We start from the raw sequence: 70,558 nt of genomic DNA, 5'->3' as shown, positions 1-70,558 counted from the left end.
AGCAGGAATTTCCCCATGGAAAGGGTGCTCAGGCCTTGGCAGGGGCTGCCCAGGGAGGTTTGGAGTGCACATCCCTGGAGGTGTCCAAGGAAGGCCTGGATGTGGCACTCAGTGCTCTGGACTGGTGATGAGGTGGGGATCAAGCACAGGATGGGCTCTGATCCTGGAGATCTTTTCCAATCTCAATGATTCTGTGATAAAAACCACTCTTAAAAGACTGAAAACATCCTGAAAATTAATATTTCCTACCAAACTGCATTGGGAAGTAGATCTGTCACCGAGAACCCTTAGAGATCTCCATCAGAACTCTGCTGGGACCCAAAGGAGCAGCAGCAGCTGTGGGGACAGGGGGACACGGTGCCAGGGCTGCAAATTCCCTTCACAGGAGAAGGAAATCCTGCCTCAGGCTCACAACAGAGCTCCCAGCTCTCTCCCAACAGACTGGGGACGTGGAACTAAAGATGCCTCAGGATGAAATTTCATCCTGTGGCTCCACACACCAGCAGAGCTCCTCTGGCTTCAGTGGGGAGGGCACCCAGCCTGGATCATTTAGAAGAAACATCTTCATTCCCCAGCCTGAATGTTCACACCAGCCTAAAGAGAGCAGAATTTGGTGTCTGCTCTCCAGCCCAGGTACAGCTCAGAGTCATAAAATAAATATGAAAAACAGTCATAAAAATAAATCCAAGATTTTTTTAACTTTGTTAATAACCCACCCCATTATGTTCCTTTCTGTCAAAGAAAGGTCATCCTCCTTTTAAGCCGAATTTTCAACCCCAAAATGCTGTTTTCTCAGCCTCAGCCAGAGCTACACGTGGCATTTAACAGCTGTAAGAAAAGGGACTTGTTATCCTGCAGGAATTGAGAGCATTTAAAAGAAAGAAGTGTAGGATTTCTCAGCCCTGACTCTGAGCAGGGCTGTTGCACATGTGTTTGTGCACCTCCTGCTCTGCAAAGCAGGAAAAACAAAGTTTGCAAACTTGTTCTGTATTTACTCCCTCCCCACCCACCTCCCTTTAAAAATTCATCAGTAATCAGAGACATCCTGAGGAGCTGTTGTAGTAGAGTTACTATTTAATGCATGTGTAGCAGACTTAATATTTAATGTTTAGATAAACATCTCCACAATTTCCCTCCCCTGCCCTGTGTTTTTATGACCCTTTTAGGAAAGGAGCTGGTCTTATCTGCCCCACAGGACACACAGCAAATTGTCTGGGAGCTTGAGAAGAACCTCTAAGTCTTTAAGAGACTTTTCTGGTTCCACGTCTTACAACAACCGGTTTAAACACTCACACTCTCAGGGATCACACCAGGGCAGAATACAGAAATATTCTCTTTTTCCACTGAGCTCCTTAGATGTTGCTCCTCTTATTCCTTCAAGCTCCAGAGTTAAGAACCTAAATTGATTTAAGTTTGATACACAACATGAAATTGGTTGTGTTTTCCTCACCTAAAGTCAACAAAACAACATTTCATGAGGCTGCTGCCTTTTTTGGCCAAGCACAGCATCCCCTAAACCATCCATGTACAGCAGAGAGCACACGGGATCCTTACCCAAACCAGCCTTTTCCAGCTGGAAATGATGGATGGAGGACAATGCCATCCTCACATGCTCTGTATCTACGGGGCAAAACGTGGCTGGAAGCAACTTCCAGCCCACTCAGTCATGCAGCAAAGTCAGATGATGGGTAATGATTTTTGCAGCCTGGACCAGGCTCTGTTGGAGGCTCCAGTCCCAATTTTATTCCCACAAGCTCTGCCTGAGCCTCCAAGGAGGGGCAGAGGCATTTGATCAAGCCAGCTCCCCTTAATGTGATTTCTATTTCAGAACTGCTTCTGTCGTGCCCTTGAGTCTTTTCCTGGCAATATCACCTGTGGCCCGATGTGACAGCAATGCTAAATTATATCTTGATGGCTAATTAGGGTAATTAAAGTGAAAGTAATCAAATCAACGTAATGGGCAAACTTTAATAAAATGTCAAAAAATCTCTATTCATCATAAAGAGGTTTTTTTTTACTCTTTCAAATGTCAAAGAATGTGGAGAAAGAAAGAGTTGGACTTCAGAGTGGCCCTGGCTTAAAGGGACATCATCAGGCTGAACACTCCCAAAACCAGAGTTGATTGATTGCTAAAAACACTCTAATTGTTAAAAAATAAGGGCTATGATTTAAAAATAAGGGTTATTATTTAAAACACAAGGGTTATTATTTAAAAAGTAGGAGTAGCTATTTAAAAATGAGGTTTACTGTTAAAAATAATGTTTATTATTAAAATACAAGGCTTATTAATAAAAAATAATGTTAAAAGTTTAGGTTGCCTCACAGAGTTTGCTGTTTTGTGTAAGTAATTTCCTGTATCTTGTCCTGCTGAGGGTCATGACCTGGGTTAGTTTCCTGAAGATGATGGGGAACATTTCTCCAAGGTGAGGGGGATCTTTCCCCCAAGGTGAGGGGGATCCTTTCCCCAAAGTGATGGGGATCCTATCCCAAAAGTGAGGAGGATCCTTTCCCAAAAGTGATGGGGATCCTTTCCCCAAGGTGAGGAGAATCCTTTCCCTGACGTGATAGGGATTCTTTCCCCAAAATGAGGGGGATGCTTTCCCCAAGGCGAGATGGATCCTTTCCCCAAAGTGATGGAGATCCTTTCCCCAAGGTGAAGAGGATCCTTTCCCTAAAGTGAGTGGAATCCTTTCCCTGAGGTGAGGAGGATCCCATCCCCAAAGTGATGGAGGGTCCTTTCCCCAAAGTGAGGAGGATCCTATCCCAAAAGTGAGGAAGATCCTTTTCCCCGAGTGAAATCCTTTCCCCGAGGTGAGTGGGATCCTTTCCCCAAAGCAGTGGAGATTTTTCCCCCGAGGTGAGTGGGATCATTTCTGTCAGATGAGGAGGATCATGCCCACGCCATGCCCTGAGCATCCCTGCTGGTCCCTCGGGATAAGGAGGGAGAAGCTCAGGCACGGTTCCCGTGCCCGTCCCCGCCCCGTGGGACACCGGGACCGGGCAGTGTTTGCGGTCTCCAGGCAACACAGCGCCCGCTCCTGCCCTGTTCTCCCTCCCTCCTTTTCTCCTTCCTTTCCTCCATCCCCCCCGTCCCAGCCCCGTCTCGTCCCCTCTCAGGTATCGGCAGTGTCGGGCTCAGGTGTGCGGGATGAGGGGCAGGAGCCTCGTCCTGTCTGCTGGGTGGAAAAAAACCGATTTTATCCTCCTTCCTCCAGGCCAAGAGAAAAGGTAAGGGGTGGGTGAAGCATCAAGGTGTGGTGGCTCTGTGTCCTCTGTGTCCCCACCAGCGGTGACATTGATGATTAAAAATTTATCAAATGGTTGTCCCAGCCTCGTTCATGGACAGGGAACACTGACCAAGGGGGTGGGTGCTTTCTCTGTGAACCTCTGTATGTTTCTCATCATGGCTTTACTCCCTCAGAAACCTGGCAGTGACCAAACCCTGGCTTTTCACAGTGCCTGGGTTTGCTGGCATCTGGCATTTGAAAAACCGCTCCCTGCAAATGGAAAAACTTGTGTTCCAGAGCCCCTCATGGCTGATTTTCTGCTAAAATTCTGCTCCATGGTCCCCCATTGCTGATTTGCTCTCAAACCTGTGCTCCACAGCCCCTCACTGATGATTTTCTGTCAAAACTCAGCTCCACAGCACCTCGTTGCTGTTTTTCTGCTAAAACTCTGCATCACAGCCCCTCATTGATTATTTTCTGTTGAAACTCTGCTCCACAGCCCACCATTACTGATTTTCTATCAAACCTCTGCTCCATAGCCCTTCACTGCTGATTTTCTGCTACAATTCTACTCCACAGCCCCTCATGGTTGATTTTCTGCTAAAACCCAGCTCCACAGCCCCTCTCTGATTATTTTCTGCTAAAATTCTGCACCACAGCCCACCATTACTGATTTTCTGCTCAAACCCTGCTCCACAGCCCCTCACTGATGATTTTTCAGCCAAAATTCTGCTCCACAGCCCCTCAATGCTGATTTTCTGCCCAAACCCTGCTCCTCACCCCCTCACTGCTGATTTCCTGCTCCGGCCCTGTTCCACAGCCCCTGGTTTCTGATTTTCTGCTTAAACCCTGTTCCACAGCCCCTCATTTCTGATTTTCTGCTCAAACCCTGCTTCACAGCCCTTCACTGCTGATTCTCTGACTCCACAGCCCCTCACGGCTGATTTTTGCCTCAAACCCTGCTCCAGAGCCCCTCACTGCTGATTTTCTGCTCCACAGCCCCTGGTTTCTGTTTTTCTGCTCAAACCCTGCTCCACATCCCCGCATTTCTGATTTTCTGCCCAAACCCTGTTCCACAGCCCCTCGTTTCTGTTTTCCAGGCCCTGGCCATGTCCTGCCCGTGACGCCGCTTGGTGAAGGCCCAAGGCCCGGCCATGTCCCCTGAGGAGCTCGCCGCCCTGCTCTGTGGGGAAGGGGACGAGCGCCTCTCCCTGCAGGAATTTCCAGCAGCCGCGGCTTTTTACCTGGCTGCCTTCAGCTGCTGCGCCCCCACAGCAGTGCAGAGAGTGAACTCCATGGCCCACGGGCTCTGGGAGAGAGTGGTGGCCACCTTGGAGGCCTGGTGCCAAGGCAAGGCTCAGATCCCCAAAATCCAGAGCAGGAACTTGGCCGTGGTGTCCCTCAGCGTGGGAATAGCTGCGATTTTCCTCTCCACCCTCATCCCCAACAACGTGGTGGCCTCAGTGTACGAGCTGGAGGCCCTGCTGAGGCGAGGGTGCTCGGAGGAGGTGGTGAGGAAATGCAATCTCCTGCTGGAGGGCAACCCAAGGGGTTCCATGGAGCTGCTGCTGCTGAGGGCGCTGGCACGGGTGCTCTCAGGGACACAGGTTGGGAAGGGAATCCTGGATTATGTCCAAGCCTTTGTGCTGCACCAAACTGAGGCAGCAGCCTACGTGTGCAGCAGGCAAAGGGAGCACCTGCCCCAGGTCATCCAAGCTTTCTCTGATCATCTTTCCACGTGCCAGGAGAAAAGCCCAGGCTGCAGATCCTCGGAGCAGTGGCTGGGTGAGTGCTACAGATTCCTGGCTGCAGTGGCACCGGGGCACGCCTGGGTGTGCAGGGCATGGGCAGCCCACCTCCGAAAAACAGGAGAGTTTCAGGAGTGTGTGGCTGTTTGCACCAAGGCCCTTGAGGGATTCTCAGCTGCGAATCTCGGAGGTGAGGACGTTCTGGCTCTGCTCCTGGAACGAGCTGCTGGGTATTTCTTCCTGGGAGGATGCACGCAGGAAATGATGCAGGATTTAGCAGCAGCTTTTGCAGCAGACCCTGCCCAGGCAATGAAAGGCTTTGAAGAGCTTTTCTCACCCTGTGATGCTGAGAAGATCGAGGAGCAGGCCAGAGCTGCCCTGGAGGGGAGGTTTGCATCCTACAGGGAGGCTGTGCGTGCTCGGGCTGAGCTCAGGGGCACCTGTGGCACTGAGCTGCTCCCTCCTGTCATCCAGACAATCCAGCTGCTCCTGCACATCTGCCCAGGGTCCAGCCGGGAGCTCAGGGTCCGGCTGGCAGACTGTCACCTCCTGCAGGGACACCCCAGGGCTGCCCTGGACATGTGTGAGCAGCTGCTGGCAGCAGAGCAGAGCACGTACCACAACACCCTGCTGGCACTGCGAGGCTTCTGCTCCCTCCACGCCCAGGACCACCACGGAGCCCTGCAGGACTTCCAGAGGGTCATCGAGCATGAGTCCCCACATCCCAGCAGCTGCATCAAAGCCCTGTGTGGGCGTGGGCTGATCCGTATTTCTGGTGGCAGCAATTACTTGACAGCCCTGGATTATATCACAGCTTGCCAGTTGAAGCTGGATGAAACCATCTTCACCATCAAGTCCTATGTGCCATGGAACCAGAGGGGATTGCTGCTGAAGGTCCTCCAGGAGGAAGGACAGATGATGCTCCAGAAGAAGAGGTACCCAGGAGGCAGCTCATTTTCCTTTCAGAAAAAGCAAACAGGGCTGTGCACATCCCTAACCTTGAAGGTGTTTTGTTTTGTTGGCTTTTTTTTTTTTTTTTTTCCCACTCCAGAGATGCCCCTGGGGTTTTCCAGCTGGCTTCTCTCTTGGTGGAGCTGGACAGCTCTGACGAGGCATCCCGGATCCTGTGTGCTGATGCCCTGTACCAGATGGGCCGTGGGGAAGAAGCCCACGAGATGCTGTCACTGGCCCTCTCCAGAAACCCCCAGAGGGCTCCTGTGCTGGCCAGGCTGGCCCTGCTGCAGCTCAAGAGAGGCTCTGTGTACGATGGCAACCAGGTAAGGAGCACTTGGAAAGCCTCATCCTCAGGGTCATTCCCTCCTCAACAGCTGATTTGCCAAATTTGCCCCAGACAGCAGTGAAATTACAGATTAATCCCTGTGTTCAGTGGTTTGGGTGCATTTCCCCTTTATAACTAAACTTTGCTGTTAGGAGCTCCCTGAATGGCAGCAGGGAGAGAGATATGACATAGTCAATCTTGGAGCCCACATACAGAACCTCTAGCAGTACTTAAAGGTGTAAATAGAGGGCTGATGTTGCCATCAAATCATAGAATCACAGGAATTTGTGTCCAAAAAGGCCACACAAGGACTCCCAGTTAAATCCAGCTCATTCCTCACGTGATTTTTAATGGCATTTCTCAGCACTTTAACCAGGCAGTCCCTAGGGACAACATTATGGATTGGGAATGTTCCCTTAGAGAAAAGAAGGCACCTCCCCAATTATCCTAACAAAGCCTTGGAGAAGAAAGACACAAATTCAGAAACTCCCATATCAGTCTGCAGTTTTCTTTCTCCAATGCTGATAAATTGTGCTGGAAACCCTAAAAGCCATTCCAGCAAAGTTGGTTCTCCTACCCAGGATTACAAAGCTGAATTCCCAGGGTCTGCCATCAGAGGGAACTATTGTATTCTTTTTAAAATGCCATATAAATTCTGCTAACCCATACGGAGAAAGGTTTTATTGTCAGCACTTCACTACTGCCTATGAAAAATAAAAGTTTGCTGTAATTTGCTGCTTTTAGGGTGGCTGTTAATGAAGGATGTGGCTTTATTACAGTGCTCTCTTTGGAAGTTGGATTTCCATCTGCAGCTTCTGCTGCAATTTCTGCATGGAACATCTGAAAATTTCTCTTCAAAATATTTTTAGCCCACCTGCCTGTCAGATGCCAATCACTTTTATCTATCAATAAAACAGAGAAAGTTATGAGTTCAAGGGATGTGTCTGGTACATCAGGATAACTTTGTTCTTGTCCAGACTTCTCTGGCTCAGATTTGAATATCCAGTCCCTGCTGAGCACTGTAAAAACCATCTTTTGATTCATTTTCATTGGAAATTATGTTTAAAAAGTGCTTGTTGAGGCAAAGATACCAAAGGTCAGACAGGATGCTTTTCCAGAAGGACAGTACTTTGTGAGTGCTTTTCCCAAATTATCAATAACAATACTAAAAATAACTTACAGCACTTCCCTAATTTTTCATTAATCCAGTGGTTTTGATTTTGCAGTCAAAAGGGTCACTGGAATCCTTGTGTTCCACAGGAACATTCTCTTTTTTGGGCAGTCGTCCTGTATTTATAAAAACACTCCACTGTGCCAATGTGGATGCTGCCCAAAACAAAGCAGGCAGCACCAGGTATTTGCCCAGGATTATTTCCACAGCTGCAGTGGTGGTGAGGAAAGATAAGAATTCCTGTTTTCTCCAACCTGCATTCACAGCAGGGCCAGCTGAGGGGATAAATCAGGGAGATTTGTGATCCTGGGCTGGCTGAAGCTCCAGGGAGAGGTGGGGAAGCTGGGGAAGGACACAAATCTCTCACACACAGCCTCACATCCCATTCAACTCTTTCTCTGCTGCCTTTTCCTCTCCCATCCTTAAGCTGCTGAGGAGACTGATCAGAATTGGAGATTCCTCCTGCCTCCTGCCAGTGCTGGACATTTTCCAGGACGAGGACAGAAAGCTGCTGCAGAGGCACTGCCGCTGGCGAGCCCTGGCCATCCTGAAGGGCAAACAGGAGGCTGCTGCCATCAAAGAGGCCATTGCCCACCTGTCCTTTGCCATCCTTGCTGCAGGTAGGGCACCAGGATGCCCGTGGGGATTTGCTCCTAAGGGAAATCATGTGGGTGGGACAGGATGTCCAGATGTCCTGTGTCACCTCCCCGGTGAGGGCTGACACAGCAGGTTCACCTGGGCCAGGAATTTTAAATTTTAAATTTCAAAAATTTTAAATTTTAAATTTCAAGGAATTTAAATGGGTTCAGCTCAATTCTACGGGGACATCACTCCCTCTTCTTCACCCAGTGCAAAGGAGTGAATGCAGCCCCTCACACATTTCACCATCCCAGCTTTCCCTCAGGAGAGAGACCAGGCTGACATGGAAATTCTTCTGGCGTGTTCCAAGTAAAACCATGTTTGTATGGAAATCTGCCTTTCACTCTGAGCAAATGTTATGACAGCAGCACTGAAGAGAAGAGAGGCTGGCTGGTGGAAATGGAATAAAAAGCCTGTTAATTGCTTGGAGATGGTTCCATTTCACAGCCCGTGCATTCCAGCTTATCAGCTCCCCACCTGCTAGAACAGATGCTTGTTAAGAAATAGATATTGTCTTTAGAGGAGCCAACTGGTAGAGCTCCAGAGTGATAATAACCTTTGGTACAGAAGTTTTGGAGCAAACCAGGAGGGAGAAAAAGCCTCATTACTGCAGAGGAATTGCTTGGAGCCTGTCTGCTGGCTGATCCCTGCAGGCAGCTGCATTTGCTGACCTCCCTATGAAAACATATTTCCAGTGGCACTGATGATTTATCATCCAATATTGGATGCCACAGTTATTGATTGCAACCCTGAGCATATTAAGATCCTTATCGAAATTGCCTTGGAAGGAAGGGATATGTGGATGGCAGGCAGAGAAATGCTCTGCAGGCAGGGAATGGAGGGACCAGGATTTTCTCTGACAACTCTATGTGTTTATTTGGGCAGCACTTGTGTGAAAGCAGAAGAAAAAAAAAAAAGAAAAAAAAAGAAAAAGCAGCTCAGTATCACAAATCCCAGTGCATATTAATTCTGGCAGGGAATTAGTCAGTCCCATCTGGATAAGTCATTTATCCAAAACAATGTGTACCTTCCCTGCCCGTGGGAGGGGGCTGGGGACTCTTTAAGGTCCCTTCCAACCCAAACTATTCTGTGATTCTGACCCCACTTTATTAAAACAGCCAAATGGCTTCATGCCTCCACTCTCACGCAGTCCCAGATCTCCCTCTTAGGGCTTTCTCCTCTCATTCCTGCTGCTCCCACTCCAGCCTGACACAGATTCTTCTTTCCTTTCAACACGTAGCAGGAATTCCACTTGCAACAACAATAAAGGAAACTTCCACTTAAGCAAACTCTCATTGTACTTCATCCTGAGGTATCCTCAGGCCAAGTGGAGCTTTTTTGGAGCTTCCTGTGGGTATCCTTGCAGTAACCATGGCTGCATCCCTGTCCTCCAGGTGGTTATGCTGAGGATTGCCTTCTCACCAGGGCACGATGCTATGGGCGCCTTGGGCAGATGAAAACTGCAATTTTTGATTTTAATGCTGTCCTGAAGGAGGATCCCAGGAATGTGCAAGCTCTGAGTGGCCGAGGGTTTGTTCACCTCGCTCTGAGGCAGCAGAAGGTACTGTCCATGTGGGGCTTTGCTGGTTTTTCTGAGGGTACTGAACAAAATGAGTGTAAAGCATCACAGAATTTGTTGTGGAATCGCTGGAATCAGGAGTTTCTCACAGAATTTGGGCAGTGAAAGGCTCTGGCTTTGGCTGGGTGTATGAACAGCTCATCTGGCTTTGCTGATTTTCTTTCCAAGCCTAGGGAAAGGAGGGGTAAACCTTGGTCATGATTTTCTGTGATAACCCGAGGAGTTTAAAGCACTTTGCAAACACTGATTCAAACCTGCCTTTATGACCTCCTATCAGCTTTGCAAATGGAAAAGCTGCAGCACAAGGACAGGGAAGAGCAGAGTTTCTCCATGGTTCAGCAGAGAACAGAAAGCAGCTAAAAGAACAAATGATCAATACTTAATTATTGCTTCCACTTCTTTCCTTGGTGCTGTTTTTCCACAGGAGGCAGTGCAAGATCTGATCTCAGCACTGAAGGTGGAGGCAGGAGCAGTGATCCCAGCAATCCTGTCCTTGAAGCCTGAAGCCCAAGGGTTGGTCACTGGGTGGCTCCTCCAGCATGGCAGGGCCACTCTCAGCGAGCTCATGGCCACCAAAGATGTCCCAGGAGAAGAAATCCTTGGGGACCTACTCACGATGGCAAAAGCACTGACCAAGATCTGCAGGGCTGCACAACATCACATCTTCTACACTGATGTTCTGATGGCAAATGGTGAGTTCCAGTCCTTCAGCACAGCTGGTCAGGCCTCGTGAAGGAGCAGAAAATGGATAGATGTAAATATTAAATGTCAAGGGTGTTGCTGGATGGTTCTAGGTGGTGCTGGACGGTGCTGAATAATGCTGGATGGTGCTGGGTAATGGTGGATGGTGCTGGATGGTACTTCTCAAGAGAAGTTTGAAAACACTCTGGGACAGGGTATTCTTGGGACTTTAACTGGTCAAAGTGACCCCAAGATGTGTTAGAAAGTCTCTTTTCCCAGCCTGGCAGTCGAAGAAGGAGTCAGAACTCTTCAGTTCTTGGTCTCAAGGTTGTTTATTGCTTCTTATCTATAAAATTCTTTCTCCTGACCTGCCAAGCTCCACTCAGCAGGTCAGACAGAGGTACGCTGGCAGCCCGCAGGGCAGTGTTATCTTTTTATACTAAAAACTATGTGTACAATATTTACAATTCCTTCCCAATACCCATCACCTATGTTAGACAGTGAGCTTCTACTCTAAACCAACCCAAAAGTGCCACCATCACAGCAGAAGATGGAGGCCAAGAAGGAGAAAGGCTGGACATGCCCAGATTCCTCCATCTTGCCCCCTGAACCCCGATTCCAAAAACCCCAAAAAATCTATTTGTCACCCCGTGACAAACTGATTATTATTCTACTTATACTTTTGTGGCTTGCAGATCCTCATCTAAGGTTGGCAACTTGCTCCATGGGTCATAATCAAAACCACAGGCATCTTCTGCTCTGTGCCCCCTGGCAGAGGTCCTGGCAATCCAGGACAGCCAGAGAGATGCCCTGAATTCTGACAGGGTGTGACATAATTAACACCTTTGGATGTGGACTGGCTGCCTGACCCCTGCCTCGCTGTGGTTTCTCGGTACCTTTCTCCCCATGGGATGGGTTATGGAGTTTGTGCTGGTGTTCCCCAACAGGAAGGCACCAAGAGGCCCTCAAGCACCTGCAGGAAGCCTTTGGCCGCTGTCCTGCTGAGGACACAGCCAGGGCTCGCTTGGCTGTGCTGCAGCTGCAGGGCAGGAACGTGGCAGGAGCAGCTGCCCCTCTCAGTGTCCTGGCCAGGAGAGATGAGAAGGACGTGGCCTTTCTCCTGAACTTTGTAGACACCAAGAAACAGCAGCACCTTGCTCAGGTACAGCCCTTTTATTTGGATCCCACATCTGTGGATTCAGTGGGGAAATAATTGGGAAGCAAAACTGGGATTTTGCAGGAATTTCTCCCTGCCTTGAGAAGTGCGTGGGGAGAGTTTCAGCAGATGGATAGGGCACAAATTGGTTTTTCAGCCAGGGAGTTGGAGCCAAACTTCTTCCACTGCAGTGACCCTGATCAGTCTCTAGTAATCCATCACTGCCACATCTGAGCACTTGGGATTCCTTTTCAGTCTCCCTAGCACAAGAGCTGGTGATGCCCACACTGAAATTCAGGGGGTGTGAGGGCAGCAGGTAGAGATTTAACAGATCATTGCTAATTGTTGTACTCTGGGGGATACACGGGGCTCATGGATGGCTCCTGGTGAAGGGGGATTCATGTTTTGTTCATTTTCACGATGAAAAGAGCTGAGTATTTCAATTCAGTGACATTAAATACTTCCACCCTTCATTTGTGCAACATTCAGGATTTCTAATATGATCTCATTTTTACAAAATAAAGGTTTTGAGGCTGGTTTTCTTAGCTAAAACTGACACAACAATGCCACAAAGCTCTGATCCCCCCCAAGTATTTATTATTCAGCATTTTTTCTTGTTTCTCCCCCAAAGTACACCCAGAAAGTATCTCCAATAATAAGACAAGAGAAGGTCAGATTGATGGTGAAGAGTTTTAACACTCAGCCAAGCATCTGCAATTCTGATTACCCAGAAGCTCTGGATTCTGAGAATGAGTTTGCTTCCTTTTATTCAATTTGTTGCTGGTGTGCACCCTGGTGAGAAGCTATATTGTTATGCTCTCTCCCAGGTTATAAAACAAATAACATGCTGATATCCTTAATGCAGCAAGGGGAGCCCTTGGAATGTATTTTAACAGAACAGCAGGAGGATATAAGTAAACAAGTATTAATTTACCAGCCCCCAGACATGACCCATTACAGAGAAAAGAGCCCCTCTCTTCTAAATAATGTAAAAAGTTCAGTCTTAGGGGGAAGAGTTGGAAGATTTCAGAGGCAATTTGCAATCTTCCACTTTAGAAAGCTGATAAAGGAACAATTGAGACTGTGACTAGGGAGGCCCTAAGGAGGTGTCTGTAAATGAAGACACATTTTAGAGCTGAATTTCCCCTGCTGCCACATCACTCCTTCTGTGGGGGTCTCACAGCCCAGTCCATCCATGCTGCTTCCCTTCTGAGGCAACACAGGAGGAAGAAAAGAACTTGTCAGGAAGAAAAGAAAAATGAAAAGAAAAAAATCAAACTAACATTTGTATCGCTTATACTGCACTGACAAGTGAGAACCCACTGGTGCCACACGTGAGTGAAGCCTTTAAAATGGGAGAGAAACTTACTTCTGTCTCTTTTTGGCAGCTGTGTTTGAAATAAAACCCCTCACTGTGGCTTATTTATCATGAGAGATTGAGACAAGAGGTGTGACCAGGCTGATTCCAAAACTGGAGCCCAATACCAGGGTTGGGAGTTTAAAAAGAAAACATTGCTCCCTTTCATCTCATGCTTATAACTGTTTGAACTCAAGCACCTGGGAGTCTTTAGATGTATTTTGTGACCAGGGGATGAGTGTGTGCTCTCTGGGGTGTGGAAGGAATTGTTTCATCCACCTGCCCAGTGTCTCAAAGGATTTCCCAGCAGCACTTCCTTTTGCCTGTCAGCTTATTCTGGTTTGTGAAAGGAAGATCTCAATAAAAGCAAAGTTTTAAAAGCTTTCATACAGAATTAATGCTAAAATTCCCAATGATGGCCTGGCTTTGCCAGAGTTCCTACCCTGGGAGAGGGAGTTTGCTCTGTTCCTGAATTTCCCAGGTAGGAAAAGAAGAGTTCAGAGTTCACACCCAGTCTCAGCACTCCAGCACAAAAGCATTTCTGCCACATTGTTTTTTGAGAATTTGGAATTACAGGCATTTTTAAAACGTGTCATCATTATCCTGGAGCCAGGTCTGAAGAGCTAAAAATAGTTCTCCATAAGCTGAATAGGAAAGGGTGGAGGAAGGACAGAGCTCCTTGATGTACTCTTTCCCGTTTCATAGAAAACAAAGCCATAAAATTCTCCCATTATTTATAGTGAAAGTGGTCCCATGCTGAGAAATTTGTAAACAACTGGGAGAGCCCCATGGGAATAGGAATCTGAAAGATTTATTAAGCTGCAAAAGGTCAGAGGAAGGGAGTTTGCTTTGCTGCTCGTGCAGCTTCAACCCTTGGCTTTCCTAAGTCAGGGGTAAATGCACGACTGATTCTCAACCCCTCACACAGATCCTTGGGGCTGCAGCTGCTGTGGAGATCCAGATACCTACAAAAAAAGTCTCCAAAACTACATGGTCTGTGCCAGAATTAGGTGAAGTTGCCATTCCACATGGCCTTCATGGCATGTGCAGGTGGAGAAGGAAAAACTTGCTCCAAACTCTCCTGGAAACACCCAACCCTCTCCCAAAGCTCAGAGTTTATCATTCCATCTGCTGGGATTTGCTGCTCAGGGAATGACCCTTGGCCATAAATTCCATGCCCCGTAAACTCCTCACTCTTTTTCTTTCTAAGGAATTAAGCCTTGGTCATATCATAAGATTAGTCCCTAGAGGCAGGAACCAAAAAATGCTACAAAAATATGTGTATGTTCAGTCTTTTACACCCAGTGAGGTGAATAGATGGAAAAAAGGGACACAGAGACCTAATCCAGGGATCCACTCATGGCCCTTTCCAGGTGGCACCTGAATTATTTCAGTCTGGAAGCCAAAATCAAACTTTTAGTGACAACTTGGACTCCAATTTCCCTGGAATGCACTCTGAGGATTTTCCTGCCCTTCCAGGTCACCTGCAATGAGGCTGATGACAAAAATGCTTCCCAAAGGCCACATGCAGGGAGCAGCTGAACTCAGCTGTGGCCATCCTTCTGGCTTCCCTTGCCTTCTCTCCCTGAGCCTGGTTTTCATCTTTATCTCTGTTAGGAGATAACATGCAAGCTGCTGATTAATCCTTCCCTGTTACACCCCAAAAACATCCCAGCTCAGGTCCCTTAAATCAGGCAAAGCCAAAAGAGAATCCAGAATCCAACTGTCCAACCTTGCTCCATCTGCAAGGGTGAAAGGGAATCCTTTCTTTTCAGATGGGATTTTTCCTCCAAGTGTGTGTGGCAGGAAAGGCAGAATCTCGTGGCTTGATGTGGGGACTCTCAGGGAAATGGGAAGAAATGCCACATTGCAATATTGCTCAGTGAATAAATGCAATATTGTGGTGCAATAACCCCAAATGCCCCGGGTTAGAGCACTGAAACCTCCAGCATCAGATTCAGCATTCAGCACAACAACAACCATTGTGTTTTCTTCTGCCTCTGAGACAACAAATTCACCTTAGAGGCTGAAAATGACAATTTAACTACACAAACACAAGCTATCTTAAGGAACTGCACTGAGTTCCTTGGAACAATGTGATCCAGAACTCTGGAATTTCTAGGGGGGAACAAAAAACACCTTCTCTTGCCAAGATGCTCCTCAGGCAGCTGCAATTCCACCTCGATCCCTTGTTAAATTCCTGCCACTGAGAGGACACTTGGGTTGAGGAGTTGTTTTAAAAACATTTCAAAGGACAAAGCAAATGTGCTGCTCTTTAAATGTACACAGACATCTGAGATGTGTTTGGACAGGCTGTCTGAAAATTTATGGCCAGAATTGTTAAAGCCAGGGGTTGACACTATTTGGGGAGAAGTCCTATTGCTATTTCTCTGCGTGAAAGCTGAGACACTCCTTAATAAATATGATTATGTCAAGAAAAATAGCAATAGATATATATTTTATATTTTTTTTATATTTTATATATGTATATAATATTTATTTAGCAATATATATTATATAGAGATATATATTGCTATATATATATCTGTCGATATATATACATATATATATATAATGTGCATTATAATGAAATAACTGGGGCAGAATTCCTCCTAAACCATGAGAATAAACGAAATTATTTCATGCCACTGCTCTCAGACGAGGTGCTGGGACTTGCCCTGCACTATTGATTCCTTTCCTGCAGAACCTGTTCTCAGTCCTGGCAGACAGAAATTAATCCTAACCCCAGTCAGCCAAAATAAAAGGGGCACACAAAGAAACTGGAGGACCTGACCTGGCTGTCAGGTGTGGCTACTAAACCAGTGGCTGGGCTAACTGGATTTCTGCATCCACAAGCAGGAGTTACCCCTGAAATGAGGAGGATGCAAATATTTATCCTTTGCTTGAGCCTCAGCTTGTTTGGCCCAGCCTTTTGCAAGCCCTCAGCTGCTGATGGCAGCCTTTATAACCTGAATATTCACTCTGCTGCAGCGCATTAAAAGCTTTATTTATTACCAATAAAAGGGAATAATGAGAAATCCATTTGAGGCAAATACTTTTAAAGGACTTTTCTTCATTGACCTCCATGAACCTAAAAATTATGTGGCTCTTTCAGCCTTCTCTATTTTCTTGTTGTTGTTTTTCCCTTCAGATGAGGGCAGGGAGTTCAAATTGCACTCAAGATTAACAATTAGCAAAGCCACCAGTTGGCCTTTTTTTTAATTAATCTTAGGTAAGCTCCAGTAGAGACAAAAATTTCATTTTTAGCTCTTGCATTTGTGGGACAGCACCTGGGGATGATGGTCCAGGCACCTTTTTGTTCATAATTCCTAAGAAATTTAAACAAATTCAGAAGAAATTCTGTGCAGAAAAAAAGGACTTTAGAAGCTCCTGAGATAGCAGCAAGTTCCCAGTGGGCCAAGAATTTTATATCCTGGTCATATCATAAGATTTGCCTTGGTCATATCATAAGATTGAATAGATGGAAAAAAGGGACACAGGGACACAATCCAGGGATCCACTCATGGCCCTTTACAGGTGGCACCTAAATTATTTCAGTCTGAAAGCCAAAATCAAGATTTTAATGACAAGTTGGACTCCAGTTTCCCTGGAATGCACTCTGAGGATTTTCCTGCCCTTCCAGGTCACCTGCAATGAGGCTGATGACAAAAATGCTTCCCAAAGGCCACGTGCAGGGAGCAGCTGAACTCTTATCTGTATGCAAAAATTATTATTTCTCCAGCTAGATGTAATTCCAATATTTGATAAAACAACTAGTTAGTGTCTGTGTGTATGACCAGTCCAGACTAGATTTTTTTTCCCCTAATTTTTTCCCCTTTATGTCACTATAGGACATGAAATAACATGAGCGCACATAGCACTGCTCTCAAGGTGAAAAAAGGGAAGTTTGTTTCTTAACTCTAACATTTACAGTTTTCTAAAAGTGACAGTGGATTAAAGGGTGACAGTGCCACCTCTCCAATGACACTGGACAAACTAACAATCTATCAAATTTCTTTTCTTCCACAAAAGAATGCAAAACAACAAGTTATTTACAGAAGGTGTGTGAGAAAGTTTGTTACAAGAATGTAAACATCAGAAAGCTTCGAGAATCTTAAAAAATCAGGGCAACATCTTTATTAACTAACATGGATTACTCTGTCCCCACAGGCAGCAGCCCAGGAAGGGAAGGTGCTGATGAAAGTCCACAACCACCAGCAGGCTCTGGGCTACCACAGCCTGGCTGTGCTGGCCAGCAGGGCCAACCCCAGGTACCTGAGGCACAGAGCTGCCTGCCTGATGCACCTGAAAAAATATGAAAAAGCTCTGAAAGACATGGAAAAAGTGATCCAAGGGCATGGCTGTAACAGCCCAAAAACACAGGCTGGGGATCACTGCTGCCAGGGCTTCCTGCTGCTGGCCCTGGCTCGGGAGGAGGCAGCAGTGCAGCACTACATGCAAGCCCTGCAGCTGGACGAGCCCCTGGCCCTGGGCACCATCTCTGAGTGCCCTGGCAGGGAATCTTTAACCCAAACTTTTCACAAAATTGCACAATATAACTTTGAAAAGCAGCGTTATGAAGAGGCCTGGAAAATCACAGACTATGGGCTTAAAATTGGTAAAAGTTCTGATCTTCAGAAGCTGAAAGCAAGACTGAAAAGAGAGGCATCAAGCTGTAGCATACATTGATTTCTCTGTTTGGGGATTTTCCAGTCTGATTGCTTTCTGGGAGGCTGCAAGAATGAAGGAAAGATGAGGAAGATAAGAAAGATAAGAAGCTGATGATAAATATGCAACAAACACTGAACATGGAGCAGCAAAACAAAACTGACCAAGAGAGCAATGAGGAAAAAAAGCAAATTGCAGCATTCAGGATTCCTTAAAATTATTGTGGATTATGTAAACTCCCCATTGTGAAAAAAAGCCTTTTTTCTGGCTAAACAACAAATTCTAACACACAGGTTCCAGTCCTACTGAAGGAAAACATTCAAATAAATTGCAGCTCATGAATAATAATAATGTATTTCCTAGCTAGCATTTGATGAGCTTTAACACTGTTCAATCAATTTGCCTTATTTTTATGGGCCAGTCAAAAGGATCAGTCAGAAGTAACTCCTGTAGGGTGTTTGTGAAGGCCCTGTCTGTTGGTTATTGGTTACTACTGGAAGGAAAACATGATCCAGATTTTTTTTTCAGCTTGCAAATGGAGCCGACAGTTGTTTAAGGATATAATTTCATGCTTGGAAAGAAGCTCTCCCACAGCATCTTGATGCACATTATGGGGAAAAAGCCTCATCAGTGTCACTAGGAATAAAATATAATTTGAAGGGGTGTGTTACACCCTTCTCCTGCTGCCACACCAAAAACCTCCTTGGGCTAACCCAGAGTGAGGGACCTGACTGGATTTAAACTTGTGTGTGTGACTTTTGCTTTCAGGTTTTTTAACTCATTTTTAAATTTAGAATAAAAAATCCCCAGCCGGGTTTTTTTTTTTTTTCCTCAGTCCCGGTCGGTCTGTGAGGCAACGTTCATCACCAAAGTTTGGGTGCAGACCATCCAGGGACCAGGGTTTTGGTCAGGCAGGAGGATCTTTTGGAGGCTACTGGGAACCAGGTTCCCGAGGACCAACGATTGCTGGGGTGTAATTTAGCAGTTGTGATGAGAGGGATGGTGAGTTTGTGTGTCATCTGGAGGGGGTGTTAATGGTAGATGAGTGTTGTTTTTTGTGTGCTTTTGTTGGTTTGGGTTTCCTGTAACAATAAATCAACATGTAATGAAAACAGAAAAAGGTTATCATCTTGTGTTAATGTGTATTGCTCTGTATTGCTCTGTATTGCAGGGTGAACACAGGGTGAACTCTCTCCTCCTTGCTGTGACACCTGGGCTGGCAGGGATGACACAGTGACCTCGGCCAGCCAATGCTGCCTGTGCCATCACCTGGCACTGACGTGCTTGATGGAAATCATTTTGCTGGGATTTTTCTCCTGAGAAGCCTCAGAACAGAAATGGAACCAATAACAATCTGCTGGCTGTGGAGTGTGGGCTGGAGATGGTTTAGCAACAGGGGCATCTTGGATTAGTCTCCTGTGCATTGTTTCTACTTGATGACCAATCATGGTCCAGCAGTGTCGGGGCTGTGAGCAGTCCCAGGTTTTTATTATTCATTCCTTTCCAGCTTTCTGATGTCTCCTTGCTCTTTTAGTATAGTTCTAATATCTCATTTTCTTTTAATAGAGATCATAAAATAATATTTCAGTCTTCTGAAAGGTGGAGTCAAGATTCTCGTCTCTTCCCTTGTCCTGGGGACCCTCAAACACCACCACAATCAGCGGCCGAGCGGGTTTGTGCAAGCCTCTCAGTAACCCTTGGCCAGTCCCGAGTCAGCAGAAACCGGGGGGGCAGCCCCGACACGGCCGAGAGCAGGGAGACACTCTCTGTGCCCCGAGGGTACTGAGGGCACCTGGGCTGGGGGGAGACACCCTCTGTGTGTGCCCCGAGGGTGCTGAGGGCACCTGGGCTGTGGGGAGACACTCTCTGTGTGTGCCCCGAGGGTGCTGAGGGCACCCGGGCTGGCAGGGAGACACTCTCTGTGTGTGCCCCGAGGGTGCTGAGGGCACCCGGGCTGGCAGGGAGACACTCTCTGTGTGTGCCCCGAGGGTGCTGAGGGCACCTGGGCTGGGGGGAGACACCCTCTGTGTGTGCCCCGAGGGTGCTGAGGGCACCTGGGCTGGCAGGGAGACACTCTCTGTGTGTGCCCCGAGGGTGCTGAGGGCACCTGGGCTGGCAGGGAGACACTCTCTGTGCCCCGAGGGTGCTGAGGGCACCTGGGCTGGTCGCCTTTGCAGCAGAAGAGACACCAGAGACAGCGGTAGAAGATAAAGGGCCGACTCTTAGCAGGGGTTAATCCAAGGTTTTATTAGGAGTCCCAAAGGAGCTCCTGCACCTCAGGGGGCCTCCTGCCGAGAGCCCCAGGGAGATGTGCCAAGGTCACATTTAAAGGGAGGTGGAAACCGACAGTAGATAACACCCTACCAACCAATTAAGTGACCCTAAGGGATGGGTACTGGGGGATGGACATATAGGACAGTGTATGGGGCAAGGCTTGGGGGGCTGACCCCTGGCCTCTGGCTCATCACTCGATGACTTGGACCGAAACTTCTGCATGGAGGGGATGGGAGGCTGAGTGATTGATAGAGAGCCAGGGTGGGGGTTCGGGGATGATCTCATCCCTGGAAAGGGAAAACACAGGTTAAGGGAGGGGGGTACAGTTTGGGATAAACCATTTGGGAAAAATATGGGGATACAAAACAAAATTACTTCAAAGTATTACAAAATATAAAAATGCACTACAGCAGGTTTGGGCAGTACCAAATAAAATAAAATAAAATGCTTTAAAAATAGAAAAATTAAAAATAAAAATTAAATAAAATTAAAATAACAAAATTAATTTAAATAAAGGAACAAGAAAATAAAAACTGTAAAGTGCCGTAAAAGTTCCGTAAAAGGTAGTGCCGTAATGGAAGACCCTCAAACACCACCACAAACACCAGCTTGAGTTGATCTAGGCAGCACCAAATAAAAAAAAAAAAAAGCTTTAAAAATGGAAAAATTAAAAATAAAAATTAAATAAAAATAAAATTTAAAAATTAAAAAAAACTTTAAAAATAGAATATTTTTTAAAAAATTAAATAAAAAAATAAAATTTAAAAAAAAAATAAAAACCTTGAAAAATAGAATAATGTAAAAAAAATAAATGAAAAATAATCTTAAAAAATAAAATAAAATGCTTTAAAAATAGAATAATTAAAACTAAAAATTAAATACAAAAAATAAAATTAAAAAATAAAATAAAAAGCTTTGAAAATAGAATAATTAAAAATAAAATTAAATGAAAAATAAAATTAGAAAAATAAAATTAAAAACTTGAAAAATTAAAAATAAAACTTAAATAAAAAATAAAATTATAAAAAAGATTAAAAGCTGTAAAATATAAAAATTAAAAATAAAAATTAAATAAAAAATAAAATTAAAAAAAATTAAAAACTTTTAAAAAAGGAAAAATTAAAAATAAAAAGTAATTAAAAATAAAATTAAAAAATAAAATAAAAAGCTATAAATTAGAACAATTTTTTAAAAATTAAATAAAAAATAAAATTTAAAAAATTAAATAAAAAAACTTAAAAAAAATTAAAAATAAAAATTGAATAAAAAATAAAATTTAAAAAATAAAATAAAAACCTTTAAAAATTATAAAAAATAATTTTTTTATTTAAATAAATTAAATAAAAATAAAATTAAAAAAAATAAAAAGCTTTAAAAATACAAAAATAAAAAAAGTAAATTAAAAAAATTTAAAAAAAACTTTAAAAAGAGAAAAATTAAAAATGAAAAAATTAAATTAAAAAAATATTAATTAAAAATAAATGAAAAACAAAATGAAAACTGTAAAGTGCTGTAAAATACCATAAAAGTTCCATAAAGGGTAGTGCCGTAAAGCGCAACTGCCGTAAAACTGCCGTAAAAGCGCGACTGTCGTAAAAGGTGCCGTAAAGCAGAACTGTCGTAAAAGGTGCCGTAAAGCGCGACTGTCGTAAAGGTGCCGTAAAGCGCGACTGTCGTAAAAGGTGCCGTAAAGCGCGGCTGCCGTAAAGCGCGACTGTCGCAAAAGGTGCCGTAAAGCGCGACTGTCGCAAAAGCTGCCGTAAAGCGCGACTGTCGCAAAAGCTGCCGTAAAGCAGGACTGTCGTAAAAGGTGCCGTAAAGCGCGACTGTCGTAAAAGGTGCCGTAAAGCGCGACTGTCGCAAAAGCTGCCGTAAAGCGCGACTGTCGCAAAAGCTGCCGTAAAGCAGAACTGTCGTAAAAGGTGCCGTAAAGCGCGACTGTCGCAAAAGGTGCCGTAAAGCGCGACTGTCGCAAAAGCTGCCGTAAAGCGCGACTGTCGCAAAAGCTGCCGTAAAGCAGGACTGTCGTAAAAGGTGCCGTAAAGCGCGGCTGTCGTAAAAGGTGCCGTAAAGCGCGACTGTCGCAAAAGCTGCCGTAAAGCGCGACTGTCGCAAAAGCTGCCGTAAAGCAGAACTGTCGTAAAAGGTGCCGTAAAGCGCGACTGTCGTAAAAGGTGCCGTAAAGCAGAACTGTCGTAAAAGGTGCCGTAAAGCGCGACTGTCGTAAAAGGTGCCGTAAAGCAGGACTGTCGCAAAAGGTGCCGTAAAGCAGAACTGTCGTAAAAGGTGCCGTAAAGCAGAACTGTCGTAAAAGGTGCCGTAAAGCGCGACTGTCGCAAAAGCTGCCGTAAAGCAGGACTGTCGCAAAAGGTGCCGTAAAGCAGAACTGTCGTAAAAGGTGCCGTAAAGCGCGACTGTCGTAAAAGGTGCCGTAAAGCAGAACTGTCGTAAAAGGTGCCGTAAAGCGCGACTGTCGTAAAAGGTGCCGTAAAGCAGGACTGTCGCAAAAGGTGCCGTAAAGCAGGACTGTCGTAAAAGGTGCCGTAAAGCGCGACTGTCGTAAAAGGTGCCGTAAAGCAGGACTGTCGTAAAAGGTGCCGTAAAGCGCGGCTGCCGTAAAGCGCGACTGTCGCAAAAGCTGCCGTAAAGCAGAACTGTCGTAAAAGGTGCCGTAAAGCAGGACTGTCGTAAAAGGTGCCGTAAAGCGCGGCTGCCGTAAAGCGCGACTGTCGCAAAAGCTGCCGTAAAGCAGAACTGTCGTAAAAGGTGCCGTAAAGCAGGACTGTCGTAAAAGGTGCCGTAAAGCGCGGCTGCCGTAAAGCAGAACTGTCGTAAAAGGAGCCGTAAAGCGCGACTGTCGTAAAAGGTGCCGTAAAGCAGGACTGTCGCAAAAGGTGCCGTAAAGCAGAACTGTCGTAAAAGGTGCCGTAAAGCGCGACTGTCGCAAAAGGAGCCGTAAAGCGCGACTGTCGCAAAAGGAGCCGTAAAGCGCGGCTGTCGTAAAAGGTGCCGTAAAGCGCGACTGTCGTAAAAGCTGCCGTAAAGCAGAACTGTCGTAAAAGGTGCCGTAAAGCGCGACTGTCGTAAAAGGTGCCGTAAAGCAGAACTGTCGTAAAAGGTGCCGTAAAGCGCGACTGTCGTAAAAGGTGCCGTAAAGCGCGGCTGCCGTAAAGCGCGACTGTCGCAAAAGCTGCCGTAAAGCAGGACTGTCGCAAAAGCTGCCGTAAAGCAGAACTGTCGTGAAAGGTGCCGTAAAGCAGGACTGTCGTAAAAGGCGCCGTGGAGCGCCACTGTCGTAAAGTGCCGTAAAGCGCGACTGTCGCAAAACTGCCGTTCAGCCGCCTTTCCAGAAATTATGGACACAGGTGTTTAAAGCACTTTTTAATAGTATTTCCCGCCGAGCCATGACTGCCGCAGCGCTGGTCCCAGCTTGCAGGGCGCTGCTTTGAGCTGTGTTTGCCGCACGGGGGGTGCCCGCAGCAGTCGCCCCGCCCCTCCTGCGGGCCCGCCCCTTGCCGCCGCGAGTCTCCAGTGGGACCCGCCCCTCACCTCCCCGTCGGACCCCGCAGTCCTGTCCGCCCCTGCTGCCCCGCCCCCTGCTCTCGCGGTTCCGGCACCCGCCCCCCCCGGCGCCTCCCGCCTTTGCCATCCCGTTAGTCCCTGCTGTCCCCGGTACCGCGGGCCCCGTCCCTCAACTCCGCTTTTACGGGCCCGCCCACCAGCGTTACCGCGGCCCCGCCCCCTCCGATTCCGCCGCTCCCCCCCCGTTACCCGCGAGTGCGGCCGCTCCTGCCGCCCCCCCCGGCCCCCCTCGCCCCCTTTGCCGACACAGCGGGGCCGGTGCTGGCCCAAGTCCCGCCGCTGCTGCTGCGGCTTTGCAGTTCCCTGCCGCTCCCGGCTCTGCAGTGCCGATCGCGCCTGGCGCGGCCGCGCGGCGTCCGCAGCGCCCCCTGTGCGCGTTGCCGCGGGAAGCTCTGCCCCCCCCCCGAACCTGCCGTTCAGGCGCGCGCCGCACACCCCGAGCTGCCCACGGGCCCCGCCGCAGCTCAGACGCCCACGCTGACCCCGCCCCTGCCGGCGTTTGGGCGCAATCCCCCGGTCCCGGCACGGCACCGCTTGCGCTGGGACCGGGACGCCCCAGCCACCCCGTGCCGGTGCCGCGCCGCTCCAGCGCAGCGCCCCCTCAGCGCCGCCCCTGCCCGCCGGGCCAGCAGGGACCCCGGCTCCCAGCGGCTGCACGCCGCAGTCCAGCCGCCGACAAACCGCCCGCAGCAGAATCCCGCCGCCTCCACGCTGCTCCTCCCGCCGCCCCGGGATCATCTCCCGCCTCCCGCCGCCCCGGGATCATCTCCCGCTGACGAGGCCGCCCGGCCGCCGCCCGTGGTCGCCGTCCCGCTCCTGCCGCCGCCGCTCCATGGCGCGCCGAGCCGCGCCTTCCCCCCCGCGGCCCCCCGCTTCAGAGCTGCTGGATGGCGCGGCTCCGCCGCCTCCTGCGACCGCGGCCGCCCCGGCGTTCCCTTCCATGACCGCGGCCACAGCCGCGCCTCCCGTTTCCGCAGCTCCGCCACCGGCCCCCCCACGCTGACGTAGGGACGTAACCCACACATGCACATTGCTACAACCCCCCCGCACCCCCACAACCCCGCGATATCACTCCGCGCCGCCTCATCCAACCACAGCGCTGCTTCCGGGATCAGCCGCACGCATGCGCAGTTCTATGCCGCGGCCCCGCCGCCACCCCCCACTGCTTTGGCCGCAGCTTTGGTACAGCCCGGTCCCGGTTCCGAGCCGCTGCGTGCCGCTGTCCGGCCACAGCCGGCATTCCTGTGCCGGGGAACGCCGTTTCCGCCGCCACCGGATCGATACACGGCACCACAGCAGGCGAAAACTGCATCGCCTTGCATGTATCCTTCCGCGTCTCCCCCTCTGCCGGATCTCTCTCGGCCGCATCACCGAGAGATCCCTCCGCAGCGCGGGAGCCGGCACAACCCCCACCTGGTGTGCCTCCGCGTTTTCGCCCTCCGCAACCCTAGCACCGAGTGGGACTGCTTTGTGTCACGATTCGTCCGCACAGCCACATCCCCGCACACAAACTGTGCGACGAGGAGGGGGAGGCTGGAATATGACAGCTGCTTTAATAAATACAGGACAGACAGAATTATTTTGCCCCTGCAAATTCCAACCCCCTGATCCCAACACAAAAGAATTTCGAAAAAGAACTGTTCCCAAATAGCTCCAAAGTCCCCCCCGTGTTTGGGACTGGTTTCTCAACCCAAAATTAAACACTAAACCCTGAAAATTCGACGGCATTAATCCCAAAATTAGAAAACTCACAATAATCTTTTGATAATTTTCACCTAACAGACTGGGATGAAGTCAGAGGCCAGATTTGCAAAGAAGAAAGTCTAAATCCTTTAGCTATGCCTGTGCTATTCAGCCAGCAAGCCGCTGGTCCTAGAACACAGGTTGCTATCCGGCCTCATGAGATAAAAGAATTGCAAAAAGCAATAAGGGACAGTGGTATCTGCTCCCCATATTTTAAACAAATGCTGAAAAGTACCCTGGAAGGACACACACCCACACCAAATGACTGTAAAAATCTTGCTGCTATAATTCTCACAGCCTCACAACATGTGCTATGGGAACTCAAATGGGAAAGACTGCTTACAGGGGTACTAGCCACCTTCGTACCCTTGTCATGTCTAAACTGACTGGTGACCCTCCTGATGATCAGAATGATAATCATGTGAATTTACCCAGAACAGCATTAGATGACATTAAAAAGATGGCTCGCAGAGCCTTTTTGCAAATTCAGCCTGCAGGAAGTTTTGAAAAAGCCTAAAATCTGATTAGCCAGGGCTTGTCTGAACCATTTACCACATTTGTGGACCGGGTAATCCAAGCAGCAGAAAGACAATGTGGCAATGATATAGCTCTTTCCCACAGCTTTGAGACCCTTCCCTCACCCTGTGCAAGAAACCCAAGGGTGAATACACAGAAAAGGAACTTTATTGCTGCTTGTACAATGTGCTGTAGGACATATCCTCAGGGAATTCTGCTGGAAATGTCACACAGCTGTGAAGAATTCAAGTAGATTTATATTAATCAAGATTAATGTAATCAAGAAGGAAATACTGCCTAATAAAAGATGAAACTGGACACCTGTTTGTATTCCAACTTGCAGTCATTAATTAATTACAGCTTAAATATCTGTCGTTTATTCAGCTCTGAGCTCTGTACAGACACTATCAACTATTTCTTTGCTCTCCATAAATTTTGTTCTTCTAAAATATTCTGCACCCTCAGTAACCGTGTTGTACATCATCACCAGGTAATGAATGCTGAAAGAAAATGTGAAATCATGGTTGAGAATGTTCCTGCACAAACAGCACCCTGCCAGGGTTGCCCCTCTGAAGTATTCAACATTCCTTCTAAGCATGTGAAAGGAAAATCAGATGTGAGAATATTTGCATCACAGAGTTAGACAAGTGTCCTGACCTCTGTGTTCAACAGTCCAGCAGGCAAAGAACAGCTTAGAAATGATGGCAAAGTGTTTGGAATTAAATATTCCACTGGAAGCTTTTCCTCAGAGTTCAGGCAGAGCTAAACTTTGAGCTTTTGTGATCTCAGAAGGTTTCATTTCCTTTTAAACCCCATCACTCCCATTAATATTTCCTATTTCACTTCGCTGTGCGCTCCCAGGTACTGAGGGAACCTAAACACAGGAACCAACTTCTGCAGCTGCTCTGGAAGCTGACACATCTCCAGGGAATTATTTTTCCTGCCTTTGAGCCCAGGTCATTGTCCTTCCCAGCTCTAGAGCTGGTGGAAGTGTGGCTCTGGCCCAAAGCCATCAAACCCAGGAATTTAATGAGTTATCCTTGTGCCCAAGTGAGGACAGTCCCCTTGGCTTGCAGGGGCAGATGTTCCACTCTAATGACAGCTAATCTAAAAGCCATTTCTTTCACCATCATGCCCCTGCAGAAGATTAACTGTTATCATTGTGCTGCTGCTGCATCCAGCAGTTTCCAATTTGCCAGGGCTCCGAGGAGCTGCTGTCACCAGAAATTGGATGTGGTACATGAAATGATCTCTGGCTCTGGAGCCTGCCTTAGGAGCCTTGGCTGCTTCCCTTGGATTTCAGCCACGCTGCTCTGGGCTGGGATCTGCTGCTTCACTCAGCCATTACTCAGTGGCACCTTAAGAAAAGCAGGTCATTATTTACAATCCAAAGCTGTGGGATTCAGGAGACTCCTTCCCCTCCTGCTCCTGCTGTGCATTTCAGGAATGACTTTTCCAGAGACTGCACCTGCCCACAGGTGTGTACACACAACCCTGAGCACAGGAGCAGTGGTTTCTTGGCTCCCAGAAGTGCCTGGAGGGCAGAAAACAAACACATCTGATATTGCTGATATTGCTGGTTGTAGCTCTCAGCAGCTGAGGATATCTGAGGGTGGGTGGGGAACAAATTTCCACCCCAAATGGGAGGCTGGAGAACATGAGCCAGTCCCAAAGATGTCAGCAGAGAGTGGAAACCACTCATGATCACAGTGATGCTGTTTTTAGTGCCTCACTCATGAACCAGCAATTGAGAAAAGTGAGAAAACAGCTCCTGTCCTGGCCCTCCCTGAAGTCACAGCCTGGTGCCACTGACCCTCTGGGTCCCACACCTCAATACAGGTGTGGAACCTTCACCTCTGAGGCGTGCAACCAGGTAATTTTCAATTAATTCACTTCCAAAGTCTACCTTGGGCACAACATGCATGGCCCCAAGACCTCCTGGGAACCTTGGCAAGCCTCCCTTGTGTCCCTGAGAGCCACTGGGGACATGTTCTGTGCCAGAGCAGCTGTGGTTTACGTGTGTCACCAGCCAAGTGATCATTTCTGTGTTTCTGTGTTCCCTGCACAGCCCCAAAGAGTCAGGAGTTGCAGAGAATGAACGAGAATAAGAATTTCCCCCTGGACTCTAAAGGAAATTAAGAGCAGTAGCTCATAATCAGTTTGCATGCCTCATTCCTGAACTGCATCAGTAAATGAGAAAATTTAGCTGTAACGCTGGGGGGGGATTGTAGGAGGGAGCAGGAGGATGTTAATGATTCCATTCCCCCCTGGTTTGCATTTTGTTATCCCCCTCATTTGTGCTCTCATCTCCAGGTGAGTGCTGCCACACCAAAAACCTCCTTGGGCTGACCCAGAGTGAGGGATCTGGAGTCCCCACAGAGCCCCAGCCTCAGATCCAGATCAGTAGTGGATGAAATGGAAAACTGACAGGGATTAGCATTTCCCCACTTGAAATGACCACCTGAGAGAGCTTCTTGATTGCCTGGAATGCTCAGGTGTGCTGTTAGAAGGCATCCCAGCACTGGTAATGTGCTCCATCTGTTCTCTGCGAGTCACATTCAAATCTGAAATTATTGGGAACACCTCTGAGTGCCTGTCACGGTGTAGGGTTTGTTCTCCCACTGTAGATTTGAACAATGGGAACAATTATACCTTGCCATGTGCTAATTTTTGCAGCCTTGCCAAGAGGATCTTTTGCAATGTTGTTTCTTTTCTTCTTGTGCATCGTTTGGCCATTCTTGATCAGCTTCCTGAAGTAAACAGGTAATTAATTAGCCATCTACAGAAATTGCCCTGTGTCCACAGCATTAATGTGCTTGGATGTTTTAATTGATTGCATTCTCAAATGGCTTGGATGGCTTAAATGCCAGCTAATGCAATCCAATTAAGACTCCTAATAAACCTGCCTGATGAACTGCAGGATAATCACACATCAAGCACAGATGTAGAGGAAAATGCCACGGAAGTGACAGTTCAGAATAGACTGTGTCGTTTGGAAAGATCCAAACCATTCTCAGCAGGGAAACTGGGAACATTCCCTCTGACTGGTGCTGGATTTGGGCCCCGGGACCTGATCCAACACAACTTTTAAGCACACGCTTACAGCAGTTCCTACGCACAAAACCTTTTACACAGAGTCATGGAACAGCCCCAGGCTGGAAGGGACACCAAAAGGTCACTTGAGCCAACCTCAGTGGGAAAGGGCTCCTGGATAAGATTATCCATCACCCTGCCCAGCCTGGGAAATCTTATAAAATTCCAGTGAGCTGGACCTTATCAGGTCCCTGGGCAGGCTCTTCCAGTGATTGATTATTCTCACTGGCAAAAAAAAAATAATTCTTTTATCAATATTAAATCAAGATTAAACTTTTCCCACTCCAACATCCTTTTGGCCCTCGTCTCCCACATGAAGAGAACAACTCAATAATCACCCTGAGGGAGCACAAATGTAAGGGAGATTTCAGGTGATATGGAGGGGGGAAGGCTCTTAAAAATATTATTCAAAGAAAATTAGCTGAGGCAGCAGGAAGTTAAATCAACTCCTACTGGGATAGGACGTGAACTTCCAGTAGTGCCCCACAAGTAACTCACTTGAAGATGGTGCAGTGTCTTTGTGGCAGCTCTGGAGGTCTTTCCTCAGCCCAAACAGAGATTAGGGATTTAATGGAGCAATCTGTGTGAAATTTTCTGCTCTGTTCTGCCAGACAAGACATAATAGCTCCTGTGGCATCAAATGTCTATTCATCTAATCTTGACTTTGATTCTCTGTGTGACTCCCTTTCATCTGTAAAATGGGGATAATTCTCTCTTTCAGATGCCTGTCAGTACCTCTTCGTTCCGAGTACATGGTGCTTTGAAGATGACATTATTTGTACATTTTCTATTATTGTCAAAGAGCTGCACGTTGTCCCAGCCCCTGTCCCTGTCCCCTGTCCCTGTCCCCAGCCCCTGTCCCTTGGAAACAGGAATCATCTCCTTGTCATTTTTAAAGGAACAGCTGAAACTTGCATGTGCTCTGTAACTGAAAATAATTTAAGGTAAAATATCTGAGATTTATTTTGTTTGGAATCTGTCTTCCTATACAGCAAAACAAGACCAAAAAAAAAAAACCTTTATGCCTTTCAAGTCATGTGCATGTAATTTTGAAGTGTTTTTTTTTCATTAAGAATATAATTGCAATACTGAAATAATTTCAGTAGTAAAATGGGGTGTGAAAATGAGACACCTGCACTCCAGAAGTCTTGAAAAACCTCTTGGGGAAAAAGGTAAAGCACCTCATGGAAAATAAGAACTTTCCTAAGAATTAATTACTGGAATAGAAGAGAATTCTCCAAATGCTGAGAAGCCAGGAAATCACCTTGTCCTCTTAAAGGCAGCCCTGCTACACAACCTAATTTCCAGTCTAGACATCAAACCAAGTGATTTCAGACGTGTTGGAAGGGGTTAAATCCCTGAGAAGTCTCAGAGCATTTAATTCATTGGGCACTGGGAGCCACCTGCGTGTGAGTGAGGGGGAGAGAGGGAGATTTGGGCACAGCACTTTGCAAGGACCATTCCTGGGGAGAGCCTCAGTGCTGGCAACATGAACAAACGTTTCTTTCCGACTGCCAGGAAACACAAACAGCCCAGTTCCACCCCACAAACCGCTCGAGGCACCTCTGCAGCTGAAAAACCTCCTCCACAACAGCCAGGTAAGGCACCTTCACCTTTTTACCTGCTTGTCTCACCTGCAGTGAATGCATCCAGAAACTCAGGGCAGGAGCTGCTGGACCTTTCCTGCATAACAACACTGATACCTGATCATTTTTAATTCTGGGGGATGCTCCAAGGATGCTCATCTCTAAAGGGAGAGTTTTGAAACATCACCCAAACTTCGAGGTTTTCCCAATTCTAAACTGTTTGGGCTGTGCCTCTACCTGGACTTATTTCCACCCCACACAGCTGGCAGCCAACCTGCTCCGAGGAGATATTTCAATGCTGAGCTTTATTTCTTTTCTGCTGGCTGACAGATGACAGGGTTCCGCTGGCTCTCAGAGACAAACCCGTTCTTTCTGAGCACAATGAGTTCCCCTCTGTGGGCAGCATCCCTGCCACAATAAATCACAGGCTACGTCCAGCCATTGTCCTGGAGCCAGGCATCTGCTGATTCACCAGGGAGAGGCTGCTGGGTTGGGCTTTTTTTTTTTGTTTTAATGTCACCCCTATAGCTTCAGATTTCCTTCTGGATTTAAGTGAAAAGTGTATCATAATCTCATTTGCTGGCATTTTGACTGGAATAATGGACACTGTTCTGGTTACTAAACTGACCATTTTACACGTGCATTATAAATCCTGGTGCAGGTCAGTTTTCCTGTTTAGATTAATTTATGCACACAGAAGAAATAGATCTTTGTGTATGTTTAAGCTGAACATTGAAACTCAGATGACACCAGGTAACAGCTCTCTCTCCAGACTCATGGTTCTTTATTGTACTAAAACCAAAAAAGGTAAAAAATAAAAGGGATTTTAAGCAGTCTTGGAGGAGTTTTGGAGCTGCTCCTCACACAGAGGAGCTGATAATTTCTAACCTGCACTTCACACACTACAGGTGATTCCAGATCTGGAATTGCACTTCCACTGGCACAGAACTGCCTCAAATAATTTATTTTTATTTTTTTTTATGCATAGGCAAAGGATACAGGGCAAACTACCAACCCTGACAGCCAGAGGGAAGAGAATTTCCCTCACATCTCAGGTAGATGTGGACATAGAAATATATATATTTATATAGATATCTATAAGGATGTACCAGATAGAGATGGAGACCTTGTTTCCATGGCAACAACTCTTAAGACAAATCCCACTAAAGATGCTGCCACGTCCTGCTTGGCTCAGATTGCTTTAGGACATGGAGTTGTTTTCACATTTCACATTTGGTGGAGCTGTTTAATTCCTGCAGGAGAGCCCCAGAGCTCCAGCTGGGAAATCACTGCTCTACTGCACATCCACTCCCTGGATTTCTGGGAGCAGCAACCACGGGATCATCTATTCAGGTGACCCAGAGCATTCAATCTCATTAATATTAACAATAAAAACGGTGCAAAAATTGGGCAGGCAACTAAAGCAGGTAATACATTCTCATATAATACTATCAGGTGCATATATATATATATATATATAATTTTAGGTTATATATTCTCATGTATTTTTATAAGCACAAAGTTTTTGAGGTTTACATCACTGGTGGCAAAACAAACACAGGCAGAGGGGGGGAAAAATACACAACTCATGACATTTTCCATCTTCAGAATCAATTCCTTCAGAAGGAGGAGTTGAAGGTCAACTTGACATTGTGGCAGCTATGACACAGCAACCAAACTTCTGAGCAAGGTAAAAATATCCTTGAAGAGCCTCATCCCAGCTCAGTGTCCCAGGTACAGCTGTAATTATTCCAGATTCTCCAGGGGAAATACGAAGACAAAAATATTCAAGTGCTGTCTCCCAGACAGGTGAAGCACCAGCTCAAATATTTGCTGTCCAGGGCTGGAGTCTCTTCCCTAAATTCCCCCCAGACTTGAGAATTTTTCCCAAGGAGAAAAGCACTGCATAAAGCCCCAGAGCTGCTCCCTCTCTGTGTTCAGGAGTTCTGTGCAGCTTGGGATGCCTCGTGCCTGAGGAAGCACTTTTGGTGTAAATATTCACATGTGGGGTCTCTGAGTTCCCGCTAAACACACCCCACAAAGAGGCTTGGCTGCTCAAGCCCCATCCCTGCAGGATCCAAGGGTAAAAATCCCTGATTTGAGGCTTTTTCCAAGCTGTAACCCTGCCCCACTTCGAGCTCTTTACACTTCCAATTTCCAGTAACAGGAGAACCTCCTCTGCAAAGTTCCAAAGTAAGCAAAAAGGGAAAAATCCTTTCAAAGTGGCCCAACCCAAACAGCAAATGCCTCATTGCTTCATCTGGTTTGTGTCTACATTGCTTTGGGGAGAGAGGATGTTTTCCAAGAACCGAAAACCCCCACAGTTCCTCAATCTCTGGAAGAAGAAACCCCCAGAGCAGTGTTCACCTTCCCAGGATTGCAAAGAGGGGATTAAGCTTTTTAAAAAAAGCTCTTTTGTAAAATGAAGGGCTGATAGATGGTGGGGTGGACCAGCAGATGAGAATTTCTGCAGGCACTGATTAAATGATGAATAATTTAATTGAATGTGAGATTTAGGGGAAAATAAATAACAGAGCAACCCCATTCCGCTTCCCAGCGTGGAGCTGCCTTTGCCACAGAGGCTCCAAGGTGAGGGTGAGACTGTCAGAAATCAAAGCAGCTCTGTCCCCTCTGAAGCAGTGACCAGAACAGGGACCTTGCTGCACTGCCAGGATGATGGATTGCTCCATCCCTGTGACCGCTCACAGTTGCTCAAGATAATCAAAATTAACGATGCTGCAAATAAGTCCTTTACAGTTGCTGGTGCTCCTCACACAGAAAACAAGGGGTTTCTTGAGTTTTGTTGGGTTGGTTGTTTGAGTTGGGTTGGGGTTTTTTTTATTTTTCACTTAGCACAGCAGAAGGAATAAAGGTCTTAGATTCTTGGCATCTTGGCGTCTCCAAAATGGGCAAAATAATACCCTGCAGTGTCTTATGGCCATGGTGTAAGAATAAATGCATTACATCAATGAGAAAATCTACATTAAATCTATGAGAATAGCTACATTAAATCTACAAAAAAACTACATTAAATCTATGTGAGAAACTACATTAAATCTATGAGAATAGCCACATTAAATCTACAAAATTAACAACATTAAATCTAAAAAAATGCCACATTAAATCTATGAGAAAAACTACATTAAATCTACAAAAATAGCTACATTAAATCTATGAGAATAACCACATTAAATCTACAAAATTAATGACATTAAATCTACAAAAATGCCACATTAAATCTATGAAAATAACCACATTAATTCTACAAAATTAATGACATTAAATCTACAAAAATGCCACATTAAATCTATGAAAATAACTACATTAAATCTACAAAAACCGTTACATTAAATCTACGAGAATAACCACATTAAATCTACAAAATTAACTACACTAAATCTACAAAAAATGCCAGTTAAATCTATGAGAATAGCCACATTAAATCTACAAAATTAACTATGTTAAATCTACAAAAATTGCCACATTAAGTCCTGTGAGGCACCTCCCTGTTGCAGTTTTATGTCAACCAGGTAGATCCTACTCAGAGCCAGCTTAGTTGTAAAGTAAGAGTAAAACTACTCAACAACAAGGAAGATTCCCATAAACCAATCTTTGTTAGCTGCAGAAATTTCTGCAAACAGAAACAAGAGATCACTTAAATCCTAATTAAACATATAGATTTGTCCTTAGCAGTGCCCCTGCCTTCTGCAGCTCTGTTTGCCATATGGACACCCAGGAGCATTTCCCATCCCTGGGTTCTCCCACTCCTCCTCAGCTGCTGGGATCAGAATTGCTGCCTTCACACTTGCCAGGAGCCCGAGTTAACCTGACTCTGGAGAGAAAAAAAAAAAATGAAAGGGAAGTTCTCCCAGGGGTTTTGAGGCACCATGGTGACTGGGAGAAGGAATTGGTGTTTATTGTTCCCCATTCTTGGAACGCTGGGTGTCCCAGCAAACAGCCTCAAAGGAGCCCCTGCTCTGCCCCCAGCAGCTCCTCCTGAGCTCACACACAAAACTCGGAGCGCAGAGGCACAGCCTGGCATTTCTGCCATGTGAAATCCTGCAGCGAGAGGAAAACACCCCCAGCCCCAGCCCCAGCCTGCTCCTCCCTCCTCCCGGGGCGAAACAGCAGGGTGAAACAAAACCCATGGGAAACCCACCCTGCCCTTGCTTTTAGTGCCTGTCCCAGCTGTTCCCAGCCGCATTTCCATGCAGGAATTGTGTGCACTGCCTGCAACAGCCCATAAATCAGCCCGTTTGCTCACGCTTCTCCGTTCATCCCACCCCAAAGCTGCCGGCGCTCGGGGAAGCCGGAGAGCCCCAGCGGGTTCCCATGGAGGGCAGCGGCCGAAAAAAAACCGGGGTAACAGGATCCCGGGTGGAATTCAGGCATAACAGAACAACGGGTGGCATTTCAGGGATAACAGAATCCGGGTGGCATCCCGGGGGTAACAGGATCCCGGGTGGAATCGCAGGGATAACAGAATCCCGGGTGGAAATCCAGGGGTAACAGAATCCCGGGTGGCATCCCGGGGATAACAGAATAATGGGTGGCATTGAGGGATTACAGAACCCCGGGTGGAATTCCAGGGGTAACAGGGTCCCGAGTGGCATTTAAGGGGTAACAGAACCCCGGGTGGCATTCAGGAATAACAGAATCCTGGGTGGCATTCCAAGGATAACAGGATCCTGGGTGGGATTCCAGAGTAACAGAACCCTGGGTTGCATTCAGGGATAACAGAACTCCGGGGCTAACACAATCCCGGGTGTCATCCCGGGATAACAGAACCCCGGGGATAACACAATCCCGAGTGGATTCAGGGATAACACAATCTCGGGTGGCATTCAAGGCTAACAGAGCCGCTGGGATAACACAATCCCGTGTGGATTCCGGGCTAACAGAGCCCCGGGGATAACAGAATCCCGGGCTAACAGAGCCCCGGGCAGCTCGGGAGCCGCCGCCGCGGCTCGGAGCGCCTCCAGCCCATCCCACTCCCTCCTCCCCTCCGGAGCATCTCCCTGGAGCTGGGAAGGGCTCGGGGCTGAGCTCCCAAGCCTGAGCATGGCTCGGAGCAGCCTGGCAGAGCCGCAGCCTCCCGGAGCCGCCCGCCGTGCCCGGAGCCGCCCGCTGTGCCCGTCCTGCGCTCCCGGAGCCGCTCCCGGGCACCGGCGAGGGTCCCAGCCCGGATTCCCTGAATGGTGACAGAGCCTGCGAGGGTCCCAGCCCGGATTCCCCGAGAGGTGACAGAGCCTGCGAGGGTCCCAGCCCGGCTGCCCTGAGTGGTGACAGAGGTGACAGAGCCTGCGAGGGTCCCAGCCCGGATTCCCTGAGTGGTGACAGAGCCTGCGAGGGTCCCAGCCCGGATTCCCCGAGAGGTGACAGAGGTGACAGAGCCCTGCGAGGGTCCCAGCGCAGCTCCCCCCTCTGCTGACAGAGCCCTGCGGAGCTGCCCAGCGCCACGGAGGGATTATTCCGATTATTCAGGGAATACTTTGGAAGCGGGCGGTGAAAGCGGCTCTTTGCCCCCCTCCTTCCCTGCCTGCGAGAAAGGAGTTGCCCAACCTGGTCATGAGACTTTTCCAGACTTCCCAAAGAGGCTCCTGAAGTTGTGACACTGCCAGACACCCCCCAGAGCAGACACGCAGGCACGGGAGATGGAGAATGATCTTGGCAAATCTGTGGACAATCAGATGGACAAATACATGTAATAACTTGGACTTTTTCTTTTTCTCTTTGTTTTTATCCTGCTTCCTTTTTTTTTTTTTTCCTTCTCCCCATCCTGATGTAGCCGTGCTGTTAACCCTTTCTCGCCCTCCCCTCCCCGATTTAGAGTTACAATAATGGGGAAATCAGAAAGTCAAATGGATATTGTGGAAAAATCGACCAAATCTGGGAAGAAGCCCTGGAGCTTTGTGGCCATCGGGCTGGCTGTCCTGCTGCTCCTCATGACTTGTGCTGCCGTCGCCCTGGTGATCCTCTATGCCAGCAGCAGAGGTAAGAACCTGGGAATAATCTGAATAATCTCTTCCCCTTCCCTCTGCAAACAGCAGAAAAGCAGAAAAAGTCTTTTTTTTTTCTTTTTTTTCTTTTTTTTTCCCATCAGAGCTAAATGAAAACAAAAATAAAGGGAGACCATGAGGTCACCTCTGTGGGGGACTGAGCTCTTTCTGCCTTGCTCCCAGCTTGTGTTGGCTTTCACTTAAATTTTGAATTATGCTCCGCGAGATTCTATGCTTTTATTTAATTCCGTGCAGTTTGTTGGATTCAGAGCTGTTTTGGCAAAGCTGGTGCGCTGTTTCAGAGGGAAGGTGTGTGTCTGTGTGTGAGGACTGACATTTCCTTATTTTATCTGAGCACAAGCCAAGATTCATTATTGCCAGGGTTTTTAAAGCAACAGCTGCTTTAAAACACTTCTAAAAACAATCTCCCTGAAGGGGAAATTGTTTATTACAATGAGAAAGCCTAAAAAAAAAAAAAAAAGCCACTTGCTGCTGAGGAAAAGGAGACTTTTAAAATATTCCAACAGGCAGTTGGATCTCTAAGTGTGATTTGCTTCAGTGACTTGAATGCAAATACCTTGCCAGAAACCTGACATTGAGGCACGTTATTTTGAAGTGTTTTGCCTAAATATTTTAACTGCAGAGCGCACTTGGTAAAACCAAAGTTTTCCCCACTGGCACAGGCAAGCGCAAAGTCCCACTTTAAAACCCCGTGAAGCATCAAATGCTTGGGAGCAGCTCTGCCTCGTGTTTGTCACTTCCATCAAAGCCTCTTGGACTGGGAGCTTCGTTAAAACACTGGAGAGCGAAATTAAAGAGGGAGCAGCAAAACTGGAGCAAAGCACAGCAGCAAAACACTGTCTCTGCCTCCCCTGCTGCAGGGAGCTGCATTTTCAGCACTTGTGAGTGAAGCACTGCACAATCCTGAGCAATAATTCATAAAAAAAGCCTTGTTATTGTTCACTCCTTTTGCCACCAGCAAAACACCAGGCAAAATCTGAGTGTTTAGAATTGATAGAGTTCATCTGAAAGTTTATTCTATTAGCTCTGGAGAGGAGAGAGGAAAGAAATTCCCCAGAGCCAGGTCCTGGAGGAGGAGTTTCTGTGTCAAACATTGAGCTTGGGGTTTTGCTGCCTGCATGCAGAAAGGACTTGGGAAATCTGCCCCACATCCTTTGCTGGCTCCAGACAATGCAGAATTCAGGTATTAATAACATTTGCCCAGGTGCTGGTCTCACCCAAACCCAGAGGCAGAGTCTGTGCTCACTACGTGTGTTTAAGGAAGGCTTACCTGTGAGAAAACAGGTCGAAAACCTAAATATCTTTTCTCAGGCTCGTATCTGCAATTAAATTTTCCCTGGAAATGTTTCCCAGGCTGAGCCCTGAGTGCGTGGCTGATGTTCTGCTGCCCTGTGCCCCTCACACCCCACCAGATGTGTCCAGCTGTGCCCTGGAGCCACTTTGTGCCTCTGTCCCCATCCCAGCTCACAGCTGGAGCAGCCTCTGGCTTTAGGTGATTCCAGGCGGACGATGAAATTCCAGGTGGGAAATGAGATTCCAGGTGGGAAAGGAAAATTCCAGGTGGGAAATGAAATTCCTGGTGGGAAATGAGATTCCAGGTGGGAAAGGAAAATTCCAGGTGGGAAATGAAATTCCTGGTGGGAGATGAGCAGCAGGAGCTCCATCCTCACAGAGCACTGTCCACATGCATTGCCTGGGCCAAGAGCTGAGGCAGTAAGAGCTCTGCACACTCTTCCTGCAGCAGAAATATCTTTTATTTGTCTTGGAAAGTTTTGTCCCAGTGCCCCCCCTTAGCTCTGTTTTGCTGTCACACTTCAGCCCATTCCCAATGCTCAGGCAAAAGCCTCAAATCCCTTTTTCCCCGTGGGAAAAGCACCTCTGGCTCAGAGCTGTGCCACAGAAATCCCACAGAACAACAGGAAAAGGCCAATGTGGCTGAGCACCCTTCATGTGATGCAACCACCAGTGTTATCCTGGGAATCTCCTAATTGCTAATCCCACTGAAATGTTAATTTTGGAATGTGCATGGGACACTGGATTGCTCACTAAGAGCAGATCCGGATTTCTCACTTCACCTTGATGCACCCTTGGTCAGAATGACACTACCCAGGCTTCTAAAAATAATTTTGTTTCGCTTGTAATTAGGAATTAAATTAGAAAATTAAAGCACTGCCTGTCCTGCTTTGCATTCACTTTTTTTTTTTTTTTAATTTCTAAAGGCATGTTTAGGCTCTGTGCTTCAGGGAGAATAATTTTCTGTTTGTATATATCTTGCAGAAGAGCACTGTGGTGCATGAAATAGGCCTGTGGGCACAGCAATAATGCCTGGAGTTCTGTTAATGCTGACTGGGATTTTTATCTCTATTCCGGCCAACAAAAACACTCAAGCTCTCACAGCAGTGCAGTTACAGAGGTCTGGACACAATTTGGGGATTTTTGACATCCAAGGAACTTTTCAGACCCAAAAAAATCACCCTCATCTGAGGGTGTTTCTGTGTTTCTGCTGAAAACTTGGGCTGTTGTTCTAGAAAATTAATTCAGATAAATAGAGAAATACCTGTGTTTATACAGAAAACTTGGGCTGTTGTTCTAGAAAATTAACTGAGATAAATAGAGAAATACCTGTGTTTCTGCTGGAAACCTGGGCTGTTGTTCTAGAAAATTAGTTGAGATAAATAGAGAAATATCTGTGTTTCTGCTGGAAACTCAGGCTGTTGTTCTAGAAAAGTAATTGAGATAAATAGATAAATACCTGTGTTTCTGCTGAAAACCTGGGCTGTTGTTCTAGAAAAGTAATTGAGATAAAGAGAAAAATATCTGTGTTTATACAGAAAACTTGGGCTGTTGTTCTAGAAAATTAATTGAGATAAATAGATAAATACCTGTGTTTCTACAGAAAACCTGGGCTGTTGTTCTAGAAAATTAATTCAGATAAATAAGCTGAAAGAAAACATAGGAAGAATAAAGTAATATTTGGGTGACAGGTTCTCAATCCTTCCCTCACCCCCATCTCAGCAGCTGTTTCACAGCTCCCTCTCAGCATTTCCTGAACCCAAACCTCCTCCCTTGCTGGAAAGTCACAGCCTGGGGAACATCTCAAACCCCTCTGTAGCTGACACATCAAATCACTCAGCAGCTCCTCCAAACGACTTCCAGCCTCACCCAATTGCTGCTCCTGTAATTCTGGTTATTTCCTTGAATTTCTGCCTCTGAGGGGGAAGGTTCACTGATGTTTTTTTGTGTCTGCATCCCCAGAATTGTCCCTGCTGGCTGTCAGGAAGGTCCCAGCCCTCCGCTCTCTCCAAACAAACAAACACAAACCAAGCAGCACCTTGTTCTGGAGGTGGTTTTTAACAAAAAAAACACTTTTTTTTTTTTTTTACTGCATTTCCTGTGCTGAATGTGATTGTTGTGCACTATAAATAACAGATTTACACCAGCCTGCTGAGCAGGAGCAATATCTAAACTAAAAACTGAGGGGAGCTGGTGGCAGAGCCCTGGCTCCTCTCCTTCAGTGCTGCTCACATGGAGCCTTCCCTAACGAGCCAGCAATTGAGGGGAGATGCAGGATTTCACCAAGTGGCAGCTAACACACCGGGCATGATGAAATTTTGGGTGGCATGATGAAATTTTGGGTGGCATGATGACATTTTGGGTGGCAGGGCTCTGCTCAGTCCCTCTCAGATGGAGCCACACGAATGCAGAGCAGTAATGGGGGCTGACAGGCCAGGCAGGCCTGCAAAATGGGCAAATAAATACAAAATTTACTGGTTCTCGCACCAAATTCTGGCTCAGCCGTGGTTCTAGGCAAGGAATCCTAGGAAAGGTGGAATAAAACCAAAATTTGTGTTCTGCATGATGAAATTTGGGTGGCATGATGACATTTTGGGTGGCATGATGACATTTGGGTGGCAGGGCTCTGCTCAGTCCCTCTCAGATGGAGCCACACGAATGCAGAGCAGTAATGGGGAGTGACAGGCCAGGCAGGCCTGCAAAACAGTCAAATGAACACAATAAACACAAAATTTACTGATTCTCACACCAAATTCTGGCTCAGCCATGGTTCTAGGTAAGAAATCCTAGGAAAGGTGGAATAAAACCAAACATTTGTGTTCTGCTCTCCTTGTGAAGACGCTGCCACCTGGCACAGGCAGCCCTCCCTGAGACAGAAAACCTGAATTTGGCAATTCCCTTGTTTGCTGAGAGCAAATTTCTGTTCTAACAGCAACAAGGGCAGCTTGCAGTGCCAGAGGAGATCTGAGAAAAGGGAAGGTGCTGAGAGGTAAAAGCTCCCACATGAGTGAGTGCCTGGTGACAACTGTGGCTCTAATTGTCACCATGTGTGCCATCCCCAGCCATCTGTGCTCCTCCAAAGGTACCAAACACAAGCTGTGTCCTCCAGAGCCCTGCAGGAGCCTTGGCTTGGCTTTTGTTCTCTTTAAAATGAGCTGCAGTAAAGCTCTGGAAAAGCAGTTTGGGTTTGCAAAGCACCATCACCCTAAAGTGAGCTGCTCCAGGGGCTGCAGCCACCCAGAGGTGCCACAAGTTGATTTTCTGTTCCTGCTGCTGGTCAGGAAATGGGGAGATGCCAAGCACAAGCTGTGTCCTCCAGAGCCCTGCTGAGGGCTTGGCTTTTATTCTCTTTAAAAGGAGCTGCAGCAAGGCTCTGGAAAAGCAGTTTGGGTTTGAAAAGCACCATCACCCCAAAGCTGAGCTGCTCATGGGGCTGCAGAGATGCCACAAGTTGTGGTCAGGAAATGGGGAGACACCAAACACAAGCTGTGTCCTCCAGAGCCCTGCTGAAGGCTTGGGTTGGCTTTTATTTTCCTCAAAATGAGCTGCAGCAAGGCTCTGGAAAAGCAGTTTGGGTTTGAAAAGCACCATCACCCCAAAGCTGAGCTGCTCATGGGGCTGCAGAGATGCCACAAGTTGGTTTTCTGCCCCTGCTGCTGGCCAGGACAGGGCTCAGTGGCTCCTTGTGGGGCCAAATTAAGACAATAAAATCCTCTAGAGTGCCCCCAGGGTGTCTGAAGCATCTCCCAGCTCTCAGGTGAGCAGTTCACCTCTGGAGCGCTTCATTTCCCTCATTTTCCTCCGTTTGGAGCAGTCCCTCAGCTCAGGGCGTTGCATTTATCTCCATTAAAGCTCCTCTTGCCTGATCAATTCTCTGCTGCTGCTGTGTCAGGCTGAAATGGATGCCAAAGCAGGAGCCCCTCTATCACTGCAACTCAGCCTGTCAGCAAGGCTTGACCAGGGAGGAAAACAGAGAGAGAAATACCTGTGTGTCTGCTGAAAACTTGGGCTGTTGTCCTAGAAAAGTAATTGAGATAAATGGAGAAATATCTCTGCTTCTACTGAAAACTTGGGCTGTTGTTCCAGAAAATCAACTCAGATAAATAGAGAAATATCTGTGTGTCTGCTGAAAACTTAGGCTGTTGTTCTAGAAAATTAATCCAGGTAAATAAATACCTGTGTTTCTGCTGAAAACTTGGGCTGTTGTTCTAGAGGACTAATGAGAGAAATAGAGAAATACCTGTGTTTCTGCTGAAAACTTGGGCTGTTCTAGAAAATTAATTGAGATAAATATATAAATACCTGTGATAAATATATAAATACCTATCGAAAATAAATAAATATATTAATTAACTATAAATAAATAAATATATAAATAAAAATAAAATAAAAATAAAAATAAAAATAAAAATAAAAATAAAAATAAAAATATAAATACCAGTGATAAATATATAAATAACTATTGAAAATAAATAAATATATAGATTAACTATAAAATATAAATATAATATAAATATAAATATAAATAATATAAATATAAATAAATATATAAATACCAGTGATAAATATGTAAACACCTATTGAAAACTTGGGCTGTTGTTCTAGAAAATTAATTCTGATAAAAAGAGAAATAACTGTGTCTCTACTGAAAACTCAGGTTGTTGTTCTAGAAAATTAATGGAGAAAACAAAAGGCAGAACTGTTGAGAATTCAGAAGGTGCATTTCAAGTTCGTTTCTAGTTTTTGAGAGGTGAAAAGTTCCAGCTGAGTGAGCAAAGATCTGAGACTGCAAAGCCAAAGAGGGCAGAGCTGGTCATGACCAGAGGCTGTGGCAGGAAAGGTCCTGAGGAATGAAAGATCTGAACTGACAGAGGAACAAAGGAGACACTTTTCCAGGTAAACCGAGATCTCCTCCCCAGCCATTTCCCATGGCCTGGGTTTGGGGCAGAGTTTCAGAGCCCTGGAATTCCAAACTCTGGCTCCCCTGCTCATCCTGCTCAGTTACAGCATCACAGCCACGAGGCCTTGGGGAAGGGAGGGGAGCTCAAACCTCACTCAAAGCAGAAAATGAAGAGAGACATTGTCAGGTTATAGTACAGAGAGAAGCTTTGATTTTTAAAATAAAATAAATAAATAAATCATTTCAGTCCTGCCTGGGAAACAATGAGAAATTGTCTCCACAAAATTTAACAGATCCTGCTACAAAATTCTTGTAGTACAATTTTTTTCTTCCTCACTTTGCTCTTTGCTATTCCTTTTTGTCCTTGAACTACTCATTTCTTTTCCTCCAAGTATTTTATTTTCCCCTTGGAGATTCCCTGGGCTTTTAGGTTTGATTTTTGCCCATTGTTTAATTATGAGAGGGTTTAAGAAACTCCAAAAATTTGGCCCACAAAAAAAATCCCAACAAATGCTGAAACAAACACCAAAAAAAAAAAAAAAAAAAAAGAAAAAGAAAAATAAAAGAAAAAGAAAAATATAGCTATCTCTATGAAGCTTCCCATTGTTCCAGGTATTTTGTTCCTCCCCTGTTCAGGTTGCCAGACACAGAATTTGGGCAGGACATCCCAAATTCAGGGCAGGACACAGAACACACAGAATTTGTCTCTTGCAGATGTGCTCCCACCCAGCACAGCCACGCTCAGCTGAACCCTGGACATTCCCCAGCACAGTGGGGGCTTTTTATGGCACTTCCAGTGATGAACTTCAAAGCCCTCTTTTCTCCCCCACTGTTTCATTTCCCTCTGAATTACTGTAATCTTGTTTGCTCTCATGTAAAGCACTTGCTTGCATTGAAAGTGATTTTTTTGGTAACCCTTTTCTGCAAACAAGGATCAAAACCAAAGCTTAAAAATGGCTAAATCTGCTGGAAAGGACCGAGATTTTGTTTTTCAGAGTGGAACCACATCGTTGCCTGTTTGATATAGGGTAGTTGGGTAGTTAAGCAAGATATTTGATATTTGGGTAGTAAAGCAAGACATCCAGTTTCTTAAATGGGAAATCAAAGCAGCAAAATCAATTTCCTTCCCAGGGCCAAGGAGATCCCTCAGATCCCTCCCAGTGCAGTTCATGGAGGGACCTGACACCTGCCCAGCATCACCAGAACCTTCACTTGAATACTCAGCATCAAAAATGATGTGTGTGCATGGCTTTTTTGGGCGTCTTCTGCACTGGGAGAACTTCACAAAGCAAGCGCTCAGAAATAGAAAATGAACAGTCGAGAGCAGGACTTCAGTGGCCTTTTCCATGCTGAACTCAAATTTGAGCACGGGTCCACACAGTCTCCTTGTTCCTGCACTGAAAATTCCAGATCCTCATGAAACTGTGGCCAAAGGAGGCTGTGGCAGGCTGGCCCTCCCCAGCACACAAATACCTGGAGAAATTAATGCCATTTAATTTCCTAAATTGGATCCTGGTGACTCAGAGCAGCACCAACCCAGCTCTGGGCTTTTTGCCCCCTGTTTAAACCTCTCAGTGTCATTGACTTCAAAGACGCTCAGAGCATTTTAATGGATTATCTAAAAAAGGGTCCCACACTTTGGGTAGGCTGTGGAGGCAGTTAGCAGGTAGAAAAGATGGTCTTATTCTCCTTCCAGGAGAGATAAAACTCACTGTCAAGGCTGTTGTAGTGCTGCTGCCAATAAATTTTCCTCAAAAATCCCCAGATTTCTTCACAGTTGTCATCTGATGTCTTTGACAGGCACCAACGTTCACTCTCCTGCTCTCAAACCACTGAGCTGTCACTGGGACTGGGCTCTGGTGAGTGACTTTGGGAGGAATTCCCTTCCAAAACAAGTAATTCCATCTGTTTTCCTCCTCTCCCTGCAGGTTCCCGCTATGGCACCAACTCAGGGCGACATCTGTACCACCCCTGGGTGTGTGACAGCAGGTAATGGGGCGTTGGGAATTCCTGCTGCACAGGGGAGGCTTTGTGGGCTGGTCCTGAACCTGAAAAAGAGATAATTCAGAGTTTAGGATGAGAAGGAATGAGATTTCCCCTTGGGTAAGGAATATCATTCATAAGAGGCACAGGGAAATTGCCAGTGTGGCAAAGGCCATGGACTGACCAACACAATCTGTGTCTATAAGCAGAATAAAATTCCCTTTAGACTGAATTTTCTCTCTCATGGGGCATTCATCTTTTTATTTGTGGTATCTACACCTCAAGAGAGGTGAGGGTCCAGCACAGGTGTTCCCAACACCCCGATGTGAACACTGGGTTTTTTTGGGCAGTGCCTAAACTGGAGCCCAGGGGAGCACTGGGCACTCTTCCCTGCAAGCTCTTGTGCTCTGGGACAACTCTTCTGCCATCCAGATGTGCTGTTCTACATCTGCCATTCACATCTGCCATTCCACACCTGCCATTCCACATCTGCAATTCCACATCTGCCATTCACATCTGCCATTCCACACCTGCAATTCTACATCTGCCATTCCACACCTGCCATTCATATCTGCAATTCCACACCTGCCATTCCACACCTGCAATTCATCTGCCATTCTACATCTGCCATTCCACACCTGCAATTCTTCATCTGCCATTCATATCTGCAATTCCACACCTGCCATTCCACACCTGCAATTTTACATCTGCCATTCAGATCTGCCATTCCACATCTGCCATTCCACATCTGCCATTCTCCATCTGCCATTCTCCACCTGCCATTCCACATCTGCAATTCTTCATCTGCCATTCCACACCTGCCATTCCACACCTGCCATTCCACATCTGCCATTCTCCATCTGCCATTCAGATCTTCCCTTCCTCACCTGCCCTTCAGATCCATTTCTAAGCAGAAAATAGGATTCCTCAAGTCATAACGTGCGGGAATGAGTTTTGCCAAGCAGCTCCCTGAGTGTCTTCAGCAGTCCCAGAGGTTCCTGGGCAGTCTGTAGAATTCAGCTCTCCATTTTCGCTGCCCAGCCGCCAGAATCATCCAGAACATGGACCCCACAGCTGACCCATGCCAGGATTTCTACCAGTATGCCTGTGGGGGCTGGCTGAACAGGCATGTGATCCCAGAGACCAGCTCCAGATACAGCATCTTTGACATCCTGAGGGACGAGCTGGAGATCATCCTCAAAGGTAGGGATGAAGCTGCTCCATCCCCAGAAACCTCTGCTTGTTTCAGAGGCTCCTCACTGCACATCAGACAGAGAATTAATCTTGTGCAAAAGTGTTCATTGGGATTTTTTTCTCCCTGGTCCTTGTATCTCTACATCACTACACCCATTTTGTGGGGACATCCTGTTCCCACTAAAAGTTATCCAGAGGTGGTTGGGTGCTGATTCCAAAAGGAGCAGGGCAAGCTGTCCGCAGGTCCTTCCTCCTGACACTTTATTTCATTAACAGCGTGAAGAGCTCTCCAGTTTGACAGTAATTGCAGCCTACAAGTGCTTCTCACAGCCCCGAATCCTCAGGGGTTTCTGTAAAATGATCAAAGGTCTCCAGGGCACAAATCTCACTGCAATGGTTCCTTCCCCAGGTGTGCTGGAGACTTCAGACCAAGGGGACAGAGAAGCATTTCAGAAAGCTAAAATCCTTTACAAGTCCTGCATGAATGAGAGTGAGTGTCTTCTTGTTCCATCAATTCCCCGGTTCAAAACCAGCTGTACAGAAAAAACAAAGCATTTTGAGCAAAATCCAGTCAATATCTGTCTAATTCTTGTGTCCTTGCCTGGAAAATTCCCCTTCAGATGGATGAAGATGCCTTGGTATTTCATTAAACCTCAAAATACCCATTTGGGATGTGGAAAGGGTGGATGTTGGGTACCCACCCCTGGTGTGGATGCAAAGCCTTTCCTTCAGAAGGCACAAACCTGGCCCAGCTCATCTTTCCCAAACCAACCCAATCCAAACCAGCCCTATATCACAGAAGTTATAATTATTATGTATAATTATTATTATACAGAAATATTTTCATTCCTTTTCTGAAGACTTACATAGGATGGTTTCACGATATCTCTTATTTTTTGCTATGACACATTCAGTTGCAAATTTAAGCTGTTAGGCCTGTTACCTATTTTTCCTAATTTTATTTTTGGATGAAACAATGCAGAATTTGTCTTTGCTCCCTCAGGTCTTATAGAGCAACGAGATTCCCTCCCTCTGCTGCAGGCCTTGAGGATGGTTGGAGATTGGCCAGTGGCTTCTGCAGACTGGAGTAAGACCAGAGGTAATGCTGGGCCTGGGAGGGCTCAGTCAGAATTATTTACTGAAGCAGAGAGGCCATTGTCACCAAAATAAATCCTTCCATTTTCAGTTCCTCTTCCCAAACACAAGTCAGAGTACCACACATTTAATACTCATTGATCCATTTAAATAGATCTCCAAAATTTCAGCTTGTGAACTGCACAACTACAATCAGTTTGACACAGATTGACAAATTGACTGAATTTTTTTCCCCTTTTCTCTCCCAGAGCCAAACTGGAGCATGGAGGAAACCCTTTCCATCATGAACTCCAGGTTTAACAAACGTGTCCTCATCGACATGTTCGTGTGGAATGATGACAGGGATTCCAGCAGGCACATCATTTATGTAAGGAAAAAAAACAAAAGGACAGGGGATTATTTACATGCCAGAAAATCACAATGGATTGTTATTTACACTGCAGACAGATGAGCTTCTCATTGAACAATAATGGCAAAATGTAGATAATAGCTCTGTACCCCCAGTGTCAGATCTGTCTCAAAGACATATTGGGAAATGGTTTTATGGCAGCATAATTTTTGTTTCAGCAAAAGAAATAAGGATCAATGGAACTTTTGCTGGTTTACAGCATTTAAGGGCTGTAAATTCTTGTGACTTATAAAAATGAGGATGAGGTTTAATATATAGCAGGAAACCATGGGTTTAAAGCACATAAAGAGTATTTCAGAGTTTGTTAATGGATGGTTGTGCAAGAAGTTCAGCCCTAAATTCAAGCAACATAGAAAAGTTACATAAATTAGTTCTTGGGTCTCCGTGACTTCTGAAAAATTTTGCTTTATAACCCACACTAAGATCCACCCTGTTCTTATCTGGAAACCCAGAGATACGAGCTGTACCCTCCACCTCCCCCAGACCCAGGAGAGCCCAAATTCTCTGGGTGTGTGGAGTGGGGTCACCCCAACGCCGCGTGCTAAATTCTCTTTATAGAGAATTTATCCCTCACAGCATCTCCTGCTGCCCTTCAAGGATTCCTTTGGGCAGCCCCAGCTCCTGTTCACCAGTAACCAGAGAAATGCATTTCTCCTCAGATTGACCAGCCAAGTTTGGGAATGCCATCCAGGGACTACTACTTTAATGGGGGCAACTATCAGAGAGTAAGTATCCCTTGTTTTCTGCCACTAAAACAACTTTATTCCTTATCCCTGTGCTTTCAAAAACCCCAGCACGTGAATTTTCACACTATGCAACAATCACAACCAGGCTGTGACATTCATTGCTATGTTTTTTCCTAATTAAACCAACATTTTGTAAAGTTTACAAAAGGACTGAACAACAGTAAAAATACCAGGCCTGCCCAGAGCTGGGCAACTCACGAGGAAGGTTATGAGAAAATAAAATTGTGTTTTGTGGCTTACACAGTCTCATTTTGAAGGACAGCTTCACATTTTGAGTGCAGGGGATTTGCTTGTATCTTCCTCTGAATCCCTGATGCACAGCAAGTAGGAATCTGCTGCCACTTACCCTCCCCTTCCCCCAAAATTACATGAAATTGTGAGAGATTATTTTCTAGCTGCTTTCCTCTGCCAATGCTCAGGGCAAAACCACTGATTCTGCAAAAACACTGTTTCTGTAAATACACAGAAAGCTGCTGCAAACAGAGCCAGATAATTTGTCTGTTTCCAAGATGAAAATACTGCTTTAGTACATTTTATTTTCCTCAATTATGCCTTGCTAACAAAGAGCATTTGCAGCCCAACATCAAACCAATTTTCCTAACAAGAATGGAAGGGAATACAGAGGGACAACAATCAGCATTTGAGACTCTTTTGTCTCGTGGTTGTAAAGGCAGATGAAAACATCAGTGGGAAGAGTTTTCTTCTCACTTCAGTGTGTTTGGCTACACTTTATATAGAATTTAGCTAAAATATAGCCCTGTCAGGTTTATAGGGGATCGTCCCCACACCTTCTGGGCACCTTTAGGTGCTCCCAGGTTCTGGGACAAAACAATCTGGAAATGGAAAAGTGTGGAAAGCTGCTGACCTGGGAATCTCCCCTGCAGTGTCACCTCCACCGCAGCACCCAGAGCAGAAAAGAGAGATATTTATGCATTGGGGCATGAAGGTCAGACACAGATTGACTTGGAGGAGGTGGGAAATCAGGTAGAGTGCAGAGACAATCCCAAATTAGAGAAAGAAAACCAGTTCTGGCCAATACAGCTTTAATTTGAAGGCACAAAGCAGGGGGGCTGAGGCTGTGCTTTTAATCCTAATGACCAAGGAGGAGACACAACCCCTTTTTATTTGTATTTACCAGCTCGCTGCCCCCAGACAATGAGCCCAGCTCTGATGACCCAAACTCCCCCTGTGCTTAGTCCAGCATCTTTTGGCAAAACTCCTCCTGAGGCCTGGGGGAGTCTGGCCTGATTAAGGCTCAGCATTCAGCCTAAAACCACAAATCATCATCTGTAAGTGCCCAGACTCGATTTCACCACGGCCACTGTGTTTATCTGGCTTCCAGGCTCTAGAGAGGGAGAAAAATATGTGAGGAGAAGAGCAGGTAGCATCAAGTTTTCCTGCATCAGGGATCAGCACTCCCTCAGCAGCCAAATGCCTTTTCAAGGCCCTTTCTGAGGGATAAATCAGCCAGAGCCTCCCATCAGGAATAAAGCAAAGGTGCCACTGGGAACTGTCTGAAACAGAGCTTTCCTTTCAGGCACTAAAACCAGACCTGAGAGGATTTATGGTATTACTTTCAGAGGACTCAAACCTTCCCTGTTCACCCTGGAATTTTGGATCGCTGTTCCCATAGTGTAACGCAAAGCACAGAGCCTCCTCTTTGCCCAAGCAGTAATTCTAACTCAGAATGCCAGGCTTGCATGGCACAGAGGAGGAGAATTTTTGTTTTGAGGCTGGCAAGTGCCCTGTAAGGTATTCATGACAAAGAGAATGCTTTGCTGGATGAGAAATGTGAAGATGAACCCCAGGAATGGTGAAGAGAGATTGTTTACAAGGGCCTGGAGTGACAGGACAAGGAGGGAATGGGTTCAAACTGACAGAGGGCAGGGTTAGAGGGGATATTGGGATGAAATTCTTCCCTGTGAGGGTGGTGAGGCCCTGGCACAGGGTGCCCAGAGAAGCTGTGGCTGCTCCACCCCTGGAAGTGCCCCAGGTTGGGTTGGACAAGGCTTGGAGCCACCTGGGACAGTAGAAAGTGTCCCTGCCATGACAGGAGTGGCACTGGATGGGCTTTAAGGTCCTTCCAAGCCCAACCATTCTGGGATTCCATGAAATGATGGACAGCAAACCTTTTCTGCCTGTTCTGTGTCCGAGTGCAGGTGAGGGAAGCTTACCTGCAGTTCATGATCACCATCGCCAAAATGATCCGGGAGGACAAGAACGTGTCCAGGGATGATTCCTTTGTCCAGAGGAGATGGCAAAGGTCATGGAGCTTGAAACAGAGATTGCAAACGTGAGTAGAGAGGTCAAAGACTCCTCAGGAAGCTGTGGGGAGCAAGGGGTGAGGGGGGAGAGTCTCTTGCTGGTTTGTGCAGCAGTTTCCAATGCAGCAGAAAAGCCACAGAGCAGAACAAGTGGGGGAAGAAGACTTTCTGTGCCATGAGCAGCCCAAAAAGCAGAGCCCCTGTGTCTCTAATTCTGCCTGCTGTGCTGCTCCAGTCCCAGCCTTATTTCTATTTGGAACTCTTCTAAAGCAGGATAATTCACCTTCTGCTAACCATGCACTGGGGTAACACCAGGGCAGGCTCCCTTGCATCCTTGATAAGCTACAGCACCCTAAAAATCCCCCAGAAATCCTCCCACTCTAGAGAGGACAGAAGGAACCACTTGGCTCAACACACCCGTGAAACATTATTGAACAGGGGGGACCCAGGCTCCTGTACTGAATTTTTGGAAGCAGCACTGGGCACAACCAAATGATTTTTCTTTTCCCAAAACAAACTGGTTAATCTGAATATTATTGGAGTGTGTGTGTGTGTGCACCTGCATGTGATTTCAGCCATTGATATTTCTGTCAGTTGATTCCAGTAATAACCTTGTGAATGTCTCCAGGCCACCACCCCAGCAGAGGAAAGGCACGATGTGACCTTGTTGTACAACAAGATGACCTTAGCAGAGCTGCAGGAAAAGTTTGCATTCAATGTAAGTGTTTCATGAGCAGTCTCATACTTCAGGGTCTCTTAATTACTTGCCAGTTGGAAATGGCTTTGTGAATTGATCAGTGCTTCAACAGAGGTATAAAATCATTCCCATTCCTGATTTTGCCTCCAGAATCTCTTTAAAAGCTGCATTCAAGGTCATAAGACTGTCAAAAGTCCAGTTACTGAGGCATTTAATCATCCAGCACTGCAATGTCTCTCTGTCTGCCTAGGAATTTAACTGGACCTTCTTCATCCAACGTGTCATGTCTCAGTGAGTGTTCAGGTGGACCCAGAGGAAGAGGTGGTTGTGTATGGGATGCCTTATCTGCAAGAGCTGAAAGCAATTATCTCCAAGTACTCAGCCAGGTAAAGAAACTGCAGGATAGGTAGGACAAAAGTCAGAGAAGGATTGCTGAAATGTCAATTATTGGACCCCCTTTGCTAGTTCTGAGCTTCTGAGGGAAAATTAGACCCCTGTAAAATACAGGAAATGCCCTTGGAGGTTTCAAATTCCAAATACTGCAGTACAAGGTGTCTCGTTTTGCTGCTTGCTTAGAAAAGGTTAAATGGGAAGAAAAAAACACATGACAGGCTTAGCTCTTGTTGCATTCTAGAAGGAAGAAAAATAAGAAATGAATCCCAGAACAGACATGACAGCCCAACCCTCAGGCTGGATGACTCTGCAGTTAAATGAGATGCTGTGACACCCAGGACTGGCAGCAATGATTTCCTTCCTTGTCTCCATCCAAAACTGAGATTCCTCTCTGACTGCCTGCCCTAGTGCTGGTTTTTACTGCTGGGGGTTAAGCTCAGCTCTGCTTTCCCACGCAGCACCATCCAGAACTACCTCATCTGGCGGCTGGTGATCGACCGGGTCAGCAGCTTGAGCCGGCGCTTCAAGGACGCTCGGGCCAGCTACAGGAAGGTATTTCCTCTCTTCATCAAGAGGAGAGCACCACTGCCACCAAACCCAGCCTGCTCGGCACAAAAACCCTGCCAGGGCTTTGGAAAGAGACGAACTTTAAGCTCCCTCCCAGCCCAAACCATTCTAGATTCTGTGATTACATCACGGAATCCTCAAACGAGCCCAGTCGCAGCAGTGGGAACCTTTGGGTTAATTTAGGCAGTGGTTTGGAAGCTTTGGGTTAATTTAGGCAGCGGTTTGACAGCTTTGGGTTAATTTAGGCAGTGGCTTGGAACCTTTGGGTTAATTTGGGTGGGTAATTTTAGGTGGTGGTTTGAAAGCTTTTGGTTAATTTAAGTGGTGGTTTGAAACCTTTGGGTTAATTTAGACAGTGTTTGAGTTAATTTAGGCAGTGGCTTTGAAACCTTTGGATTAATTTAGGTGGTGGTTTGAAACCTTTGGGTTAATTTAGGCAGTGCTTTGAAAGCTTTGGGTTAATTTATGCAGCATTTGGGTTAATTTAGGCAATGCTTTGAAACCTTTGGGTTAATTCAGGCAGTGGTTTGAAAGCCTTGGGTTAATTTAGGTGGTGCTTTTAAAGCTTTGGGTTAATTTAGGCAGTGTTTGGGTTAATTTAGGCAGCGGTTTGAAACCTTTTGGTTAATTTAGGCAGTGCTTTGAAAGCTTTGGGTTAATTTAGGTGGTGGTTTGAAACCTTTGGGTCAACTTAGGCAGTGCTTTGAAAGCTTTGGGTTAATTTAGGCAGCGTTTGGGTTAATTTAGGTGGCGGTTTGAAACCTTTGGGTTAATTCAAGCAGTGTTTGGAAGAGCTTTGGGTTAATGTGGGCTCTGGTGCTGCAGGCCCTGTACGGGACGACGCTGGAGGAGGCGCGCTGGAGGGAGTGCGTGAGCTACGTCAACAACAACCTGGAGAACGCGGTGGGAGCCATGTATGTCCGGGAGACTTTTGCTGGTGAGAGCAAGAGGATGGTATGTAGTTTACCCTTCATACTACTGTACATCCACTCTGGTGGCAGCTCTCTGGTCAGAGAGAGAGAGAGAGCTAGATAAGCTTTGCCATGAGTCGGCCTGGGAGGCTTTAGGGAGCTGGAGAGAAAGAATTCTGAACAATCTGCGCCTGGTGTTTTGTAATAAGCTGTTTACAGCCCATAAGGTTGTTTGCAAGTGGGTGTCTTCTTAATTAGCCAATGGTGATGGTTTTTTTGATTAAGGGACCAATCAGGTCTGCCTGTAGTGGACTAGAATATAAAAAGGAATGGGTTTTCTGATAAAGTGAGTTAGCCTTCTGAATGCCTTGGGAGGCTGTGTCGCTCCTGACTCAACAGCAACACATCCATAATGGCCACAGTGCCCATTCCCTCTGGTGCCTGGGAGAGTTATCCAGCAGTCAGGAAGGTGCAAGGACTCACTTGTGATGCTCTTTTATGTCATTGTTGTATTAGGAACAGCGAGAAGCAAACGACATTTCACTCCAAAATCTCAGAAGGCATAAAGTGAAATTTTATTACCAAACTCCCCATACTTATGGGCAGGATCGTTCTCCCAGAACCTGATTGGTTCTCAAACAACATTTCTCATGCCATTGGATAGTTAGGAACAACGCTTTCTTGTACATCTCTCTCTATAAAAATCACGTACAACATTCCACGTGTTCATAAATACCAGGTGCACAGACCAAGATAAGAATTGTTTTAATTCTTTTCTCTGAGCTTCTCACAGCTTTTCCCAGAACAATGCTGAGAGTTATCTGTTCCACTCCTGGACCATATAGTCACATCCACGCTTTCAGGTGCTCAGTACCATGGTTTAGAGCACAGAATTTGGAGACATGGCCTTCCAGCAGGAAGCTTTTCACCCCTCCTTAGCTGGGAATAGGGCATGGCAATGATGAGTGTCTCCCTGGCTCTCTTTCAGGTCCGAGATTTAATAGAGAAGATCCGTGAAGTGTTCGTGGAGACCTTGGATGAGTTACAGTGGATGGATGAGGCATCCAAGGAGAAAGCTCGTGAGAAGGTCAGACACAACAAAGAACTTCAGTTTTCCCTCATAAACATGAAATATTTGGAATTTTGTAGTATCGCCATATCCAGTTTCTCCACAAACAAGAGGAAAAGGGGACATTATGATCCGTTACATTGTCCTTTCCTTTCAATCCTTTGTTAGCCCACATCAATAAAAATGCCAACTGGATGTGACACAATTCCCAAAAAAAAAAACCATTTCCAACTTTTAATTGACCTCAGGACCATCAGCACCATTCCAAAGCCAAGAAAAAAAACCCAAACATTTAACTATTCTTTGTATTGAAACTTTAGTAAAAGCAACCCAACAACAGCACACTGACAAAAACCACAATTAAGAGGAAACATTCAACTCTTTTCTTCCAGGCAATGGCAATCAAAGAACAAATTGGCTACCCAGATTACATTTTGGAAGATCACAATGAGAAACTGGACCTGGAATATGCCAATGTAAGTGTTTTGTGCATATCTCACTAAATCCCTCAAAATAAACCCCTGCCTTTGCTTTCTTCACGCTGGAATATTTGTACCTGTGCAACTGCCCTTTCCAAGGACATCAAAATAAACACATTAATAAACAATTGGTGCAAAGAACCAACTATTCAGTGAAACCATGCAACCAAAACGTCCTTTAGAGGACATTCAGTGGGACGAGGAGTTCCTCTTCCTGCTCAGCTGACCAATGTGCTTGGATCCCTGTTTGTGCAGTTAAACTTCAGTGAACACAGCTACTTTGAGAACATCCTGGAAAACCTGAGAGCTGGAGCCCAGAAGAGCCTGAAAAAGCTGAGAGAGAGAGTTGACCAAGATATGTGAGTTTCCAGACAGAGCCACAGACACAGCCTAAATTCTGGGTTAATGGTGGGGGTGTTCAGCTCATGCTGTGGGCACCTGGGGATGCCTGTGGCTGAGATAATCAAGGAATTAAACTATTCTAAGGTAAAGTGAAAAATGCTTTGCCCCTTGAATGTTGTGTGTTTGGGATGAAAGCTGCCCATAAAGAAACCATCAGGTGTTTCCTGGTATCAGCTGTGATCAATGCACCCTTTTTCCTACATTAATTTTTGCCTTATATATAATCCCTTTATAAGGGTTTTCCTTCTTGTTACAAGGTTCTTCCTTCCTAACAAGGAAATTATATTTCTTTATATATCCATATCTACATTCCTGAGAATATATATATTACATATATATATAGATATATAGTACATATATGTGCATGTATATATGTATACATATATACACATACATATATACATATATAGAGAGAGATAAATATAGATATATAGATATAGATTAGATGTAGATAAATATAGATGTAGATATAGATATAGGTATAGGTGTATATATATGTAAAGATTAGATAGATATAGATATAGATGTAGATATAGATGATGATATAGATATAGATATAGATATAGATATAGATATAGATATAGATATAGATATAGATATAGATATAGATATAGATATAGATATAGATATAGATATAGATATAGATATAGATATGAATAAATAATCCCTGAAAGGATTATATTCTTAAAATTCTTTCCTATATACCTTGCACTTTTTAACCACAATTAAATTTCAAAAATGTCTGGGGGAAAAAACCCATCATGACTAACTGTGTGCAACGTTTATTTTCAGATGGATAATTGGAGCTGCAGTGGTCAATGCATTCTATTCCCCCAACAGGAACCAGATAGGTAGGTTTATACCCTTTTAACCAGCTGCTTTTATCCTCACAACAGTTCAGGTCTGCATCCAGAGGCAAACCTGCCTGTGCCCATCCAGGGATTGTGGGCAAGGCTGCCTGGCTATTCAGCTCGAGCACTTTGCTGGTGAATATTCATCTCCCCAGTTTTATCCCCTGTCACTGAGCAGCCTTGGGTTTGAAGGCCTGGCACAGCCCCAGTGCCAGCACCCAGAGAATGCCCCCAGTGTGTCCCGGGCTGCTCCTCATGCCCATGGGGCAGCCCTGCAGTTTGCTCTGTGCAATGGCACTGCTGAGAGCCATCCAGACTGCAGAAAGTAGGCTAAGCTTAATGTAAATGCTGCTTGGGTCTCAAACAGGGAGGTACTGCAGCTGCAGATGTGCTAAATTAAACCTTTATTAACTTGTCATTTTCCATTTATCAAGAGAGAAACAATTTCACATGAGGCATGAGCTTGTTTCTAATCATTTTATATTTTCTGTTCCTTCCTGACCCTTACACCAAGAAAACAATCTGCCTGCCAGTGATGCAAAATTAAGCCACCTTACAGCATTTCCCTCTTTCTCCCTGTCTCTGCAGTTTTTCCTGCTGGGATTCTCCAGCCCCCCTTCTTCAGCAAGCACCAGCCCCAGGCCCTGAACTTTGGAGGGATTGGGATGGTTATTGGGCACGAGATCACTCATGGCTTCGATGACAACGGTGAGGAGATGACTGAAAAAAATGTTTTTATTTCAGCCAAAACTCGTGGCAGGAATGGCAGGGATTAAAGTGCACTGGGACTGAAATCCCTGCGCAGCCACATCCAGCTCAGCAGCAATAGGAGCACACTGAGAACACTCTGGGGAAAGTTTTGCAGGGAGTGTTTCCCGAACAGAGCACAAGAAATGAGCAGGTGTTAAAAAAAAAAATTGAGGCAATGACAATTCTCAGGAAAAAAAAATGTTATTTTTACAGCATCATCAGATCAGAAACACAAAACAAGCAGATCCATGGGCTCCTGAATACAGTGAAATCTGTGAACAATGTTTTTGGGGTAGAACAAATGTCAGTAGTGTCTTGAAATCCCAGGAGACTTTGTTTTTTGACACAAATGCTTGAAATAAATTGACTTTTTAGAGCTTCCCAAATGCCATGTAAAAGAATTTGGGGGGAAAGCTCACTTCTAACTCTACCAGTCAGGAGTTTCTTCCATGTGGTTTTTTTATGCTCAATAAGTTTGTGCAGATGAGAGAAACTGCCTCAGAAACTGAGTTCCAGAGCAAAGAAAAGCCTTGTTCTAGCCAGAGAGCCAAGAACACAAACTCCAGAACTGCAATTCCAGCTTTTAATTCTCTATAAACCTCAGTTCTGTCATGTGGTCACACAGAACCAGCACCTCAGAGCTGAGGGAAGGTTTTTGTTACACAATATCTGCAAAATCCGCATGGAAATAAAACCAGGCCTTGGAGCTATACCTGGGCTGCAGACTGAACAGGAAATCAGGGAATAACAGAGACCACAGTTCCACTCCCTTGTGACAAAGAGAATAAACTGTGCCCAATACATTTCTGAACATCTAAATTCAAGGGGGAAAGAGGAAGGGAGTGCTGCTCCAACATCCCAGCTGCTACACTGCAAGAGCAGCAGCTTTAGAATCTTGCTCAAAACTTTCCTCTTATCCCTGGGCTTTCCTGCAGGTAGGAATTTTGACAAGGATGGGAACATGCTGGACTGGTGGAGCAACTTCTCAGCACTGCATTTCAAGGAACAGTCCCTGTGCATGGTGCACCAGTATGGGAATTACACCTGGGAGCTGGCAGGGGGACAGAACGTGAGTGACAACGGCCACAGCTCTGGCTTTGCACAAATATTGAATTTCACAGGGGATCCCCATGGGGGATAAGCACAAACCCCATCTACTACAGGGCTGGGATGAACTGGGGACACTGGTGTGGCCCAGAAAGGCCAGGGTCTGTGTGCAGTGATGTTCTGTCCATGTTATATTTGTGGGTGTTCTGTTCCAACCTACAGCTCTTACCCTGCAATTTCGCTAATTTCATTCTCTCCTTTCTTGTGCCAGCACAAAGTCACATCTTCCCTCTGCTCCAGGCATGTCAGGCTGTTGTATGACTGACCTGTCATTCTTTTTTATTTTATTTTAATTATTGTTTTTACAGGTCAGTGGCATAAGCACATTAGGAGAAAATATTGCAGATAACGGAGGAGTCCGACAGGCTTATAAGGTAATCCTCAACTTTAAAACCTTAACTTTACCTGTTCTGTGAACTATTCTGTGCTAAAATTTGACAATTAACATGTTATTAGCATATTCTAAAAGCTAAAACCTCAGGTGCACACCTGGAAGCTTCATGAGCCCATGGCTTGCTGCCATTCTTGCACCCAGGAGCAGCCCAAAGGTCCAGCTCAGGTGTGAGCAGGGAAAGTTCTTCCCTACAAAGAACCCTAACAGATGGCACAGTAAAACCTTTTATGTTTGGTGTTTTGAGTATGGTGTTTGTAGAACACCCTGAATTTTCAGAAATTTAAATTCCAACCCTAAGGGACACCATTCCAATTAATTACTTCATTAGGATTGTTCTAAAAGCCATGACAGATGTGGAGGGGATGTGTGGGGTGACACAAAGTGCCTGCACATGGAATCCATGGATGTTCTCTGGTGCTGGATCTCTTTTTACCCTTATTCTCCCTTTTGTTTCGTGCTCTGGGCCTGTCTCAGCACCTGAGAGGCTGCAGAAACAGAATGTTGGGAATTAACCAGCATGAGGGCACATTAACTTGTCTCCATCATGTCAATATACCTAAAAAAAGCAAATTGGCCAAATAATGTGCAGCAATAACAGGTAATGGATTTAACATTGAGCAAAGTTGTTATCTGCTATTTAATGAGCAGTTACCTGAAGAGAGAAAAATCATCACTATAGAGAAGCAGAGGAGATTTAACACTTTATTTACAGATACAAATTCCTGTAGAAAGAGACCATGAAGTCAACAGTGCTTATGCTGAAGCTTTTTCATAAAATTCTCTGCACTGTTTGTATTAGAGAGAGAAAATGTATACAAATACAGAAGGGAAGCGTGCTGGTTAATGCATATGGTGACTTAAATCCCTCCTCCCATTCAAAATCCTCCTGCTGCTCCTCTGAGTTGATCTGCGATCATTTCCAGGCCTACTTGAAGTGGCTGGAACAGGAAGGGAAGGAGCCAAAGCTGCCTGGACTGAACATGTCCCACAAACAGCTTTTCTTCCTCAACTTTGCCCAGGTGAGAATGCACAGGGCTGTGCCTCAGGCCCTTGGACTTTGCTGGAGCAAACCCCTGGGGGGAATCAAGGGCAGATAGATGTGTCCCAGAGCACCAGACCTTGATAAAACAACAGCTAATTAATAAATAATTGCATCTATTCTGCCTCTCTATAAAACATACCCCAGTGATATCATAGCAAACTGGGATGGGTCTTGGGAAAGCCACTGAGAGGTTCCCAACATGAATTCCCAATACTGAGCCATTAATGATGAATCTCCCTGTGCAGGTCTGGTGTGGTTCCTACAGACCAGAATATGCCAGTCAGTCCATAAAGACAGATGTTCACAGCCCTCTGAAGTACAGGTGTGTTTTATTCATTTACTAACTCACAACTCACTTCACCCAACCCCTTGCACCACGACAGCCCAGGAGAGTCTGATAACAGATTACGGTTACTTACAATTGATAACTGATAACAAGATAACTCCCAAGTGATTTCCAGATTTTCTCCCATGGCTTGTAGGACACTGCAGGAGAGAATTTACCTATACCTGACCTGCAGGTAAATTTGCCAGTCCATAGGGTGTGGTCTTTGCTGGGTCCCCAGGACAAGGGAAGAGATGAATCTGACTCCATGTTCTCAGAAGGCTGATATATTATATTATATTATATTATATTATATTATATTATATTATATTATATTATATTATATTATATTATATTATATTATATTATATTATATTATATTATATTATATTATATTATATTGCTATACTAAAACTATAAAGAGAATACAGAAAGGATACAGATAGAAGGCTTAACAAGAATGAATAATAAAAAGTTGTGACTGACTCCTCAGAGTCTGACACAGCTGATGGTGACTGGTCATTAAGTAAAAACAATTCACATGAAACCAATCAAACATGCCCCTGTTGGTAAACAATGTCCAGACCACATCCCAAAGCAAACACAGGAGAAGCAATCAGATAATTGTTGTTTTCATTTTTCTCTGAGGCCCCTCAGCTTCCCAGGAGAAGAAATCCTGGTGAAGGGATTTTTCAGAAAATCTGGCAGTGACAATAGGGGATGGAGCAGGACCAAACCCACTGTGTCCTGGCATTTCATTGCTCATATTACCTTATATTTCCTAAGGCATCCCATATTCTGAGCTGCAATCAAGTTCTGATGTGTAGGATCATCGTGGGTAGGACGGTTGGGATGGAGGGAGATGAGAGATCTCTGAATCCAGGGCTTGGAACTTGGGGTTTATTGCAAAGGGCCTGGGTGCAGGGCCCTGCTGGGAGCTGCCAACCACAGCTCAGAGCAGGCCCAAAAAAGAGAGAGAGAGGTAAAGAGAAAGAAGGCAAGAGCGTGGTAAAGAGGATGAGAGAGTGAGGAAGAGTAAAAGAGAGCAAGGTTCCCGTTACAATACAATAAATCTTCTTCTGTGCTGAATATTCTAATTCTCACTAACCAATCTAGTACAATATACAAATCCTATAGCATTTACATGCAGCCTATAAGAATCATTACATCACCATTCTGTGTTACATTTTAAACCCTAAAATCTCCTCTTTGGACCCCTTCTGCCAAGCTGGTAGGGTCTGCTTGCAGACAGGACCCTTGGGCCTGTCTGCAGGCAGAGGGTGTTGTTCCATCAAAAGGGGATTCCCTTCAGCCAGCCATGCCATTGTTTTCCAGTTGTTCAGTAACTGAAGGATCTCAAAGCTTGCTTTCATTTCAATCTCGCTTATAGTTTCCATATTCTCATAATCTTTTGCCAGGCAATCATATTTATACAGCTTTCCTGTTTCATCTTCCCCAACATGAGGCCCCAAGCCACTTTCTGTTCCCCCAGAGCAGCAATTTTCCATGTAAATGAGAGTCCCTTCTCTTTGTTTAGGGTGATGGGCTCCCTGCAGAACTTTGAAGCCTTCTCCGAGGTGTTCCACTGCAAGAAGGGCACGGCCATGCACCCCGCGGGGACGTGCCGCGTGTGGTAACCCGGGATGGGGCACTGGTGACACCACCACCAGCTGCTGGCAGGGATGTGCCCGGTGTCCTGCTCAGCCCCAGGGGCAGCAGCAGGGGCAGCTGCTGCAGGGAGAGCCAGGGAAGCCCTCAAGCTGTCCCCAGTGCCACTGGGAATCTCACAGGGATGACGGGGATGGAGCTCGGGGCTGGCGAAGCCACGCTGTGTCCCCAGGCTCAAGGACTGTTTCCAAGGACATCCTGACTGTTACTGAGACACTGCTTCAGGGTTACAAGGACTCATTCTTACACAAGAAAACGAAACCAACAAGCAGCCACGAATCTATTTTTCAGAAAGGAATAATAATTTTAATACGCCAGCCCCACTTTCTGGGGGCTCAGCAATGCTGTCTGAGACTGTTCCACTGCTCCGTTTCCAGTGTTCTGGTTCTGGTTCTGGTGCATTTTTCCCCCAGATCAGGTTAGGGCTGGTGTAAACTCTCGTGCTGTCTGTGCCCCTGCACTTTGATCACTGCTTTGTTGTTCATGGATTGCTATTTGTGGTGACAGTGAGCTCTGTGTCAAGATGCCTGTCGCACTCTCCTCCTGCACTTGAGTTCCTCTGCTCCAAAGAACCCCCTTCAAGTGAGGCATCACTACAATTATCACATTGTAGGAGTACAAATTCTGTCTTTATGGTTAAATTACAGGGTCCCACCCTTCAGAGATATATTTAAAATGATGCTTATTCTTGTAGAAAGTGTATAAAATACCTTTTGCCAAATAGCAGACATGTATCCATGGAAACAATTAAGCTGGTTTTAATCCTGTGCCTTTTTATTTTGCCATAGGCTATTTTTCAGTATTTACACTTGAAAATGTAACATGTATTAATTTTTAATAAAATTTAAAAGAAAAAAAAATCATGGTGGTGAATTCAGCAAGGATTTCCATATGGGGGGCTTTCCTTGGTAAGCATCCTAATATAACGAGAATATCTTAAACTTGCAACATTTAATAGTGAGTTCTGAATATTATTCCAGCAAATGCTTTTCTTCCTAGCACAGGAATCACAAGGCAGTGACTGCCTGTGTGACTCTGCAAAATCTCTGAGCCCTGGAGATGGGCCACTAAAGGTTCTGGCACATGCAGCTGCTAAAGGGATACCTAAAATGTGCCTGGGAGGGTTAATTCCAAGTGAATCAACTCTTGCACACACAGCACATGGAAGTTCCTCTATTTTTTCATGTAAGTTTATCTCATCTTGTAAGAGCCAAAATGAGGGATGCGGGACTCCAGGCAGCTCTTCAAAATGCAGTTTGTTGTATACAAAATGCAGTTTATTGTATACAAAATGCAGTTTATTGTATCCGAGAGGTTACAGCAGCCCAGGGCCATGAGTGACAGAGCCTGTGCCTACAGCTGTCAGCTCCAGCTGCAGGCAGGCCTGGACACCCTGTGGGTTTGGTTACAATGCATTATATACTTTTCTTTTGGTTACATTGCATTATAGACTTTTCTTTGCTGAGCATCTTAATACAGTAGAACCAATCTATGCCTTAACTTTTACCCATAGCCTGTCATAACTACTATAATTACCATATTTATGTTACTGCTCTCCAATCACTAAAAGTTAGCACATTACAGTTTAAGCTAGAAGTTGTTTTTCAGTTTTCTTGCAGTGGAAAATTCTGAGACCTTTTTTTCTTCTTGTAACTTTGCTGACTTGTTTGCCTGTGCTCTCTTCCTCCTTGGTAAAAACACCTCCTTTTTTGGGGTGGGTTTATCCTTTGTTCTAAGCCATAAAAACCCCTTCTAACTCACACACCCTTTGCCTCCTTGGCTACCCAGTGAGACTGGCTCAGCAATTCCTTTCTTCTCTATCAAAACTTGCTTCCATCTCTATTCCTTCATCAGCCTCTACATTCAAAAATCTTTCTGCCAAGCGCACACACCTGTGAGACTTTCTTGTCAAACTCTCATCCTTCCCAGCACCATCTCCCACCTGCAGAACACTTTCCAGCCCCCAGTTTGTGTCAGTGCCAAGGGCAGGAGCTCCAGCCTCCCCTTGCAGCCCCCCTGGCCCTGGTGCTGTGCCCACACACCGACTGGGGATGACAGAAACGGCCCTGAATTCCTACTGACCGCTGTGTCACCTTTCCACAATCACAAAATGCTTCAACCCTGTGCGAAGTTCTGCACCCGGAGGTGTTTTGCTGCACTTTAGATGGTAGACAGTGAAGCCTCGGAGAAGCTTTATTTATTTATGCTCGGGAAAAGAAGGAAGATCCTGATGCTCCCCAGGAGGGATCCGAAGCCTTTCCCTCTCCCATGCTGCCACCTGGTGACAAATCCTGCTCCAGCTCCTAAAAGACCAAAACTCATCCGACAGGAGCAGCTTTTAGCTCCATCGAACAGCAGCTGGTGCAGGCATCGAATCCCGCAAAATAATCCGTTTTTAGTTGGTGGATTGCCGATCCTGGTGGATGCTGCACCCCTGTCCCTGGCTGTGCAGAGCTCCCAGCTCACCTGCAGCAGCTGGGATTTTGCACAGACACTCCTAAAAACCCACAGAATTTCCGAAACATCACCTTACTCTGCAAAAACACCCAGAATTAATTCTGCAGGGAAAAAACAAACACGGTAAAAAAAAAAAAATAAAATTAAGAATTTGTCTATCATATTTTCCTAAAGAAAAAAAAATGCCAATATTTCCCTTTTTTTCCACTCCTCATGGCCATGTGGATGTCACCTCCCAGATGTCCCAGCACACCCATTCAGGGCTTTCTTCTGCACCTCTCCAGATTCTTCCACATCTCATTTTATAAACAATTCTGATAGCTAAAGCATTTCTATCCTCACCAAATTCTTCCTTAAAAACATTCACAGGGATGCTCTTCCTGAAAAATCCTTTTCCTTAAGGCAAAGCCAACACCCACATAACTCAGAGTTTTCCTTTCTGCAGGTACCAGGAAATTTCTTCAGTAAGAAGAACTTACATTCTCTCTCCAGAAAGAGAATGTGTTTTCTTCAGTAAAAACTTTATTTTTAGACACAGTGGACACAGAGGATGTTAACTTTATTTACTAAAAACTACATAGTTTTCTTGGCACAATGGAATTTTTTAATTTGTTTTACATGGAATTGCTGGGTACAATTCCTTTCTTTTCTCCTAAAAACTGAAAAAAATCTGTACAAAAATCCATTTGGAAACTGCATTGTGTATTGTGCAGAATGTTTAAAATGGGAAAAAAAAAAAAAAGCCAATTTTTTTCCCACCAACAAGCAACAAGGGGAACAATTAATGCATACCAAGTGTCAACTGTCCATGGGGCAAGAAGAAAAATTCAGGCATTCCACACAGCCCACTGCTCCTGAAGGGGATGTAAAAAGGAAGAGTTTCCAGCCCCTGTGACACTCCCAGTGCCTTGATCACTCAGCTATTGCCAACTTTGATGCTTCACAAGATGCCACTGGGCTATTTCATGAACTCCTTTGCAAACCCTCCTTTTCATTTTCAAGCTGCCTTTCTCTTCATGATGATTTAGGGAAAAAAAAAGAAAAAAAAAAGGGGGGGGGGTTGTGCTTGGGTTTTTTAACCATCCCCATTGTGTGTCACAGTTCAAACCATGTCCAATTCAGGCCTGGTTTCTTTGGGGTAGGCACCAAGTTCCTGCACAGGAAGAGTTGTTTGATCTCCTTTCTCCTCATTAACATCAAAACCACGTCAAAGGGAAACACAGAGTACAAAGAGTCAGCTTTTATCAGCTTTTATCAGCAAATCCTACTCTTTCCACTCTAACAGCCAGGCTTCTACTGCTCTCTTAAGAGCAAGAATCTCTGTTGGGTCACTCTCAAATCAGATTTTAATGCATTACCCAAAAAGAGAGGTACCTCTGACTCCTGCACTGCTGCAAAGGAAAGGAAACAGCCCCACCAACAAGCAGGGAGGGGAATTTTCAGCGGGAGAAATCAGATCATTCTTCAGGATGTTATTACAAAACTACCCCTTTACTGTGATGTTCTTCATATTTGTGGGGCACATAACTTTTCCTCCTTTGCCAGATATTTGTGAGGGCAGCTGCAGCAGCCAGCAGAACCACGGAGACAAGGATTTCCATGATTGCTGGCGGAGGTGGAGCTGGGGAAGTGTTCTGCTCCTCAGGTGTGATGGGAGAAAACCCCTCAAAGCCGGACAAACCCCTTAAATTGTGGCAACTCCCTCAAAACCCCTCGAATCCCAAGCCAAGCCCTCAAAGCCTGGCACAAACCCACCCCTCAAAACCTGGTAAACCAAGCCCTCAAATCCTGGTGAAAACCAACCCCTCAAATCCTGGTACAAACCCCACTAAACCTGGCATAAACTCACCCCTCAAAACCTGGTAAACTAAGCCCTTAAACCCTGGTAAAAACCCCACTAAACCTGGCATAAACTCACCCCTCAAAACCTGGTAACTAAGCCCTTAAACCCTGGTAAAAACCCCACTAAACCTGGCATAAACTTACCCCTCAAAACCTGGAAAACCAAGCCCTCAAATTCTGGTAAAAACCAACCCCTCAAATCCTGTTAGAAGCCCCACTAAACCTGGCACAACCCCACCCCTCAAAACCTGGCAAACCAAGCCCTCAAATCCTGGTACAAACCCCACTAATCCTGGCATAAACTCACCCCTCAAAGCCCAGAAAATCAAGCCCTTAAATCCTGATACAAACCCCTCTAAACCTGGCACAACCCCACCCCTCAAAACCTGGCAAATCAAGCCCTCAAATCCTGGTAGAAACCAACCCCTTAAATCCTGGTACAAACCCCTCTAAACCTGGTACAACCCCACCCCTCAAAACTTGGCTTGGTGGGCTAAATTTGTGACCAAATGGTGTGGAAATAGGAGTCAGGTTCTGGGCAGGTGCAGGACAGGTGAGGGTTTTGGGACAGGACTGAGGGAATGCTCAGTAGGATTCTGCAGAAATCTGTGGGATTCACAAGAATATACAAAGTAAACATGAATGGGAGTTCCTTGAGCTTTACAAAAACCCCATTTCTTCAGAATGACAGCCTTTCTCAGAGGTGCAGGCAGCTGCACATCCTTCAGATGGAGAGACCCACACAGAAGTTGCACACAAATGCATTTTATTGCTCTCTACACACACAGAGATGCATACACAGTATGCAGGTAAGCCATAGGGCAGTCCCAGCACTGGGAGAAACATCATCCACCAGGAATTCAACCACTCAATACAGATAAAAATCATTATTATAATGAAAATGCTAAAAAAAGCATAGCTTACACCCAAAATGTATAACATTGACAAATAAAGCCTGTTCCCTACTACTTTTCTTTAACATAAAGCAATAACATACTCTTTCTCTAAATTGAAAAAAGCATCAAATAGTAGAAATATTCCACATAGTTTCCTAACTCCTGGTCATCCCTCACACTGTATGTACAGGACTATGAAAGGGCCATGGGAGAGAAATCCAAACCAAAACCAAACCCGTTTTTGATGCTGCACAACTGATGAGCAAACAGAGGGAAATACTTCAATCAAGTGTGCATGAACCAAAGGGAATCAATTTATCCTCCAGAGTGACTGAGCCAACCAGAGTTGTCAGTCAAGCCAGAGCAATGCTGATGGCTCTTACTGGGAATATTAGAGAAAATCTCCTACAGCAATTCCTGTCCATCACAAGTGTAACATTTACAAACACCCTCCTTCATTCTGAAGACGTTGCCCCTGCCTGGGCAGCACTGCACCAGTGCCTACACAGCTTCAACACTAAACAGAACACCTCAGCTTTTGCCAGAGGACCCCAAAAGAAGTCAAAAGCACGGCATTCTCTCACACATAAATAAAACAAGTGGGGGGAAATAAAATTCCCTACAGGAGAGAGGATCAGAGCTGGACTATCAGATGCAGTCAGATCCTTCCTCTGGACTGTCACAGGTCTGTGCAGTGAGGACTCCTCTGATTACCAGGGCCTCCAGAGAGGGCTGCTGTCCTTTGGAGACACTTGTTTCAGGGCACTGGCATTCCCAGGGCAGAAGGAGACCTCTGGAGCAGCTGCCTGGCTCTTCTGGAAGTGGCTTAAAAGTTTGGTCTGTGTTTCAGTTCGGACTTTGTGGAGAGAGAGGAAATAGAAAGCTTCTTGCAAACACCTGGAGTAGCCCTCTCTGAAGTCAAACTGGGAGCTTTTATGGAAGGATCCTGCAGCTGGAGAAGGGAAGAAAAGAGGGAGAAGGGAAGAAAGAATAGTTTAGAACAGCTGTCCATGGCTCGAGATTCATACAACAGTCACAGATTTGCGGTAAAATGGAGACTGAAAGAAAACTCAATACTTACTCTTCATCTGCAGCTGGCTCTGCTGCTTCAGGTAGCTGACAGTCATCTCCAGGATGTCGGCTTTCTCCAGCTTGGAGTTGGGCTGGTGCCTCTGGAACTCCTTCTCCAGGAGCAGCTTCAGCTGCTCGATGCTGCTGTTAATCCGGTCCCGGCGCATTTTCTCCACCACCGGCTTCCTCAGCTGCAAAAAGCAAAGGAAAAGAGCCCTGTGATTAAAGGATCCTCTCCCTGACCCTCCACCGGCTTCCTCAGCTGCAAAAAGCAAAGGAAAAGAGCCCTGTGATTAAAGGATCCTCTCCCTGACCCTCCCCAGGGCTGTTTGCTGCCCACCACTGCTCCTCAGCAGAGCCAGGCAAGGTCTCATCTGGTGCAAACTGCTCTGCTGTGCCTGCACTTACTTTGTTTTTCTCCTTTGGTGTCAGCAGGCTGTCGGGCTCCAGGAAAACAGCGCTGGGAGCCATCTGTCCTGAGCAGAGAGAGGATCTGGAGCGGAATCCAGGAGGAACGTGCTGCTGGGAGCTGCCCGTGGCTGATATTTATACACCCTGAGCGTGTGGGTCTGCGGCTCGGCGGCGTTTCCCACACTCCACAGCCAATCCCTGCCACGGGGCAGCACAAAGGCAGAAGCAGCTATTCTTGCATGCTCCAGTGGCACTGAATAGCTCAGGGGATAATGACCTTCTTCTCCCAGATGAGCAGGTGGGGAGTGCGCGCTCCCCGAAAGGCCGCGAGCGCGGCTCCGTGTGCGTGTCAGGAGCTGGGAAAGGGCTGGGGAAGGCTGCTGACTAATGCCAGGGATCTGTGGCATTCCAGGGGCAGCCCGGGGGTCACAGGCAGGAGGAGGAAGGAGGAGGAGGAGGCAGGAGGAAGGTCAGCTGCCCATGGAGGGATTGCTGCTCCAGGCGCACGCTGCAGCAGGCACCAGGCACACGCCAGCAGCTCCTGCCTCTGAAAAATGTGCATTTTGTGATTGGCTTTTCGCAAATATTCAAAAGAATATTGTGGAAAATGCGTATTCTGTGATTGGCTTTTCGCAAATGTTAAAATGAATATTGTGGGAAATGCATATTATTTTATTACTGGCTTTTCGCAAATATTCAAATGAATATTGTGGAAAATGCCTATTTTATGATTGGCTTTTCGCAAATATTAAAGCGAATGTTGTGGAAAATGCGTATTCTGTGATTGGCTTTTCGCAAATGTTAAAATGAATATTGTGGAAAATGCATATTATTTTATTACTGGCTTTTCGCAAATATTAAAGTGAATGTTGTGGAAAATGCGTATTTTGTGATTGGCTTTTCGCGAATGTTAAAATGAATATTGTGGAAAATGCATATTATTTTATTATTGGCTTTTCGCAAATATTCGAATGAATATTGTGAAAAATGCATAGTTTATGATTGAATTTTTGCAAATATTAAAGTGAATGTTGTGAAAAATGTGTATTTTATGATTGTTTTTTTGCAAATATTAAAGTGAATATTGTGAAAAATGCCTATTTTATGATTGGCTTTTCACAAATATTAAAATTAATATTGTGGAAAATGTGCATTTTATGATTGGCTTTTCACAAATATTAAAATGAATATTGTGGAAAATGCATATTATTTTATTACTGGCTTTTCGCAAATATTAAAGTGAATGTTGTGAAAAATGTGTATTTTATGATTGGAATTTTGCAAATATTAAAGTGAATATTGTCAAAAATGCGTATTTTAGGATTGGTTTTTTGAAAATATTAAAGTGAATATTGTGAAAAATGCCTGTTTTATGATTGGCTTTTCTCGAATATTAAAATGAATATTACATGTGTTATGTTAGAAAGTTATGTTGCATTCATTTTCTTTAGTGTGTTAAATATAGTTTTAGGTTATGTGAAAAATGTGTATTTTATGATTGGCTTCTCGCAAATATTAAAGTGGATATTGTGAAAAATGCGTGGTTTATGATTGGCTTTTTGCAAATATTAAAATGAATATTATATGTGTTATGTTAGAAAGTTATGTTGTATTAATTTTCTTAAGTAGTGTGTTTAATATAGTTTTAGGTGATAACTGTTAGGAAAATTAATCCACAAACACCAGAGGTTTATGTCCAAAAAGGAGACAGAGGAGTCCTTTTACTTTATTCCAATAAAGGGAAACAATGGGGAAAACCCCTAAATTCCATAAGAATTAAAAATTAAAAGGGAGGGTTATGCATTAGAGGGAAATCTTTGGTATCAGGTGTATCAGGAAGTCTGAACCTCTCAGGTACCTCAGAAATGGGGAAAGAGAGAAGGGAAATGCAGCCAGGAAACTGGGATAAAAAGGAGGCTGCATCCTCCAAAAATTGGAGAGACCCCAGGGGAATGCCCCATGGCCTCTCCCTTTATTGGAATAAAGTAAAAAGGGACTCCTCTGTCTCCTTTTTGGACATAAACCTCTGGTGTTTGTGGATCAATTTTCCTAATATTCCCTTCCCTCAGGTCCTTATGCAGCCTTTTAGAAAACTCTCATAGGTGCTTTATGTTTCTGTTTCCAAATACCTGCAAGACAAATACTTGTGGAGAAGGGTCTTGGGATTGTTTCAGAATCAGTTCAGTATCACATGCTGCCTCTTGCTTCCTCCTCAAATCACATTTTACTCTAATTATTTTCATTTAGTCTTTAAACAAAGGAAAACTGAGTGCAGAAGAGATTTATACCCTCGTAAACTTATTAGAAATCAAATTCCTGATTCCTCATTATCCTCCCCTGGGCCAGTTGCTGTGTCTGTGCTCAGGAGGTGCCTGCAGCTGGGAGAGCTGATGAAAACACAGCCAGGGATTCCTGCTGGAAAACTTGAACCAAATCTGCCAGCAATTTATCCAACAGGTAATGTCAGGGTTTATGTTTGTGGAGCTCTTACTGCAGTGAGTAAATACCAGTCGTATTCACATTAATATACCTGTAGGTGAGCTCACCTTTGCATTCACGTGTGTGTGGCCACATCAATGTGAACGCACACCCCCGCAGCACAGGGACACATTTCTCCCTCCCTCTGCAGCTCATTATTGGTGCACCAGGTAAGGCTTCAATGACCTCTTCCAGGCTCTGCTTTTCCATCCCCATTGTGCTGCCCTGAATGGGCTCCCCTCTCCCAGCACAGAGCAGCAGCTGTTGAGCTCAGGGTCTTTTATGTCAACTTGTGGGAAAGCTTTTGTGACACCGTTTCACATGTTCTCCTCAAAGCCTGTGGATTATCTCTGAGCCCATGTAATGCCACCTCTGAAACCAATCTTGCCCTCTGTGCAAGAGATTCCCTGAAACAGAAACTCCAGAGCTGGGACTCGTTTCTCCAGCTCATTAACTGAGCACAGGAAGAAGAAAAGTGCCAGTCCTGTGATGGGCAAGGAAGCTTTGCTAGAGAAAATTGCTGTTTCCCTCTTGCTGCTTTCCTC

The 70,558-nt window shown here is 45.6% G+C and overlaps 3 protein-coding genes across 3 annotated transcripts; 2 read left to right on the top strand and 1 right to left on the bottom strand.

Moving 5' to 3' along the window:
* Positions 1-4,349: 4,349 nt before the first annotated feature.
* Positions 4,350-19,097, top strand: TTC34 (tetratricopeptide repeat domain 34). Its single transcript, XM_036396067.2, has 7 exons — positions 4,350-5,910; positions 6,027-6,252; positions 7,853-8,045; positions 9,459-9,625; positions 10,068-10,335; positions 11,272-11,486; positions 17,008-19,097. The coding sequence occupies exons 1-7, from the start codon at positions 4,382-4,384 to the stop codon at positions 17,524-17,526; spliced, it is 3,117 nt and encodes a 1,038-aa protein (XP_036251960.1). The 5' UTR covers positions 4,350-4,381; the 3' UTR covers positions 17,527-19,097.
* A 16,327-nt stretch (positions 19,098-35,424) lies between these two features.
* MMEL1 (membrane metalloendopeptidase like 1) lies at positions 35,425-61,721 on the top strand. Its single transcript, XM_036396441.1, is given in 26 exon segments — positions 35,425-36,003; positions 36,130-36,293; positions 44,441-44,463; positions 44,465-44,501; positions 45,537-45,698; positions 46,099-46,179; positions 46,693-46,788; positions 47,033-47,151; positions 47,853-47,918; positions 50,099-50,183; positions 50,186-50,232; positions 50,832-50,921; positions 51,151-51,184; positions 51,187-51,286; positions 51,752-51,845; positions 52,686-52,814; positions 53,760-53,858; positions 54,233-54,316; positions 54,575-54,678; positions 55,514-55,572; positions 56,161-56,280; positions 57,258-57,391; positions 57,738-57,803; positions 58,747-58,842; positions 59,111-59,187; positions 60,728-61,721. Coding segments are annotated over 26 exon segments (2,316 nt in total). The 5' UTR covers positions 35,425-35,953; the 3' UTR covers positions 60,828-61,721.
* A 4,185-nt stretch (positions 61,722-65,906) lies between these two features.
* Positions 65,907-67,628, bottom strand: LOC118694923 (transcription factor HES-5-like). Its single transcript, XM_036396253.1, has 3 exons — positions 67,533-67,628; positions 67,135-67,315; positions 65,907-67,005 (listed from the first exon to the last, which is right to left on the bottom strand). Exons 1-3 carry the CDS (start codon positions 67,593-67,595, stop codon positions 66,764-66,766), a joined length of 486 nt encoding a protein of 161 aa, XP_036252146.1. The 5' UTR covers positions 67,596-67,628; the 3' UTR covers positions 65,907-66,763.
* Between the last annotated feature and the right edge of the window lie 2,930 nt (positions 67,629-70,558).

The sequence above is a fragment of the Molothrus ater genome, chromosome 23 (assembly GCF_012460135.2).
Source record: "Molothrus ater isolate BHLD 08-10-18 breed brown headed cowbird chromosome 23, BPBGC_Mater_1.1, whole genome shotgun sequence".
NCBI lineage: Eukaryota > Metazoa > Chordata > Aves > Passeriformes > Icteridae > Molothrus > Molothrus ater.
Note: the sequence above shows the minus strand (reverse complement) of the source record. Positions and strands in the feature narration are given on the sequence as shown.

Coding starts and splice junctions, on each gene's coding strand:
- LOC118694923 (XM_036396253.1), bottom strand. CDS start 67,595: ATGGCTCCCAGCGCTGTTTTCCTGGAGCCCGACAGCCTGCTGACACCA. Junction 67,316..67,532: donor CACCAAAGGAGAAAAACAAA/GTAAGTGCAGGC, acceptor TGCTTTTTGCAG/CTGAGGAAGCCGGTGGTGGA. Junction 67,006..67,134: donor GAGCCAGCTGCAGATGAAGA/GTAAGTATTGAG, acceptor TCCCTTCTCCAG/CTGCAGGATCCTTCCATAAA.
- TTC34 (XM_036396067.2), top strand. CDS start 4,382: ATGTCCCCTGAGGAGCTCGCCGCCCTGCTCTGTGGGGAAGGGGACGAG. Junction 9,626..10,067: donor TCGCTCTGAGGCAGCAGAAG/GTACTGTCCATG, acceptor GTTTTTCCACAG/GAGGCAGTGCAAGATCTGAT. Junction 10,336..11,271: donor TGATGTTCTGATGGCAAATG/GTGAGTTCCAGT, acceptor GTTCCCCAACAG/GAAGGCACCAAGAGGCCCTC.